The sequence below is a fragment of the Macaca nemestrina genome, chromosome 14, assembly GCF_043159975.1.
Source record: "Macaca nemestrina isolate mMacNem1 chromosome 14, mMacNem.hap1, whole genome shotgun sequence".
In the NCBI taxonomy this organism is placed as follows: Eukaryota; Metazoa; Chordata; class Mammalia; order Primates; family Cercopithecidae; genus Macaca; species Macaca nemestrina.
Window position 1 is genome coordinate 85,601,699 of NC_092138.1, and position 72,089 is coordinate 85,673,787.

Consider the following 72,089-nt stretch of genomic DNA (forward strand, 5'->3'; position numbering starts at 1 on the left):
ACCTTTTGAAGTTGTTTTGCTTTGGCATACTTTGGTTTTATGTTTAACTTTGGCTTTATATGTTGGCATACTTCCAGGGTCTTGCGTCACTTCTCCTTTGATTCTTCCGTTGGGTTGGGCTCTCTGCATGCACATGCCTGAGTACACCTTCCCGACTCCAGGAAGCTGCTGATCACTAGTTTCAGGTGTTTTCTATGTATCAGGAGATGGCCTTTCCCTGGCACCGGCTGTGACCAATTATTATTTCAGAGAGACAATTAATAACAACCTGACCATTATTGACCATTACCCGATTGTCACCTGACATTCCTGATGTGTGTGGCAGGGGATGGGGGGTAGTGTGAAGTTGGGGAGAGCCCTCTTCTACCCTGCTCATGCCCGATGAGCTACCTACTATAACAGTAAGACTTGCAATTTGCTCATTTTCTTCAAACCTATTTTGGCTATCCTAGGTTCTTTTTATTTCCAAATAGACTTTAAAAACGTTTTGTCAATTTCCATACAAAAAAACCTGTAGTGATTTTAACCGTGATAACATTGATTCCATGGATCAATTTGGGGAGGGTTTACATTATTTTTCATTTAACCTCCCAATTCACGTGTGTGCCATCTCTCTCCACTAGGTCTCTACTTTCTCTCAGCAATATTGTATAAATTTTAGTGTAGAGCGTTTTACATTTTTCATTAGATTTATTCCTAGGTATGTGATATTTTTGAATGCTATTGTAAATAGTTTATTTTTCTAAGTTTTATTTTCTAGTTCTTTGTTGATAGCATAAGAAATAGAATTAAGCAAATAATGCAGGAGCAGAAAACCAAATACTACAAGTTTTCACTTATAAGTGGGAGCTAAACACTGAGTCCACATTGACACAATAAAGGAAACAATGGGCATTGGAGCCTACTTGAGGGTGGAGGGTGGAAGGAGGGTAAGGATCTAAAAACTACCTTTGCCTATTACCTGGGTGATAAAACCATCTGTGCATCAAACCCTCATGACATGCAATTTACCTACATAAAAAACCTGCACATGTACCTCTGAAATGAAAATAAAAGTGAAAAAAGAAATAGAATTGATTTTTGTATATTTACTTTGTACCTAGCAACTTTGCTAAATTCATTTGTTTATAAATCTTTTGTATTATAATTTTTTAACTATAATATTTGTATCATCTGTTAATATAAAAGTGTTAATTCTTTTGTCTTTATATAATTTATTTCTTTTTCTTACTTTATTTCTCTGGCTAGGACCTCCAGTTCAATGTTGAATAGGATTGATGCTAACGGACATTTTTGTCTTATTCCTAACCAGAGGGAAAGTGTACTACATTTCACCCCTGAGTGTGATTTTAGTGTAAGTTTTTAATAAATATGGTTCTTTTGTTTCTTAGTATAAAATATTTAAAGAGGGATGACCGTTGATGAGAAACACTTCTTCTGTTTTCTAGCAGTTTCTTTCACATGAAGGAAGCTCAGTTCGTTTAACTCTATGTCTTTCTTTGCTTTTGTTCACTCTGTCACAGGGATGGTGGAATAACTTATCTGTTTCAAGAATCTGGGAGGAAAAAAGGAGGCAAGTTCCTTTCAACTGCTCTCTTTATCTTCCTCTTAGGAATCCCCTGTACTTGCCCAGGATTCAGTGATGCTATTACAGGCAAGCCTATCTAGATCTGAGATTCAGCTAGCAAAGCTGGTCTTGCTGGCTATGAAGCTAAGCTGCATCCTCCAACTTAATCTTTCATAGTCATGAAGTTGATATTTTAATTTCCTATCTGCCTTAATATTTGTTTTACTCTTCAGTTCGTTCAAGAGCCTGAATGCAGAAAGAGTTAACTTTCACCACTTCTGAAATTTTAATAGTGGTATTAAGAGATACTTTTACCCTTTTTAGTTGCATTATATTCAGTATTTTAAAATAAAACAAATATTAAATAAAACAAACTAGTCACAAAGAATTTTTAACATCTGTCAAGGAAATATATTTTTAAAGTATGATCTTCATGGGCCATCTAAGCCTCCTTCCTCTTCTGCTTATCCAGCTCTCTTTCCATTACCCTTTCCTTCTCCATGTTCTTCCTGCTGTACCTTAGCCAAGCTTCATCCTTGACAGAAAGCTATGCAGTACTCTTCCCTCTTTGAAGTCCTAGACTTTTTTCTCAGCACCATCAGGTGGGCATGGCTAATTTCTCCTATAGATCTTTCTTCCCTGGCTGACCACAGGTGAAGCCCTCCAAAGCCAAACCCCACAGGATTGCTCCTTGGACTTACCACAGGAGTTCTACCACTTACACATTCCCATTACATTCCTTGAATTAAATTAGCCCCTCAGGTCCTCTTTACCTTATCTTTGCATTGGGAATAATAATAGGATCAATCTCATAGAATACCTGTGAATGTTGAGAGAGTTATTTGAACGTAAAAGCACTTAGACCAGTGCCATATACCAGTAAACTCCTACTACATGTTAGCTATTCTTATTAGCTCATATTATTGCATTTATTGGGCTTTTAAATATGTTATTTTATACTTTAATCAGGATGTTTTGTGATAAAACATGACTTATTTTCTAACTTAGTTTTTAAGCTTCATTAAAAACACACCTGGGTCTTGCGCTTTTGTTGCATTTCCTTTGTGCTAGTTGAATTTGCTATGGGCAATACCACAGCAAAACAATAATACTGAAATTTCAGTGTTTTCTTTAACCTGTGTTTCTGAAATACTATTAGTCTGATGCTTTTTGAAGTGCTGATATTCTAGATATAATAGATCTATCTTTATCCTACAGAGATTTTACTTGAGTATTTGGAGAAAGATAAAGAAAGCTTCCCTCGAAAAAATAGAATGTAACTAATTTGGTCTCTGAAAATCTGGGTTAGTGTCCTGGTTACTGCAGTTATTTATCAGGTAGGTGATTTTCATCTCTGATTCTGTTTCCCTACATCAATGAAATGGAAACAATAATGTCTCATTTTTAATGCAGCATTTAGTTTTCTCCTGCATTTCAATATTCAGATTCAAATACCAAAACAATTGTATTTACTTAATAAAAATACTATTTAAAAATAGACCACTGTTACACTATACATTGACTTTGTAATCACTGGTGTGTATGTGCTTGTATATGTGTGTGTATATGACATTGTTGAGTTAGTAACTGCACAAAACAGTGTGGACCAAAAGAAGGTTCTCTATAGATAGTAATAGATGCTGCTGGGTAGAATAGGGGTTATCAATAGACAGAAACTTGCAAAACTGGTCAATATGTACAGAGTGATAATCAGTTGCATCACATGGGACACAAGTTGCATTTTTACGGACAAGGATTATTTGCATTACTATCAATTTTCTGCAACTTTCTGGGCTGTAAAACAAATCCCAGAGCCAATGAAAGCATAAAATAACCAAAATTTATGAGCTAGTCAGTACTCTCACTAAATTTCAAAGTCTCAAATTTTTCCCTATACTACATATTTTCTCAGCTAGAACACTATTCTTGTTAATCCTTTATTTAAAAGAGGGCTTGAGTTACTTAAAAATGTATAACTACATAGAGCATTTAAAGAGTATTTGGGTACAATATTTTTGCTTGGAAAAGAGCTTGAACCAAGAGGACAAAATTTCAGACAGAATTTTTTTTAAAGGTAATTGCTGCTTCTATTCAAATCAAGGGAGGTGGAACAAGATGGCAGAATAGAAGGCTCCACTGTTTGTCCTCCCCACAAGGACACCAATTTAACAACTATCTACACACCAAAAAATACCTTCGTTAGAGCCAAAAATCAGGTGAGCGCTCACAGTACCTGGTTCTAACTTCAAATTGCTGAAAGAGGCACTGAGGAGATAGAAAAAACAGCTCTGAATTGCTGATGCCACCCCTCCCCCACCCTCCAGCAGCCATGGTGTGGAGAGTCTCTGGGTGCTGGGGTAGGGAGAGCACAGCAATTGTGAGGCAATTGAACTCAGCACTGTCTTCTTAGAGCAGAAAGGAAAACTGGACAAAACTCAGCTGATGCCCACCCACCGAGGAAGCATTTAAACCAGCCCTAGCCAGAGTGGAATCACGAATCCCAGAATTCCAAACTTGAGTTCCTGCAAACCTCACCATTGAGGGCTACAGTGCTCTGTGTCTCCAAATAAACTTGAAAGGCAGTCTAGGCCATAAGGGCCACAACTCTTAGGTGAGTCCTAGTGCCGAACTGGGGCCAGGGACAGTGGACTGGGTGGCATGTGACATACTGAGACATCAGCTGCATCAGCCAAGAGACTGCTGGCATCACCCTTCCCCTAGGCCCAGGCTGCACAGCTCCTGGCTCCAGAAGAGACCCCTTCGTTCTGCTTGAGGAGAGGAGAGGAAAGAATAAGGAGGACTTTGTCTTGCATATTGGATAGCAGCTCAGTCACAGCAGGAGAGGGCACCAGACAGAGTTGTGAGGTCCTTGTCCCACGCCCTAGCTCTCAGATGACATTTAGAGGCATACCCTGGGCCAGAAGGGAACCCAGTGCCTTGAAGGAAAGGACACAGTCCTGGCAGCATTCGTCATCTGCTAACTGAAGAGCTCTTGGGCCCTGAATAACCACCAGTGATGTCCAGGTACTACTTTGAGGGCCTTGGGTAAGCCTCTGGGACTTGCTGGCTTCAGGTGAGCCTCAGCACATTACCAGCTGAGGTGGATATGGGGCAAAACTCCTTCTGCTTGAGAAAAGCAGAGGGAAAAGTAAAGGGGACTTTGTCTTGCACCTTAGATACCAACAGTTGGGTAGAACACCAAGTGGGCTCCTGGGGTCCCTGATTCCAGGAGGTGATTCTTGGATGGTGTTTATGGACCTGCCCTGGGTCAGAGGAGAGCCCACTGCCCTGATGAGTGAGTCCCAGGCCAGGCAGCATGCACCACAAGCTGACTTAAGAAACACTTCGGCAGTAGTCTGGCAGTACTCCTCGTGGCCTGGGGTGGGGCTCCCCTATCTTTGGAAAGGGATTTCTGTCCATCCACAGATGAATGGATAAAGAAAATGTGGTATACATATTCAGCAATAAAAAGGAATGAGATTTTGTCATTTGTAACAACATGGATGGAACTGAAGATCATTATGTTAAATGAAATAAGCCAGGCACAGAAAGACAAACATCACATGTTATCACTTATTTGTGGGGTCTAAAAATCAAGACAATTGAACTCACAGACATAGAGAGTATAAGGATGGTTACCAGCAGCTGGGAAGGGTAGTGAGGGGTTGAAAGGGAGGTGGGGAATAGTTAATGAGTAAAAAAAAGAAAAAATAGAAAGAATGAATAAGAACTACTATTCGATAGTACAACAGGGTGACTTTAGTCAATAATAACTTACCTGTACATTTAAAAATAAACAGTATAATTGAATTGTTTGTAACTCAAAGGATATATGCTTGAGGGGCTAGATACCCCATTTCCCATAAGATTATTTCACCTGCATGCCTGTGTCAAAACTTCTCATGTACTTTATAAATACATACACCTACTATGTACCCACAACAACTAAAAATTTTAAAAAGAGAAAACAAATATATAAACAAAATCTGTTAAAAAGTAAATATTTCATAAGTATCCACCATGTTAGATGAATAATAATGATACCTTGCCTTATCGGGCATATCCCATACTTGTCCACTCACAGTGTTGTATAAGTTATAGTGTTGTGGTTTGGCCCTATGTCTGAGCAGGGACCAAACTCATAGGATACCTGTGAATATTAAAATTATGTCTGATAGTATATTTTCAGAAGTCTGGGTAATTCAGTCTGGAGAATAGCCATATATGAGGTTCTGTGATTCATTAGAATCCACTTAAGTTCCCTTTTTTCATATCCTTCTTTTTCTTCTTATTATTTTTTATTTTAGATGGAGTTTCGCTCTTGTTTTCTGGGCTGGAGTGCAATGGCACAATCTTGGCTCGCTTCACTGCAACCTCCACCTCCTGGGTTCAAGTGATTCTCCTGCCTCAGCCTCCCAAGTAGCTGGGATTACAGGCGTGTGCCACCATGCTCTGCTAATTTTGTATTTTTTTTTTTTTTAGTAGAGATGGGGTTTCACCATGTTGGTCAGGCTGGTCTCAAACTCCTGACCTCAAGTGATCCACCTGCCTCGGCCTTCTAAAGTGCTGGGATTACAGATGGGAGCCACACTGCCTGGCCTCATATCCTTCTAAGGCACTGTCTGACCTCTTCTAAACTCCGTTGAGTGGTTGATTGAAGAAAAGCATCTAAGAACAAATAATTTTCCTAGAACAGTACATTCTAAATCTATATTTTAGAAAGAGACATTTTGATTAAAATTATTTTCATTATTATGAAGACATTCAAATCCTCAAATGTCTCTGGTTTACTGGTTGTAAAGAAAAAAATCCTCACATCTCTAACCTCCTTATTTTAAAACATGATCTTTTTGGAAGCTATTCCTTTCTCATTGCTTTTGGTGGACTTGCCTCTGAGTCCTTTTCTTTTTTAAGTTTACTACTTCTTCATATTGTTAGGATAGATGTTATTAATTCCATGATCAAAAATCATGCATTAGCCCATGGAATCTCTTAGCACTCAGAGGCAGGTTCTATACATGATTCCAACAAAGTTTGTACTCCCCTCTCACAGCTGACAATATTGAAAAGTTCAGATAGAGACAGTAGTCATATGGTTCTTTTTGTGGGAGAATTTATGATGTATGTGTGTGTGAGTGTGTGTTGTAAGTGTGTATGTCTAAACATACCTGGAGTCACCAGCAATATATAGTAGGTCCATCAGACATTTTATGTAAACAGCTCCTGGATTCTGGGGCAGTTACTCAACTCTGCCATTATAGCATAAAACCAGCCATAGACTGTACATAAATGAACGAATGTGGCTGTGTTCCAATAAAACTCTATTTAAAAAGTATGTAGAGTCCCCTGAGGTTGTAGTTTAGGGATCTCAGAATATAGTGTAGTTCTAGACAAGAAATCAGAATAGCAGGGCTCCCGCTCTCAGTTCTGCTTCTTCCCAGTTGAGTGTACAGCTTAGTTCTCTCTCGTACTATTTGAAAGAATAGTGGTGTAAACTTTAAAGCACTATGCAGACGTCTAAGATGGTATTCATTTAACTTTTCATTTAATCAAGAAATATATACCAAATGCCTGCTGTGTCAAAAACTTTCCTGGAACAACAAAGTGATTGTAGATGAGAATGAGTCACCTAAACTTTGGAAAAGGTACCAATACGGGGCTGTTGCATGATTGTCAGGTTGGGGTCATAGGGTAAGATGACAGCCTGAAAGGTGGGAGTGGGGTTTTCCCCTGAAGGGAATTGATGTTCACACAGTCACACATTTTGGGAAGTGATTAATTCTGGGAAGGAAATGAGTTGGCACTTTGAGTAGCGGGTGGTCAGACTTCTCTCTCTGGGGCCAGGAAGTGTTGGGCCACAATTTCAAATCATGGACAGGTCCAGATGATTCTGTTTGTTTCCTGGCTATGTCGGTTTAGACCCAGAGTGACTGGTACCATCAAGTTCATGACTTTCCACTTAGCAGTGACAGTGACCCAGGGTAGAAGCAGTTCGTGTCTGCAGCAACCAGCATCAAGGTTCAGGGTTGTAGAGTCTCAAGGCAGCAGTGTCCCTTCCCAGAGGCCAGGGTAGAGTGTGAATGGTGGAGGATCATGCCACAATAATCTGGAAGAAAGAATAACTTTACTTTTTAGATACTGGCAGGAGAGATGTAACACATTTTGACATTGTTCTTACTCAGAAGCCCACAGTCTAGCAGGGAGGCAAACATACAATCGTGCCATCATAGTCAGTGTAATAGGTTTTTAGACAGAAGGAGAATATCAAGGTCCAGGGTGGATGTCTAATTCAGTCTGGGAGTGGTTCTTGAGCAATAATGTCCGAGTTGAGATTTTATGAATGAGGTCAAATTAACAAGCTGTGAATGAAGGCCAAGGACCTTTTGAACAAAGGAATCAGCAGGGACCGTGTGAAGTAGCCTCAGGGTAGTGCAGTGTAGTGTGGTTAGAAATATAGCTCTGGAGCCAGACTGTAGTGGTTACATCTTAGCTCTTCAGCTCATGAGCTGCTGAAACTTAGAGATACTTAAGCATTTCTTCCAGCCTCTGTTTCCTCATCTGCAACATGGGAATGTTCATCTCTATCTCATAAGGGTCAGGATGAAGTAGACTACAGTATTTGAAAACTTCCATGTGGCGCCTGAAACCTGGTGAGCCAGCATTCAGTAAGTGTTAGTAATTATATCTATTTACGTAATATAAAGCGGTTTAAGTAAACACATCATGAGGAGAATGAAAAGACCAGATGCAATTGAGGACTGTGTGAGTGTATGAATGTAATGTTGGTGGTAGAAATGAAACCTCCTTCAGTGTTTTCTTGCTGTTTACTCATCCCATTGTATTGATCCTGTGACGGATTGTAGCCTTTCTTCCCTTGAGTACTGTGGCGTATGCTGACTGCATCCGGCCAGCTGGTAAAATGAGACTCATTGTGAGAATGGAAGGCATAGTCAGAATGTCAAGGAGATTAGGTCATCTGCGTTGCTAGCAATGGAAATGAAATGATGAAATACTTCAGCTGGTTTTTGCTTGGAGTCTCCTGGTTGTGAAGGAGGATCAGCCTTGAAATCAGCATGTTCTCGACACACACAGTTCTTCACTGTGTGTGTAGGACACTGATCTGGGTGCTGTGATTTGGAGATGGATTCTTCTTGTCTTCTAAGTGCTCATTTCTAAGTGGGAAAAGTGTTCATTGTCAGAGCAATCAGTGCTGCTTCTAGAGAGGCACAGGGAGAGGACCCCGATACTGCATCTCCCAAACAGTCAGTTGGTTATCTAGTCCAGTTTTCCCTGCAGGATGAAACCATCCTTTGAGAGTTGGCCTCATAGAGACCTTTGTTGATCCAATGACTGGCTTTTCTGAATGCAGTTGGGAATAGGCTTCAATGAATTTGAGGAAGTTTCACTTTTCTCAAACTTGCATTGACTCATTTTTTCCTACTCCTCTCTCCAAGGTCTAACTCCTTCACAGATACTGAATATGATAAAATACCCCAAGAGTTAAACACTTTCCAAGCTTATTCTATGTGTTTGTTCTCCCAACAGTTTTGGGAAGAATTATGCATCCCATTGTACAGCTGAGAAAATTTAAGTTTAGAAAGTCCCTGTGACTTGCCAAGGTCATAGAGTTAGTAATTGCTTGAGCTCAGATTCAAATTGGTTTCCAACTGCCAAGGCCACTGTTCTTTCCCATCTGCCACCCTCAGACTTGCTTTTTCCTCTTTCCTTGGCTATAGGGAAAGTACAGCCCCCATAGAAGTTTCTAAACTGCATCCAAAGCTTTCAACATATTGTCCAGAATCTTCCTAGTGCTTGCCCAATATTCCCAAGGGAGAGAGCTGAACCACAAGCAGTTGTTAAAAATTCACTGGTGATCATTACAAATGAATACCATCATGTTGACTTGACGGTTTTGTGGTGTTTAGACCCTCACGTTTGCATAAGCTGCAGACAAGGAAGACAAGGTCAATTCGTGAAAGTCCACTTGAGGAAACAGAGAAACATACCAGATTATCAGCAATCTTCTCCACTTACCAGAAAAAGTCATCCAACTAGTGTTCTTCAGATTGTAAGGTGCACCTGAATCTCTTGGATCATATTAAAATGCAGATTCTGTTCCAGTTTTTAGGTATGTATGAGATGCCTGCATTTTTAACAAGCTCTCTGGTGATACCAGGCACCAGGACATAACTTAGACAGCAAAGATTTAAACCACTGACTCTTATACTTGGCTTAAGTTTGGGAGCTCAAAATAATCCTGATACCTGGGTTCTAAATCCAGAGATTCTAATTTAATTGCTCTAGGAAGTGGCCTGGGATTTCAGGATTCTCAGGTATACTGAGGTTTGTTTTAAACTTTCTGGTGTATTTCAAAATATCTAGAAGAGAGGATTTTGAATGTTCTCACCTCAAAGAAATAACTGTTTAAAGTAAGGGATATGTTCAATAAAGTAAGGGATATATTCACTATTGCACAATGTATACATGAATTGAAATATCATATTGTGCTACCTAAATATGTACACTATTTTTGTGTCAATCAAAAATAAAATAAAACTTAAAAAACTTTCTAAGGTCAATCTCACTATTTCTAACCACAAAATGACTAGAATAGCATATAGATATCTCAGAGGTAGGAAGGGAAATGGATTCTACAGCAAATATACCACAGTTTGCTCAGAAAATTTTTTTTCCTTCCGTGTTCTCAGATGGCGCAGGTAGATTCTGCTTTCTAAAAATTTCACCTTTCTCTAATAGGCATTCTTATCTCCTGAGTGCTGAAAATTCTTTCTTTCTTTTTCTTCTTTCCTTCCTTCCCTCCCTCCCTCCCTCCCTCCCTCCCTCCCTCCCTTCCTTCCTTCCTTCCTTCCTTCCTTCCTTCCTTCCTTCCTTCCTTCCTTCCTTCCTTCCTTCCTTCCTTCCTTCCTCTCTCTCTCTCTCTCTCTTTCTTTCTTTCTTTCTCTTTCTTTCTTTCTCTCTTTCTTTCTTTTTCTCTCTCTCTTTCTCTCTTTCTTTCTTTTTCTCTCTCTCTTTCTCTCTTTCTTTCTTTTTTTTTGAGATGGAGTTTTTCACTCTTGTTGCCCAGATTGGAGTTGCAGTGATGCAATCTCGGCTCACTGCGGCCTCCTCCTCCTGGGTTCAAGCAAGTCTCCTGTCTCAGTCTCCCAAGTAGCTGGGATTAGAGGCATGTGCCACCATGCCTGGCTAATTTTGTATTTTTAGTAGAGACGGGGTTTCTCCATGTTGGTCAGGCTGGTCTTGAACTCCTGACCTCAAGTGATCCACCTGCCTCGGCCTCCCAAAGTGCTAGGATTACAGGCATGAGCCACCATCCCCAGCCTGAAAATTATTTCTAAGAAAAATAGGAGCTTTCAATGAACATTTCCATATTTTGAAAATATCTGTTTTTTCTTTTTTTTTTGGTATGGCTTATTTGATATCTTTTCCTTAAAATGGACTTACGTTGAAAGTGGTTTTCTTTGATAATTCATTTAAGAAATATTTATTGAATGGCCATCTACTATGTCCTAGGAATTGGGCTGGGCTGTGTGTACCCAGTGCTGAATAAGATTGATAGGGTACCTGCCTTCTGGGAATTTGAATGTTGGAGAGGAATGATAGAAAGAACCAGGGGTGAAGGGCAAAGTGTCATGCAATTAAGGATGGGGAAATATGGAAGGAGACAGCAAGGCATTAGGTGAAGCTGGCAGAGTCAGGAAGACTTCTCTGACGAGGTGACATTGAAATGGAAATCAGAACAATGATAGGAGTTAATCAGACAGTATCCTAGGAAGAAGAAAAATTATCTGCAAGCTTCTGGTGGCCAGGCAGAGCATGGAAGATTGGAGGAACTGGAAGGAGTGCAAAGTGATTTGATAATAGAGCACAAGGAGGTGGGGCTGAGCACAAAACTAGAGAGACATTCAGGAGATAGATAGGGAGAGGCATGGCAGAAAGAGCTTAGAGTTTAGGAAGGCTATGTTCATAGTGACTGGAGCATGGGGTGTGGAGTTAGGCAAATTCGGTCTTAAATCCTAACTCTACTATCCACTGGCTGTGGGACATTGGCCATGCTCCTCAATGTCTCAGACTCTCAATGTCCTTATATGAAGAATGGGGATAATGATGCCTATTTCTTTTTTTCTTTTTCTTTTTCTTTTGAGACGGAGTCTTGTTCTGTTGCCTAGGCTGGAGGGCAGTGACGTGATCTCGGCTCACTGCAACCTCCGCCTCCTGGGTTCATGCGATTCTCCTGCCTCAGCCTCCCGAGTAGCTGGGATTACAGGCACATACCACCACGCTCAGCTAATTTTTTGTATTTTTAGTAGAGATGGGGTTTCACTATTTTGGCCAGACTCGTCTTAAACTCCTGACCTCATGATCCGCCCGCCACTGCCTCCCAAAGTGCTGGAATTACAGGTGTGAGCCACTGCGCCCGGCTCAATGATGCCTATTTCATTGGGTTGCTTTGAAGATTAAATAAGTGAGTGCAGGAAAAGTCATAACATGTAAAAGCTTGATAAATGGTCATTATCACTATCAATTCCAAGAACAATGGGGAGATACTATTGCTGTCTGGAGATGGGATTTTTAAGGAGTAAGACTGGAGGCAATGCTGTGGCTTAGGAGGTATCCAGAGTGGTGGCTGGAACTAGGAAACTGGAGGAATTAGTTGGATGTTAATTAAGTAGGACATGAGAAGAAGGATCTTCACAGACTGAGATAGTCCTTGATATTTGGAATGTAGCAATAGTGTTAAGTTCAGGATGAGTATGGTGGGGTTGGTTTGTACATAATGGTGAGGTCAGTTTGTACATGTTGTTATTGTAGTCATGAGGAATCAGTTGCAGAGAAGAGACTTCACTTTAGCTTGTTTGGCAGGAAGGGGTTTATCACAGGATATTAAATGGCTTGTAGAATTGTCAGGTGGTCTGAGGAAACAGAATCGAGATTGAGCTTTTAGGAGCAACCTATAATGTGACACCTAGGAACTGGGCTGCTATAGTAGCTGCTGTCTATTCAATAATCTTGCAATCAGGAAGTTTGCCCCTCTAGAACCACAAAACTGCTGCTGCCAACAGGAAACCACTACAATCAGGAAGCTGCTACTGTTGCCGGGCTCCAGAACCAGTGCACATCTGCAACAGACTACATTAGCAGAATGGATGCTTCTCCCCCACCACCTAGGCTCACCCCAACTACTAAGCTCGTATTTGAACATTAAAACCTCTGCAAATGAAGCTGCAGAAAAACCAATCACCTTCACAGATGTGCTTGCTGGCTGGATGGACAAACATTCCAAAATTCTGTCCATTTCAGACTAAATAGTACTAGAGCCTGAGCTGCAAAAGAATAAGGAAAGTATATTTTTAGCATTCCAACATGTGGAGCAGGAGAAGGCACACTAGAACAGTGTTTTGGAAACTGAGGGTTGTAACTTAAGAGAGCATCATAAAATCAATTTAGATGGTTACAGTAAGTTTTTTCTTTTCTTTTTTTTCCTTAGTCCTTGTTGGCAACATGACATTTCTTCTGGGTCATGGTAGAAAAAAAACCTGGGAAGTCATTATACTAGACATTGAGTGACAATCTTCCATTGCAGAGTTTCAGGAGAGAACTGTGAGAGGAGCCCATGAGGAATATGGACATTTGATCTTGGGGGAGAAATCTTCTGGAGCTGTGCTTGTCCTTCATGCTTTCTGGTGTTTGTTTACTCTCCAGGAAGAGAGCTAGATCCAGGGAAGCCCCAGAGTGCACTGAAAGGCATATTTCAAACCCATGCTAATGAGGGCTGATTTTGCAGTGGCTTGGCAGAGCTGTAGCACACACCACGTTGGGTTGTAAACTGACCTGGCACTCACTGGCACTTGGGACATGTGTGTTGAATGAATGTACAGAGCAGAGAAGTACTTAGAAAGGATGGAAGGAGCCATTCAGACTCCAGAGACTAAGCTCCAGGTCATGAGCTCTGATCATAGAGGGGTCTAAACCGTCACGAGCCATGGTTAACTCAGTGTCTTTGTGACACCATTTATAATTTTCCAAGAATATTTTTGCTGTATAGAAAAATGGCAGCCAGGGGTGGGAGGTGTGCAAGAAGAAGATGTGCTTATTGTAGCTTTGTGTGTAACAGCAAAAACCTAAAAGCAAATTAAATGTTCTAGCATAGAAGAATGGACAAACTATGGTATATTCAAACAATTAAATATATAGCAGTTACTCTACCATAACTCTACTATCTAATTCCTTCTCAGAATCCCCAGTCACATAAAGGATGGCTCAGAGACTAGCCTAGTGCCCTAAGAGGTTTCGATGTGAACAAGTACTAAAGGAGGAAGTGCTGAGGGAAGGTGGCAGAATCTGCTGAACAAGGGAGCCTCCCACAATCCCAGGAATACCACTTACTCTGGGATGGAAGGGACAAACCCCTTAAATTAAAAGGATGGAGAAGTCAGCCTGTATCATCTCTAGAACACTCCTGAGAGATCTGCCAGACTTGATGGAAGTCCCATTGGATGGAAGCCCAGCAGGGAGCAGACACTTGTGAAGTCCTCGAGTGTGGTTAGTGAGAGAGCTGGTATTTGAGCCCAGTCTCCTATGCCAATCTCCATTATTTCCCACCAGCCTTGATAGGGCCTCCTGTAGCCTTTCTGCAAAACCTCAGGTCACGTCTTCCCAGCCTTACATTGGACAGTCCCCCACATTCAGAGGTTTCCTCTGCTTTTCCCTGGTCTCACCCTGGTGACTCCAGGATGGTGATTTGAGTGTGAGACACAGGTGGTCTCTATCCTCTATAGACTCAGTACATGGTCAACATATGATTCAGAAAAGGGTTAGAGGCCAGGTGTGGTAGCTCACGCCTGTAATCCCAGCACTTTGAAAGGCCAGGGTGGGCAGATTGCTTGAGGTCAGGAGTTCGAGATCAGCCTGACCAACATGGTGAAAACCTGTCTCTACTAAAAATGCAAAAATCAAAGGCCGGGCGCGGTGGCTCAAGCCTGTAATCCCAGCACTTTGGGAGGCCGAGGCGGGCGGATCACAAGGTCAGGAGATCGAGACCACAGTGAAACCCCGTCTCTACTAAAAATACAAAAAAATTAGCCGGGCGCGGTGGTGGGCGCCTGTAGTCCCAGCTACTCAGGAGGCTGAGGCAGGAGAATGGCGGGAACCCGGGAGGCGGAGCTTGCAGTGAGCCGAGATCGCGCCACTGCACTCCAGCCTGGGCAACAGTGTGAGACTCCGTCTCAAAAAAAAAAAAAAAAAAGCAAAAATCAGCTGGGCGTGGTGGTGTGTGCCTGTAGTCCCAGCTACTCAGGAGGCTGCAGTAGGAGGATCACTTGAACCCAAGAAGAGGAGGCTGCAGAGAGCCGAGATCACACCACTGCACTCCAGTTTGGATGAATCTACTTTGACTTGTTATTTTTTTATCAGCTCACTCACCATCTTCCTCTACAAGTTCTGCAAGTACACTGAGTGTCTGTGTGTGGTGAGGAGGTGGGGTTCAGAGGGTAGGAGGAAGGGAAGGAGCTCAAGTTGAGTTTTTACCAAAGAGGCATATGTGTTAGGTAGCCTGGGTTCCCAGTTAAATAAATTATTTATTTTACTTGCATAGATATCATTTTACTCGCAGAGTATCATTTGCTCATAACATTCCCAGGGGCTGGTTAACCCTCAAGAGTAACAGAATCTAGTTTTAAACTTCCTGGGTTGCCCACTTCCTACATATCTATCAGTTGATTTATGAATGATTATTCTCTTTCTTTTTTTTTTTTGTTTGGTTACATTATTCATTTAAATGATGTACCCCTTGTGTCTTTAGGTGTTGGCTTTCTAAGCATTGCTTGACAGAGACTGCGATTAGAAACCGCTCACAGTGCAAAAGTCAGAGACCTCTGCTTAGAGAACAGTTGGTGAAAAATGAAAATGCAATCTTTCTCGAGTTAGAATGTGAGATGGCAGAAAATTTGCTTCGTTAACACACAGTTGGGTTGCATATACCTTTTCAAGAATGCATGAGTTGTTTAAGCAAGATTCACTTGTCCTACGCAGTTAGTGTGTAACTCAAATGCCAGCCGTTTCCCTGTTTTTCTTAGCTTTGAGTCTCAATGTCTGTTTTTTACCACAGACCACTTGGCTTGCTGAATTCAACACCTCTTCCAATGCCTGCTTCTCCCAAAGAATCTACTCACAGAAAGAGTTAAAGAGAAATGTAGACTTTACTGAATATTTCAAAGAGGAGACCTAGGAGGAGGTTGACATAGCACACTGCTCAGCAGATGACTCAAATTTTTCCCTTAGCCATTTTTGTTCTCTCAAGTCCCTCTCATCCATAACACCGCTGCTGATTTGTTCTTTCTTTCTTTCTTGTAAATCTTTTCTAGCTTTTCTTCTGACAAACTTTGCTGGAGTCCTACTCCTTTTCTCTCCTTCTTGAGAAAAATGCGAATTTTGCTCCATGTTTTAGTATAGCAGGGAAGCTTCCATCTTTTTTTTACTGAAGCATAACCTCAGGGCCTACATTCCATCTCAAACGGCTTGTCAAGGTCCTTCCATGAATAAGATGTTCCTCCAAAGATGATGTACAGATGCCAAGTTGGATATAGCTAGAGAAATCTCATGGCTACCCCAATCAGGAGAGAGGTTGCTGTTTCTCAGAAGTCCTCCTCCCCACTTCCAGGGTCATCATTATCTGTCAACAACTTTGTGGGGATTTAAAAACCCTCACGGAACTGGTTTTCTGAGAGGTGTTTGAAGCAGGAATATAATCTGCAGGAGATGCAGCAGCCATTCCCCGGCTGTTGCACACTGATTGTTTGCTAAAGGCACAACGCTATCCTGACCAGAAATGAAAAATGCCTGCTGCTCAATTATTGTCAACCTAACTGGAATAGAGTCAGGCCTCGTCAGATGGTTTCCCAAACACCCAGATGGTCTCTTAGATTCTGGATGGTCAGCATGGTAGTTCTTTCCATTATATCCTTGAGATCCTGCTGTTGACACCATTCAGCAGGGCACCCTGAACTTTGTTCCCATATTCTGGCTTTGCTGAGATGAGATGCAGTCAGGTGCTACTAGTGTCTTCAATTGTATACTGGGGTAGGGTGGCCTTATCTTGGTTGAAGAGCTTCCAAAATTGTGTCAGAATCTCAGTTCCCAGGGGCTGCTCTTCTGAGATGGAAGAGGTTTTGAAGCAATTCAAACCCATTCCTTTCATTTTCTAGACTTGGATCCTGAGTTCCAGGGAGGGGAAGGTATAGTGAATTCTTATAATTTTTGTTGCCTTGGCAACCATTTTGTATACAAGTTTAATTTTCTCATACCAGAAGCTGGGCTTAGTCACCCTTGATATGGGTTTCCAGTTCTATACCAGACCTCTAGCCAAGACAAGAACCTAGAGGCATCTCTCCTCCCTAGCAGACTGGATTCCCCACTTTTCTGTTACTTCCTTCAGACCATTCAGGCATTTGCCAGTGAATTGAGAGTGACCACACTCTATTTATTTACCTACATTGTTAACTCCCTTGCTCTCTCTCTCTGACTTCTCATTCCTGTCTCATGTAACCCAGAGAAGGAGGACTGCCCTTCAGACTCATTATGCCCTTTCTGTCCAGGATCTGTAAGTAAAAGTCTTCAAACTTGTTTTCCATTGTGGTGGTGTATTAAATTTGTGCTTTCCATCTCAGGAATGGGGGGCTGTCCCAGGCCTGGTTTTCCCTGGGGGTTCCTAGGGGCAGGGTCATGTGGAGCACAAGGTCAGCTTCCCAGTCCCAAAGTGATAGACAGATAGGCATAAACTGGGCATGGTTCAGTCACAAGGGTATCTGCCAGTATAGGGAAGTTTCCTGTGTGAAAGAGTCCTTGATCGCAACTTGGACAACTAAGCATTAGGCCATCTGCAGATAAAAGAAGTATCCCATGAAGGGCACAGTGTAAACACTCACACCCAGCTCCCCTTCATTTCCCATTAGGGCAGAGTTGCTAGCTGCTCTGATACTGGAGCCCCATTTTATCTGGAGGCTCTCAAAACAGAAGAAATAGATCAAGACCATACAGTGAATTAGTGGTTGGGCTGGGACATCCATTCATCCCTTCTGATTCCCATGTGGGGCTCTGCCCACCACACTACATTGCTTCCCTGCCTGCTATCTGAAAGATACTTCACTCAGAACTCTCTTTTTAACCCTGGAGCTATATCTTTCCAAGAGACAGAAGGCAAGGTATACTATTTAATACCCTGTGCAGTTTGTCTTGGTCTAAAGTTTTCTTTTTGCCCAAGTGTTTGGAGGGATGAAATACTGTATGGTAGAGAGGCGCTTTCTTCCTGAAGGCCAAGAGAAACTGTTCAGTCTGAATTACTGTATAAGAACACGGACAACACATTCTCAAGAGGAAAAGTGCTTGTATCTATGTACTGGAATGTATCCACATTGACTGATACGGTGGTGTTGACCTGCAGGTAATCCAGCAAGAATTGAGAGAGATTCTGGTACACGTGTTTGGTTTGCATTCCAGACTCACACACTGTCACCAGGGCCTGTTTTTTGATATGCTTGTTGATGAGAAGCTCCAACTTCAGATCGACAGAATTATTTGGGCATTGTACGAGAAACTGCAGTTGGCAAATGATGAAGTACAAACCAGGGAACTGGATCACCAGATTCCCATCCTGATATCTGACTCCATGGAGAATGCCATCTTTGTTCCAAGACAATTTGGTTTTGTTTAGATGCTTTGCCACTAGAAAGAGAAGTACAGAAAACAGAATTATTGAGAAGATTGTAGGTATGCATTGCAAAACTCTAAGTCTTTATTCAAAGTTTCCCATTCAAGACCCATGTTTTCTGTAATGTTCCAATCATCTGAATATCTTCCATGTTACTCCCTCTAGAGTCTACTTATTACTCAAGGCACAGGTATAAAACCACCCCACTTCCTTTTCTTCAACACTCAAAGCTGGAGGGTCAGAACACACATGATACTTTACTTCTACCTCCTATAGAATGGTTTTCCACGGAATCATTATCATATTATACTATTCTATGATGATGATGATGATCTTTCCCTTTTCAGAATATAAGCTCCTGGACTCTGTTCTCCACAAAGTCAGAACTATCCTGTTCATTTATCATGAATGGGCATTGCAGAAGGTATCAGAGATAGGAAATTCAATAATATTGAGTTTGATAGGCATTGTAGAAAGTGCAAGGTAGGACATTCAATAATATTATTCAGGTAATAACTAATTTAGGTATGAAGATTTCCAGGAGAATCGCCATGAATTTTCACATTAAGATGTATCCTCTAATGGTTCATTGTCTGAATTTTTGAATGCCTTCTTTCCTTCAAAGAGCAGCCAAAAATAATCATGTAGGTCCCCCATGTGCCTATTAAGGGGCTCTTGCCATCTGGGATTTATTGAAAAGCAGAGAATTAGCAGACCCTCTAAACTGACAAGTTTGTGTTGGAGGGTGAGTCTCCAAGTCCTAACACATGAAAATTAGCACTGACTGGTAAGGGTGACTTTCAGGGCCGGGAAGCTGGCATGCTAGTTTTAATTGCTTCCATGCTTTCCCTTTAAACCTTGTTGCAATTCAACCGAAGAGTGAGAACTAATCTAACTACAAAATTGAATTTTTAAAATGAGCAGGATGGCTATTCAGAGAATCTTGGCCATCTCTCTCTCATCCTGCAGTCTAAAGTGCCTCTTATTGCTTCATTTGTAAGGGATCTCTTACCTGAAGCACACTGCAATATGCAAATTGTCCCTGTGCTGACATGTTCATTAAGTTGTCAATCTGCGGACAAGGCAATTTTATGGTTCCCTTGTGAATAACTTCATAGAGGCAGAGATTAAGTGCCTGTCTCCCTTGCATTAGGAAAAGGACTGTGTACTCTGCTGAAACTGGTAGGTAGCTGAATAAGAAGGGGTGAGGGGTGAGGGGTGGGGCTGGTGGTGGCAGTGATGGTGGGGACCATGAATGCCCACAGAGGCCAGGTAGGCAACATAAAGGAGTGAATGGGGCGAGGAAAGAGAAGACTTGTAGCTTTGGAGAATAACACTCTCCCCGCTAAGACATTCAAATTCAAATTACAAAAAAATATCCTGCAGACTAAACAGTACACATCTGCAGGTCGCATTTGACCATGGGACTCTAATTGTGACTTCTGTTGTTGAAAAGCCACAGAAGCGGTTTTCATATGTTTAGGTTTCCCGGGTTTGGTTACTGACCTTGGAGGTAGGCCCATGACTTCTTGAATGGAGCCCTTTTCAGGATACATAAGAGGTCTTCTGAGCAATTTCCTAAAAATAAGGAGATGATATATTAAAATGTCTTTTGCTGTTCTGGGATCTGGAGATACCAGATCTTTTTCTATGACCCTTTGATGGAGACAATTATCATTCTGTTTTCCATTTTGAGAATACGGAGAAATGCTCTTTATTTCTCATTTTGCCATCAGGTATTTTAGGATTTTAATTTTTTAAATTCTTTTTTATTGATTGCTACCACTTGGGCTTTTATGGAAGACTGTGGACATCGGGGAAGGAAACAAATATGACATCCATTCCTACAATGTGTCAGGTGCCATTTTTTGCCACTATACGTATTTCATCTTCTTAATCTTTGCAGCAACTCTATGACAGGGGTATTATTAAGTCCCTTTTACAGATGGGAAAAAAATCTGGGGACCAGGCAGGTGAAATACATTGTTTCATGGCGCCTTGCCAGGCAGTGGCAGTGAGAATGATAATACTGATAGTAAATACTGTCAACTTACCCACCACACGCCAGAAACTAGTCTGGGTACTTTTACAGCTGGGTAATGTATCAGCTAATCTAGTTCTCAGACTAATCCTACAGGGTTAACTTTGATGCCTAGAGATGGTCAACACCATCACTTAAGTTCAGGCAAGTTTGTGTAAATGCTGGAATTGCCCATGGCTAATTCCAGAGGCCAGGTTTCCTGTTCTAGGCTATTTTGCTAGACAACAAAGATAAAAACATCTTGGTGTTCAATTTTAAGAGGACACAGGGTTAAATAAATCTTAGCAGAAGTCCTACTATTTGGAGCTTCCTTGGCAGAGGCAAATATAATATTATGTTATTATTTATTATTGTATTTAAGAAATAAAAATATTTTTCATATATTCACTAGTGATGGTGGCTTAGCTTTTTAAAAATCATAGTAACTACTTAATATTTTGTATTCCAAGATTCAAATTATACATTTCCTGCAATGACTCTTGAATTCAACTTATTCAGAGTGAATCTCTTCTTTGATCCTTGGTTTCCCCAAGTGTAAAACTGGGCAATCTTTGACCTGACATGGACATCTTTTCAAAGATGTCATCAGAGATGACCATTCAGTCCATCCATTAGAGACTAGGCAACCAAAGGCCCATTCAACGGAGCAGCCACACCCTGGGATGTTTGCTCACTACATTGCCAAGTAGTACCTGCTGGGCTCACAACCTCTCCCATTGCAATCTCTGCCCAGCCCTGAGAAAAGTCCCTCCTGGCCACCTTCATAGCTTCATGGGGGCTTTGGAGTGGTTCAAAGTTAAATGAAGAGTTCCCTCTGCTGTCTGAACAAGCTCACTGCGAGAGGCATCCCCGGCAGAAGCAGGGGCAGTTTTCCTCCTTATCTGCTGCATCCACATAGAGCTTCTGGTCCAAAGCTCTCTTTGTGGTGAGGGCCAGTGGGTCAGCTGTCATTCTCTTGGTTTCATCCTCATGCATCCTCTGAGCAGTGCTCTGGTCCTGCCTGTTGCAGCCCACAGCCCATGCTCTTGGGGTGTGTAGTCAGAACCCCAACACTGATGGCTGCTTATGCTCCTAATGGATTGTGACTACGGTTAGAGAGTCCTCCTGGCCTAACCTTCTACTCTAAGCTGCAGAACATTAAGTCAGGGAGACAGATCTGGCTGAGTCTGTTTGCATGGAAGCCCTTTCTGACTCCTTTTGCCTGCAGGATCAGGCCCAAATTCCTCAGCATGGCTTTCATGGTCCCTCACTCTGAACCTACTAAACTCTCTGGTCTCACCCCTCACCTTCCCTCCTCCCCTTTCCCTTTATGTTCCAATAGTAATAATAATGAGGAGGAGCAGTGATAATAATATGAATGATCATAACTAATGCATGTTGAGTGACAGCCATTTTCCAGGTACTCTGCTAAGCATGCGTTATTTCATTTAATTCTCACAACCACACCATGAGAGAGATACCATAATTAATTCTATCGTGTACATAAGGAAATGGACTCTTTTAAAGGTTAAGTGACTTGTTCACATTCACACAGGTAGTCAGGGGTGGAGTAGAGATCCAAACTCAGGCTGCCTGACCACTGCCTGAGTGGATTCCTGACCGCTGTCCTGGAGTTTGGGGCTTTGCAGTCCCCCTAAACATACCATTTAGGAATGTTGATTTATCATTACACCTTGGCACCTGCTGGGCTCTCTACCCGGACTGCCTCCTTCACCAGACAAGTTATTCCTCGTTTGAAACACAGCCTAGCAGTCAACTCCTCTAGGATACTTCCCTTTGCCTATTTGCCTCTTCTATTAGACAGTGAACCCTCAGGGCAGAGACTTCTGTTTATAAAACCCCACTGCCCAGCCTAGCAGATGCTCTGTAAATGTTTGTTGAATTGAATCACCTAGTTTATCTTTCTTGTTTCCCTCTGTGGATACCGAGTAAGTACTTAGGGCAACAGGCAGGTGAACCAGGATGCTTGACTTGCCTTTTGCCTGAGGGCTAGAATAACACGGGGCCTCATTCTCCCACTGGCTTTGCAGGTCAGGCTAGATTAGATGGGAAGATAAGACTCATGCCTTGGGCTGAGGCCAGCACATAACATCAAGAACAGGCTCTGTTCATTGGCCGAAGGCCCCCTCACACTGTGCCCCTTACTCCTTATGGCAGGTGAGCTGTAAACAGGTGGCTGGAGAAGTGCAAACCCAGGCTTGCCTCTCACACATTCTGGTTCTTTTGTTGTTTTTTTCCCCTTTGGTCTTCAAATGTTTAGTGGGGTGACCTCAGTTGTAATTCTGAGAAACCCGAGGATGGAAAAAAAAAAAAAAAGAAAAAAAAGCACCTTATTTTGAAACATTTGCATTTCCTGAAGTCAAATGGCATGGTATATTTTAGTTTTTCTTTAAAAATCATTTAGATGGTTTCTAGCTAAAGGGAAAAAACACAGGCAGCCCCTTTTAGGAATGATGTTGCCAGAGCTGGTTCAGAAAGGAGCTAAAAGCAGGAAGCTAGAGGAGCTATTGAGGGAATGGGCTGTTAAATTTGGAGAAGACCCCAGAAGACGGCACAACCTCTGTCCTTTAATGCTTGAAGAAGTTGTCAGCACGCCGTGGGGCCCAAGCACTAAACCTCCAAGTGGAAGAGGAAGGAGATGAAGCCCTCAGCTAACAGCTAACACTGCTAATCCCCATTTCTCAGATGCAGCAATGGAAAGACCTACACCAAAAACACCTACGTCACACTGTGAGTCACAGTGCCAGCAGCTCACAGAGTTGACCAGTCAGTGCTACTCAAAAAAGAGGTAGGCTGCTTTGGAGGTCATGAGGCTCTTGTCAAGAGCTAGATGAACATTTCACGGGTCATCAGCCATGTGGTCTGAGTCTTCTCATCACCCTGTGAGTCTATGATGTAACTTTCTTTTCTGGTTATGAAGACTGAAAAACGTGACTTATAAATGGTGGCATTACATGCAGCTGAAATCCTGCAATGTCCCTGGAATTCTGAAGACTGGGAGCAGAGGGAGCAAAAAGTGATGTCTGGAGAGGTTTAGTTTGAAGAACAGAGCATCAGAGTGGGGGAAATGAGAACTGTCTGCAAGTCACAGCTGAGCTGATGACCTAGGAGTTAGAATTCTGGGATTTCTCCTCTCTGGGCTCTAGTGTCCCTATTAGGTTTGTGCAAAAGTAATAGTGGTTTTGGTATTAAAAGTAATAACAAAAACGGCAATTACTTCTGCACCAATCTAATAGATGAAGGGCAGTGTGGATTTGACGATCTATCTAAAAGGGCCTACCTAGCTTATTTCAGCAGGCTGTACAGACTCAGCCATCCTCTGCCAGATCTGCTGGTGGTGGGGGTGGGAAGGTTTGGGATGGCGAGTCAGTCCCAGCTGCACCTGTCTATCTTTGTGGGCATGTTGCATTACTCAAGGTAGGAAACTATGTCTTCACACATTCAGGTTTTCAGACACCTGCAGTACTAGAACAGAACATTTTAGCTCTGAGGACAATCTAAGTTATGAATAGTCTGGTTCTGTAAGGACTTGCATAGTTTGGAGAAATGAAAGTTCCCTGAGATCGCCTGGTTCAGGCTTGGTAAACACATAACTCATGTGCTCCTCAGTGTTGCCCCTATGGCAGGCTGGCCCTAGGTCATCCAGAGAGTTAGTGAGAGAGAGGACCAGAGACCAGGACTCCTTACTCCTTCTGTAGGGCAGTCTATCTTTCAGACAACCCTAGCACTGCGTGAACTTCCCTGAGGACCAAAGCCTTCAGATGCATCGGCTTTGTAAATCATCTTTCCAAGCTTTAGCCTCTTCTAGGAAGATCATGGGACTTTCTGTGGTTTTGTTTGAGAGGGTGAAGAGAAAGATGTGCCAACAAAACCCTCCTGGCCAGTTTCACACAGAGGAAAGAGAGAGAAAGAGAGGTTGCTCGAGGCGGTTGAAAGGACCATATTCTAGAAGGTCAAGATTATGGCAACCTTAAGACTAGCTTTCACCTTGAGATTTCACAGCGTTGGATAGAAAGGGTCATTAAATGCCATGCTAACAGAGATCTTAGTTTTAGGAGTGGTGAGACTGAACCCAGAGAGACTAGAGTCTGGCCCAAGACCCCACAGTAAGTAAATGGTGGAGCTGGCTTCAGAACACAGGGCTTCTGACTCCTAATCCAGAACTCTTCTCTGACTTTCAGTCTTCCTGTGGAATAGGAAGGGCTAAATGCAGGAAGAAGTGGGTTTGCAGCCACTACAGACACTGGAACTGAAAACTGACAAGACAGCTGGAGGTGCTGAGAAAACAAGTACTAATGAGCTCCTGGGTTCCATCTTGTGGGAGAATGCCAGCAGATAACTTCAGGTCCATGTACTGAACACTGCCAAGTTACAACATGGGCATGTAAAGAAGCAAGTATGCTCAAGGCGGCTCTACCATAGCAAAACAAACCAAGCCAACCATCCTGGCCAGATGGTATGTGGTTTGAGTGCCAGGTACCTTCCAGATGTACAGCACCTTAGATATAAGAACAAGGAAGACACGATGCATCGCAAAAAGAGTACCTGAGCTCTGGTCAGAGCTTTTAGCTCTGGGTCTGTCATTTCCCCTTACTGAGCCTCAGTTGCCATATCCATTAAGTGAGAATTAAAACAATCAACCTAAATGTATGGATGTCATGAAGATGCAATGAGACTGTGGATATCAAGTGATCAGTGTGGCCTGTGGCTAGAAGAGACACTCAGTAAAGTAGATTCTTTCTGCCTTACTCCTCTTTTCTTTGTTGTTATAGTGGCACAGTTTAGCAATGCCACTTAGCAGAGTGAATTGGCAGATGAAATGTTCATTAAAATGAAGCTCATGACATTATCTGATGGATGCGAGCTTCTCAATTAAGTACCTAAGTGTTTAAGTCTATCTGATGCTTCCAGGAATGTGTGCTGAATCCTCTTTACATTTGTTGAAAAATGTTTTAATCCTTCCAAGAAGGAAAGGGATTATCCTAATGACTCTGCATCTGCCATGCCCTGGCTTCTTTGTTTGTGGCTTCAGGGAGAATATCTAGGAGAGTCCCAACAGTGACATCTAGAGGACAGTCTCTCCTCTCTGGATAAAATTTGGATTCAAAGTGAGTCCTTAACCTGAGCAAGGGTAATTTCAACTATTAGGTTGGTACAAAAGTAATTGAGGCTTTTGACCATTTCCTTGATATCACTAAGCCAACTGGTAATGGAGAGATAAACTGCAGGACGGACCTTTTGTTAAACAAAGGATGACTAGGTGATCCTGATTTCCAAAAGGATTTGAGGAATGCCTATATGAGCATGCTTAGTGCTGACTGAGCACATAGGAAGTGATCAGTAAATAAAATTAAGATCAAGTTGGAATTAATTTAAATAATTTAAATCCTGCCTTCCCCCTTCCACCTCCACCCCACCTAGTTTCCTTGGGATGTTAAGGTCTTTTCAGTCCTGACTTGTTTCAGTGTATCTGCAACAGTCAGTAAACCTATCTGACTCTATGGGCATTTCCTTGGAATTCATTTATACTAAACACAGGTTGAATTGACATTACGGTGGGTAAGTAAGAAGCACCTTTAAAGTCTATAATTTAAAGGGAAAGCTGAATCTGGAGACATAGGATAAAATCCACTAACATTTTAATAATCTTAAAAAAAAAACACTCCCTAGTTGTTCAAAATGCAAAAGTATGGCAGCAATTTTAGAAAGTTAGTTTTGGGTTCAAATCAAGTTTACAAAGTTAGACAGACTTGGCCGGGCGCAGTGGCTCACACCTGTAATCCCAGCACTTTGGGAGGCCAAGGCAGGTGGATCACGAGGTCAGGAGATTGAGACCATCCTGGCTAACACGGTGAAACCCCATCTCTACTAAAAATACAAAAAAAAAAAAAAAAAATTAGCTAGGCATGGTGGTGGATGCCTGTAGTCCCAGCTACTTGGTAGGCTGAGGCAGGAGAATGGCATGAACCTGGAAGCCAGAGCTTGCAGTGAGCCGAGATCGCACCACTGCACTCCAGCCTGGGCGACAGAGCAAGACTCCATCTCAAAAAAAAAAAAAAAAAAAAAAAAGTTAGACAGACTTGGGTTCAAACTCCACCTCTGCCATTACTAGCTGTGTGGCTTTGCAAAATCCATGCAGCCTCTTTGAATTGTCCTTTTTTCTTCCTAAAAGTGAGAATAATAAAATAACTATCATGGAGAGTTGTTGGGAGGATTAAATGAGATAATGCATAAAAATGAGCCTGGTGTCTACCACCCAAAGTATACCAAACAATGGTTGAGTCCTATGCCCTAGTCCATGGTTTGTGCTGCTTGAAATGTAGAAACTTAAGCCAACACATGTTGTGTCTAGATAGTTTGAATGAAATGCATAACAAAAAAATTTCAAGGAATGGGCCTGCTTTCTTTCCCTTCCCTTTCTCCCTCTCTCTCTCCCTCCCTTCCTCCCTCCCTCTCTCCTTCCTTCCATTCCTTTCCTTTCTTTCCTCCCTCCCTCCCTTCCTTTACTCCCTCCCTCCTTCTTTTCTTCCTTTTCTCCCTCCTTCTCCAAAGTGTTATCTGAATTGTGAGGAACTCTGAAATTTCCTCTGGATTCAAAGACTTGTGATTTATATGTGCTAAATTCAAGTATAAATTTTCACATGTAACTCAGTGATTTCTGTTTTTCCTTTTCTTTATTCTTGCTCTCTCCCCTCCCCTGCACCTCCTCTCTTCTTCTCTCTCTTCTTTTCTCTTGGTCGCAGGGATGTGGGGATTAGGGGCAGATGGCTTTAGAACTCTGAAGGCTTCTCCAGGATCCCATTCCACTTTATTTTGAGTGGCTCATTGTCTAGTTCGTTCCTTCCTTCCTTCCTTCCTTCCTTCCTTCCTTCCTTCCTTCCTTCCTTCCTTCCTTCCTCCCTCCCTCCCTCCCTCCCTCCCTCCCTCCCTCCCTCCTTCCTTCCTTCCTTCCTTCCTTCCTTCCTTCCTTCCTTCCTTCCTTCCTTCCTTCCTTCCCTCCTTCCTTCCTTCCTTCCTTCTTTCCTCCCTCCCTTCCTTCACTCCTTCCTTCTCTTTTCTTTTCGTGAGAGATTTCTGATTCCTGTTAGCTCTGCTTTAAGAAAAAGTGAGTTTAAGAGTAGATTTTGAGTGAGTGTAAAGTAAATGGAGAAGCAAATAGGCTTTTGAAACCTGTGACTTATCTGAAAAGTAGTTTTCCCTCTGAGCAGGAGCACTCTCTCTTGCTGTGAAGAAAGAGAGAGAGAGAGAGAGAGAGAGAGAGAGAGAGAGAGAGATATGAACTGGGCATTCTAGATCCAGAAATGTTTCTGCTTGCTAGTTTTTGTCTTTCTAGGGGAAGGAGCTGTCAGGAAGAGACAGAGTCTCACTCTGTTGTCAGGCTGGAGTGCAGCGGCGTGATCTCGGCTCACGTCAACCTCCGATTCCAGGGTTCAAGCGATTCTCCTGCCTCAGCCTCCTGAGTAGCTGGGACTACAGGCGTGTGCCACCATGCCCAGCTAATTTTTGTATTTTTGTGAAAGATGGGGTTTCATCATATTGGCCAGAATGGTCTCGATCTCTTGACTTCGTGATCCACCTGCCTTGGCCTCCCAAAGTGCATGTTGCCTCTTGACTGCTTCCAGCGTGGTGTTCCGCTAGGGCTGCTGTTGTCTGCATTGTGACCATGGGACATGAGGGATAGTTGGGTCTTGGTGAGGACCTAGTCTTGGTTTAGTGTCACCGCCTTCAAGGCACAGCTTTTATTGTTTCTTTGGGGTGGGTTCATTTGGTAAAATTAGAGAACCAACCTTACTTCATCTTCTTTAATGCCATTTTCTTTTTAGCAAGGGGAGGGGGAAGGAGGGTAGCCTGCTACACCTTATAAAATTGCAAATGTTAGAATGTTAAGGTAGTCAAAGTATCCTAAGATATTTGTTTGATTCATGGAACGCTATAATCAAAGCAAAATCCATCTCAGGGTTAGGACATCTGGCTTGTTTCCCTCACTTCTGATATTTTACAAAACAGGAAACCCAAGGCCCTGAGAGGGAAAGTGAATTGCTTCAAGTCCCAAGACTTGAATGTCAGCATTCCAAATTCCTGGCCGGTCCTCTGCATTTGGTACCCCAACTTTGGCTGGAGACTGAATTCAGGGGAGGGTGGAGTTGTTAGGACCCACACAAGGTCTATCCACTGTTCCAACTTCCTCTGGGAACCTCTGGGTATTGGAGGCTACATTACATTTGTAGGAAAGGCAGATCTGTTTTAACTGGTAGGCAGTGGGGAAGGAACTGTCCCAAGGCACATGACCCTTCAGCTGCAAAGCCAGAGCTGAAATTCAGCCTCTAGAACCCTCGCCATGGGCCATGTTTCCCCTCAGCACTTCACCTCATTCAAACCCATGCGTGTGGCCCCCCCACAAGTGGCCCTCTGTGACCCTGAGCTTGGTAACAGAGAGTACACTTCCGAGACATGAAAGCCAAGAGCTGGGGGCAGCAGGTGCTGAGGAAGTGATAGAGCTGAAAGAGCCCTGGAAGGGTCCCTAGACTGGACCACCAGGTAGGGGCACTGCAAGGATGCTCATTAGTGAGTTTTCTCAGATGGTCTACAATACAATTCCAGCTAAGCGTAAGGGCTGCAAGGTGGATACGCTGGATTTGAGGTCTTGCCCCTCCTTACCAGCTCTGAAATTTTAGGCAAGGAAACAAGCCTCTCTGTGCTCCAGTTTCCTTACCTATAAAATAGGGCTAATTATGATTCCTGGGGGCTTATTGTGAGAACTGCATGAGTGAATTATTAAGTACTCAGCCAATTCTTGGCACATAGTGATACCTGTCAATGTTCGTTATTCTCACTCTGCCATGGCCTTATATGGATGCAACAAGGGAGTATAAGAAAGAACACTGCCCACATAATTCTTCTAGTGCAGGTAAGAGCTATCATTTGGTGGGATGATTTATTATAAAAAGGACCAGGGTATGTTGAGAAGGCCCAGAGGTGAGACCAAAGGACCAGAATCATTCTGCAAATTAAAGTCAGTACAATTTGAATTTCTGCAGAGTTTGTGAGGGAAGTGGAAAGCGGAGGGGAAATGGGAGAAGGACATTAAAACAGATAGGAAGGAGAGTGAGTCAGCTCAGGTGTTGGAGGGCTGAATCCCAGGGAGGAGAGCTGGGCCTTGAGAAATTCCCAGTGACAGTAATAGCTGAGGCCTTGCAAGAACAGAGGGACCTAATATTCAATTCTGCGTCATCTGCTGGGCTGCACTGGGATGTGCTACACTGCCCTACCAGCTTCTCTGCATACCCCAAATCCTTCTGTAGATGTCGCTATTCATAAATGTGGGTTACTATTCAAACTTGTGAAATCAAGGCAAAAGTGGCTGTCTTCTCTGATTTGGGCAAATAAGCCACAAACCATGTGCAGACATGAGATTCAAAATTTGGTGGAAGCAGAAAAGTGAAACAAGGAGTGATGAGGAGAAAGATGAGCTTCACTCTCTTTACACCATTCTCCTTGGTTCCATGCCATTTGTGAAATGAGATGGGAACATTTTATCTACATATGAAAGAATAGAGTAGATCCTATGCCCAAAGGACATAGGTTCAACTAGGTATCAGATGAGGGTCACATTTGCTGTTCCATTTCATCCTCATGGTGGCTTCATGCAAGAGTCATTATTAACTCTGTCTTCTGGGTGAGAAAACTAAAACCCAGAAAGGAGAGGGTGTGGGGAAAGGTTCTCCTCCCAGGCGCTTTTCCTGGTTTACTGCCTGTGAGGTGGTAGTTGGCTGGGGGCTATCCTGGCCAGGAATGGGAAGCTTGTGATAGGACTTAGAAATCCTTTCATTACCAAAAAGGACTTGGTTTTCAGTGGTTCCTCTGTAGAGAAGTGTATCTTGTGTTTCTCTTTAGCGTGTGCACATAGCTCTACATCCCAGGCTCTGAGCCACTGCTGATTTTCTGCTGATGGTGGAAGATTTTTGGCTCCCTAGAAGGTGTCTGGCTTCTGCCCTTTTCCTGTCTAGTGACAAACCACATGCTGTCCCTGAAGCTTCCTCCCAAGAGTACCTGGAAGATGCTTCCCCTCTGCCTGGAATGTCTTGCAATGGCTTTTTTCAAAAGGGACAATTTACTGCTTCTGTGCCTGTTTAAGCTGGGTTCGTTGGGGAAGGAAGCTGTGGCTTCAGATTTCCTTGAGATTTTTGTTAGGCTTTTTTTCTTCTATTTTTACATATTGGACAAGGAACATCACACACCGGGGCCTATCATGGGGAGGGGAGAGGGGGGAGGGATTGCACTGGGAGTTATACCTGATGTAAATGACGAGTTGATGGGTGCTGACGAGTTGATGGGTGCAGCACACCAACATGGCACAAGTACACATATGTAACAAACCTGCACATTATGCACATGTACCCTAGAACTTAAAGTATAATAATAATAAAAAAATAAATAAATAAATAAATAAGTAAAAGAGAATTATAGTCTCATAAAGCGTCAAAGCTGGAGAGACTCCTCCAGGGCATTTAGTACGTTGCTGTTATATTACAGATGAGACTCAGAGAGGAGAAAAGACTTGTTGGTGTGGAGTTCTGGAGCCCAGGAATATTTTTTTCTACCTCACCCTACTGCAGTGTCTGCAGATTGCTGAGTTAAAGGGATGTCTACTTGCATTAAAAGCAAGAGAAAGTCAGGTACCACCTCCAGCAGGTCACTGGCATCTCATGGTGGAAGCCCGTCATGCAGGGAGAAGAGGGAGGAGCCCTGGATTCTCACTTGGCCATTCCCTCCTTGTATAACCTAGGGCAAATCACCTGGCTTCTTTGGGCCTCAGCTCCTTATCTGCAAAATGGGAAGACTCTTCCCCACATTGCTGTGGCTTGCTCACAGGGTTGAGGTGAGAATGAATCCAAAGGAGGTGTGGGAAGGTCTTTAACAAAAGTTTCACGGTCCCAGTGGGGATTATTGAGTTGGTGCAACAGTTATCATAGTTTTTGCCATTGAACATAATGGCAAAAGCTGCAATGTCTTTTGCACCAACCTAATATTATTAGCATTTAAAAATATCTGGTTGTGGAAACATTGAATTGTAAACTGAGGTTGGTTTTGATTACTTTGTGTTCTGATATTCCCATTCACGGTCCAGATAAGAAGAAATCTGATAAGTAATTTAGTCCATGGTTCTCAAAAGTTTGGACTTTATAGATCCAGGAAATTTGTCCCCAAAGTGAAAATTCAGAGGCCAATATGGAGTGGACAGCTTTTTATTTTGCCTATTGTGATCATTCAAACAAAATAAAATAACTCTGGCAAAAAGCAAGCCAACTTAACTCCTGTCTATATCAACTTCATGTTGTAAAAGAAAGGACATTTTGACACACAAAACTGAAGGACCATCTCAGAGGAAGAGTGCCTCTTACATTAGATATAGTTGGCCCTGTGAAAAGGAGGCTACTGTGTCCTTATTTTTTGTACTCCATTTTGGACTGATGAAAACTTTATCAACTTTATTATGGGACCAGAATATTAGTTAGAGCCCCTGCGCTTGGCAACTTTGCATTGAAGTGCTCTTTAGGCGAGGAAACTGAGATCCAGAATGGCTAAGGTCCTATTACCTAATCAAAACTATCCAAGTCACTGAGACCGTGTTTGTGTTAAAAATCCCTTCTCCCTGTCAAAAAACAAAAAGTTTCCATCTTTCTTGGAAAGTCTGGGTGGAGGTGGTGGTGGAACAGTGGGAGTGGGGAGGGGCAAGTTTATGTTCACTCAGAGTCTTTTGGTTTTTCCAAAGCTCCGTGTGAACATGCATTACGTGTTTAACTGAAACATCTGACTCCAAAGCCTGCAGTGACTCCTCCAATTCATAAGCCAAATCCAGCCCACCACCTCATTTGATAAATACAGTTTTATGGAAATGCAGCTGTGGCTACTTATTTGCATGTACTCAGGCGGGCTCAGCACTACAACAGCAGAGCTGACAAATTGCAACAGAGACATAGTGGCCCCCAAAGCCTAAACGTTTACTATCTGGCCCTTTGTAGAAAAAGTCTGCCTACCCCTGCATTCTACCATGCTCCTTTTAATCTTAATGTGACTGTCTGCATAGACATGATTGGAATTGAGGTCACATGCTAAGTCATTCCAGCCAAAATGAGAGATTGTTGACAAGGCTGTGATTATTAGTCTGCCTTGAAAGATCCAGAATTCTTGTATTTTGGGGACTTTTGCCCCTACGTTTGAAGTCTCTGGGTGATAAACCACAGGAAAGGCATGGCCAAGGGAAACTTGAAGGATGCTCCAAGTGTGATGCTGTGAGTGTGAGGAGCTGTGTCCACTCATCTGTTTCCTCTGGACTCAAAGACACTCTTGTGCCCTTACCCTGGTGTCTACATCAACTCACTTCCTTACTTTTTGCTCTGAGCTTTCTGGTTATCCAGCTGTGTTTGCCATCTAGGTTCTAAAGGTTATAGGACTGAGATGGGAGTTGGTGTTCTTGGGTGGAAAAGACACTGTATTAGAGATGAGGACATCTGGGTTCTAGGCTTGGTTTTGTATGACCTTGGACAAGATGCTTCACTTTCCCTCTCTGGGTCTTCCTTTTCCTTCTCTGAGCAATAAAAACATTAATCAGGTCATCTGAAAATTTCTCATCATTGATGTTAACTGAACTCAGCATATCATCCCTCTGAGGCTAGTAGAGACGACGTGTTAATTAGTGACTTCAATGACTGGAAATATAGGAGTGAGGAGGAAGTCTGTTTTCACAAGTCCTTGACTTCATTATACATTTTAGTTATTATTAGTTATTTAATGATTACTATGTGCTGGTTGCCATGGCAAGCAATTTACAGATGAGATCTGAATGGCTTCTCCAATACCTTGATGAGGTGAGTATTATTATTCCCATTAAATAGATGAGGAGTTGAGGCTCCCAGGTGGGAAGTCAAGCCAAGATTCATTACCCCAGTTATCTGATTTCAGGTTTCAAGCTTTTAACAAAACACTGCCTTGCAGTCCTGCCTATGTCAGAGGTAGAATTTTCATTAGTGGGAGTGTCAAGGGCTGGTAGGAGACTTGTGGGGATGAGTTCAGGAGCTACTAAGATGAATTCAGGTGCATCACCTCAGTCCTGAGCTGCCCTTGCCTCCATCCCTACACACTTTACTGTTGGGCCATGTCATAGAGTTGTTTCTGGTTGATAATCAGGTTTCACACTTTATGGCATTCATTTAGATGACTTACTACTCATTTACACCGAATTCCAAGATCTTACCTCCTCTGAGGGGGATGTTGTCAGGTGAGTTGGGAATGGAGTCCTGGAAGAGAAGAAAGAAAAAAGCAACATGAGGTGTGCCATTCAGTTGAAACAATTTTTTTTTTCTTTTTCATTTTGTTGTCCTTAGAGTACTGTGCAATTTACCATTTACCCTCTGCCTGCCTCTTAAATTTTAAAAATTAATTCACTGATGTGGTTTCCAATGGGCTTTCTGTTCACTTGTTTGACAGTCTGACTACTAGAAATGCAAGATGCAATACTGTCCTTGTTTCACAGGCAAGAGACATGGGGTTGAGTGAGATTAAATGACTTGCCCAGGGCCACAAAGTTAATTTATAGAAGATCAGGGACCAGAGCTGGGACTCTATTTTTTTTTTTTTTTGAGACAGAGTTTTACTCTGTCACCCATGCTGGAGTGCAGTGGCATGAACATGGGTCACTGCAGCTTCATCCTCCTGAGCTCAAGCGATCCTCTGGCCTCAGCTTCCTGAGTAGCTGGGAGTATAGGTGCACACCACTACATTCAGCTAATTTATAAAAGGAGTCTTGCTCTGTTGCCAAACTGGAGTGCAGTGGCACTATCTTGGCTCACTGCAACTGCCACCTCCCAGTTTCAGGTGATTTTCCTGCCTCAGTCTCCAGAGTAGCTGGGACTACAGGCATCCGCCATCACGCCCAGCTAAGTTTTGTATTTTTAGCAGACATAGGGTTTCGCCATATTGGTGAGGCTGGTCTCAAACTCCTGACCTTGTGATCCACCTGCCTTGGCCTCCCAAAGTGCTGGGATTTCAGGTGTGAGCTATCACTTGGCTAGAGCTGGGACTCAACTCCCAATCTGGTGCTTTTCCCCTCTCCACACGTTTGGGTTTTTTTTTTTTCTTTTTCTTTTTCCTTTTGGTCAACATGAGAATAATCAAGTATATTATAAAAGTATATGTGGTTTTTTTTTTCCATGTTCGATTCATCTGTGAACGTATGTTGTAAACATACTTGGGAAGGTACATCTCTATCTGTCCTGTGGTTGGAAATTCTGAATTAGTTGTGTGTTTATACGCTAAGCATTGCGAGGACACCATAATTAAATTGGGTCCCCACCCTTATGGATTTATTACAAGTTTATATTTAAATATACAAATATGTATATACATGTAATATACATACATACAAATGCATATTATACATTTAAACATTTACATTAGATTATGTATTATTTATTCTGCAACAAACAAATATATATGTAAATATTTACACAAATAAGAGGTTGAGAGAAACAGATTGTCTTTAGAAGGAGGGAATCTTGGGCTGGGGATTGAAGGTGATTTAAGGGAGGTTCTAGTTCAAGGGCTCTCAACAAGGAGTTAACAGAAGCAGAGAGGCACAGTTCTTTCCCCCTAATAAATTCTTCAGAGACTGACTTTTGCACCCTGATTCTCCCTCCCCTTTCTCCCCAGCCATGAAGACATCCATACAACATTCTGCCGAGAAGGAATAAAGTATCTTATTCATCTTTTGACCTGCCCAGGTTGGAATCTCCTGTATTGCATTGAATTAAAATATTAATAAAGACCTAGAGAGGTGTGAGCATGTGTATGCGAAAAAACCAACTTCCTAACCTCTACCAAAGCAAGAAATTAGCAGCTGCCCACAGCTTATTTTCTTAGTGTTCTGTATGAACACTAGGACCATCTGGAGTTCCCCTACTATTGTAACATTTCCCTGGGAGCTCTGTCCTTTGCCTTCCGCTGAAAGCTTGTTTTCTTATGCATGGATCTCTTCTCTAGTGCAAGAGGATGGTAGTGAGTCAAGGACGTCTCCTGAAGGCAAAGCCCTGGCACAGCACCAATCTGGAGATGGGGGAAGTCAGTTTAAACATTTGGGCCCCAGCTTCTCAAGGGAAGGGAGGCAAACTTGTCCTGGAAGGCCCTTCCTACTGTAATAGTCTATGACTTTGTTGCCTTAGTTGAAAGCTTTTAACCTAACAAAGCTGTAAGTTTTTGTAGTCTTTCAGTTATGCATGCAGTTTGCAGGAAAACTTGATATCACAAAATTCCCCTTTATGTTGCTCTTGTGAGACAACACACAACATTTTAAAATTTAATAAACAACTTACTGCCAAGCGTGACCATTGATTAGTGTGATGTGCAAATGCACTAAGAAAAATATATGCACTGAAATGTCTTACCACAACCATCAAATTCATCAGCTGCCCAGGGACATATACAGGGACAGTGAGAAAGATTAGAATAGCAAACCTGGTAGAGCCATCATTGCAGAGGCTGCTAGCAGTTCGGGAAGTCCTAGAGAATCATTCATGCAGCACACCTTGGATGAGCACCTGGTCTGTGGTAGGAACTACGTTAGTCATTAAAAGACATCCTATGGATTTTATGCTTTAGTCATTAAGGCAGCCTTTTAAAAAATATAAATAAATGTGTAATTAGAATTGCAGGTTGTGGCAAGAGCTATGGAGGAAAAGAATCATGGTGCTTTAAGGTAATGCTGTTGGAACTTCAACGTGCATACGAATCACCTGGGAGTCTCGTTAAAATGCAAATTCTGATTCTGCAGATTTGGGGAGAGTTTGACATTCTGTATTTCTTTCTTTCTTTTTGAGATGTCACCCAGGCTGGAGTGCAGTGGCGCAATCTCTGCTCACTGTAGCCTCCATCTCCTGGGTTCAAGCAATTCCCCTGGCTCAGCCTCCCCAGTAGCTGGGACTAAAGGGGCCTACCACCACCCCCGGCTAATTTTTGTATTTTTAGTAGAGACAGGGTTTCGCTATGTTGACCAGACTGGTCTTGAACTCAGGTGATCTCCCCCACTGGGTCTCCCAAACTACTGGGATTATAAGCGTGAGCCACTGCACCCGGCCAACATTCTGTATTTCTGGCAGCTTTCGAGTAATACTGATACTCATGGCCCACAGAACACACTTTGAATAGCACAGCTAGAGAAGTAATATCAGAGAGGAGGACCTAATTTATATGGGGGTCAAGGAAGGCCTCTTTTCTCTCTAACACTTGAATGCTTTCTGGTTTCCTAATTTCAGACAGCGGATGTCAAAAGCAGAGCACTTCAAACAGGAAAGAAGCCTGTCGCTTAAACCTTCACCGAGGGCCTAGGAAATCCACGACAAAAGCGTGACTATTCCTATTTTGAAGAGCTCTTGGGACAGGGTCTTTACAGCTTTTCCTAGCTACCATGGTAGTCGAGATTAGACAATCAAAGCCAGAGGGAGACTGAGACATCTTTCAGTCCATCAGGCTAATTTTATGGAGGAGGAAACCAAGGCACTCATGAGTCAGAGGCAGATCTTGGACTGAAATTCTCTGGTGTCCTTTCCACTGACCCAGGAAAGATGCTGTTTCCAGAAACCAAGGATAGAAGAGCTCATTCCTACCTCCTCCTCTCTCCTATAAGCAGTCCTTGTATTTGGAGGTGGAGAAGCAGGGTCTAAGGAGATGATGACTGTTGAAATTCAATGAAGACTGTTCATAAACAGGTATTATACTAAGTGTTGTTCACCAACTCCTCTTTGGCAAGATGTCCCCCAGTTCTAGAATTCTCTCCCTAATCTTGTCTGGGGATCTGGGTCCTAGCTCTGGAAATGTGAACTCTCTTGCTCGATGACTTGGCTTTGAGTAAGGTAGTGCCTAGGCTGAATGCAGGCACAAACAAATGGACTCTCCCAGGTTTTCATTCTCAGCTCCACTGAGTAGCTCAGGAAACTGTCTCTGTGATTATCAACCAGTTACACTTCTTAAGTGTACTTCCTCTTTTTTTGGCCCCTGTAGATGTCTGACGAGTATTCCCAACAATAATAAAGTTCTTTTCATGTATGGAGGAGGGGAATGGTCATGTCTAACCTATTTGTCTCCAGGTAAAATGAACCCCATCCCAATCATCTTCCCTGCCTAGGAGTGTTTTCCTCTCCTTTAATCAGTGATTAGATTGGTAATAATCCATCTTTCCACTGGGTTATTGTGGACATCATAAGATATTATAAAGTATTAGCAAGTACTTGAAAAGCATAGCTATTTTGAGCACTGCCTTGATGTTAACGATGTGCTTAATTTGCCTCAATACCTTGAAAGACTTGTTTCTTTTCACAGAGGAATGATCAGCAGATGCAATCAGCTCCCGAATTTGCTTTGGACACAAAATGCCCTCTTGGACCAAAAATGATTAAAGGCAACTCTGTTTGGAAAATGACAGGGGGAAGTCCACATTCCTTTCCTTGCTGCCCTCACGTAGTCTTGTAAGGTGGGATCTGGCTCATGGCCCACAGAGACTTTTGCCAAGAATACCTCTTATTTTCAAGCTAACTCATTGAGCACTTAATGAGGGTTACTCTATATGCATTATTTCATTTGGCCTTTAACTTGACCCCAAGAGTTAGGGATTCATCAAGACTTAGAGAAGTGATTTCATAATGTGATAATGTTTACAGAAGGTCCCACAGGTGGTGAATAGCACAGAAGGGATTCAAACTTAGGTGAGTCTGACTTTGAAGGCACTGCTCTTCAATGTCCTGCTACATTGCCTCTCTAGATGAGGGCAGGATAAAGCTGAGCAGCAAAATCTCCTGAAGTTTCATGGAAAAGTGAATAGAAGTCATGGAAAATCCTCAGGGGAAGACTATTTTTACTGGGAGCACATGGTCTGCCAAAGTGAGAATTGGACCACAGTTGCTTAAAGCAGTGCTTCTCCCACTTTAAAAGACTGACCAGCATCTGGTGATTTTGGTAAAAGCAGATTCTGACTCAATAGGGAGGGCCCGTTAGGTTTTTCATTTTTGATGAGCTTCCAGGTGATGCCAATGTTGCCAGGCCATGGACCACACCTTGAGTAACAAGGTCTTAAATACACTACTCAGTAGGCAATCAGAACACGTGAGGTCTTGAGAGATGGCTGTAGGAGGCTGAGTGTAGATTTGGGCTCAGATATGGGCTTAGGAAATCTTCCTAGTTTGAACATGGCAGTGGCATCCTGTCCTCTCAGTCTTTTCTATCAAATCTCTTTGTCACCTAGTTCCATTTCTTCTCCTCTGTACAATCTGGACTGACTTCTGGCCCTACCACTCCTCTCCTCACACCTGGGCTTTCCTTCCTATGGGCTGTGCCACTGCTTTCTTTTTTCGCCTCACCTGGAATATCCTGCTCCTCCTCCTCCTCCTGCTACCATCTTTCCAATGGTGAGCTCTTCTCTACAGAAGAATAACAATAACAGCTAATAAATTTGGAAGAAGTGACAGACTTAGGCATTCCCTTTCTTTAACCCTCAGTGCATTAGCTGATTCAGACAAGGATCATTAAGAAATGGCAAAACCACCAAATGAAGGGTATTTATGTCTTCAGAGTATTATCCCATACATAGATTTCCTTCCTTCCTTCCTTCCTTCCTTCCTTCCTTCCTTCCTTCCTTCCTTCCTTCCTTCCTTCCTTCCTTCCTTTCTTCCTTCCTTTCTTTCCTCCTTCCTTCCTTCCTTCCTTCCTTCCTTCCTTCCTTCCTTCCTTCCTTCCTTCCTTCCTTCCTTCCTTCCTTCCTTTCTTTCTGTTTTTGTTTTTGTTTTTTTAGATGAAATGTCACTCTGTCACTCAGGCTGGGATGCAGTGGTGCCATCTCTGTTCACTGCAACCTTGGTCTCCCGGGTTCAAGCGATTATCCTGCCTCAGCCTCCCCAGTAGCTGGGACTACAGGTGTGTGCCACCACATCCTGCTAATTTTAGTCTTTTTTGTAGAGACAGGATTTTGCCATGTTGGCCAGGCTGGTCTTAAACTCCTGGCCTCAAGTGATCCACTCACCTTTGCCTTCCAAAGTGTTGGGGTTACAGGCATGAGCCACTGCTCCTGGCCAGGTTACTTATTAATGAGAAAGAAAAATGTTTTACAAAGGCGATAGTTGGTGGTCACCACCTTAATCAAGTGATCAAACCTATAGTCATCAAAAATGGGACAACCTGACATATGCCTCTAGCTGTGCTACAATAAGAAGTGTATAGAATTACCTATATACTATTCTTACCAAAAATGTTTCATCTAAGTATAACCATAAGTCAATACCAATACAAATCCAGGCTATGAATGGATTTCTACAACAGAACTGGTCTGGACCCTTAAAAAAAGGTCAATGTTATTTAAAACAAACACCAAAGGGCAAAGGAGATTTTAGCTCAGTGCTTCTCAAACTTTAATGTGCATACAGATCACCTGGGGAGCTTGTTAAAATGCAGATTCTGATTCAGAAGATCTGGGGTGAGCCCTGAGATTTTGAATTTCTTTCTTTTTTTTTTTTTTTTTTTTTTTTTTGAGACAGAGTCTCACTCTGTCGCCCAGGCTGGAGTGCAGTGGCCGGATCTCAGCTCACTGCAAGCTCTGCCTCCCGGGTTCACGCCATTCTCCTGCCTCAGCCTCCCAAGTAGCTGGGACTACAGGCGCCCACCACCTCGACCCGCTAGTTTTTTTTTTTTTTTTTTTTTTTTTGTATTTTTTAGTAGAGATGGGGTTTCACCGTGTCAGCCAGGATGGTCTCGATCTCCTGACCTCGTGATCTGCCCGTCTCGGCCTCCCAAAGTGCTGGATTACAGGCTTGTGCCACCGCGCCCGGCCGAGATTTTGAATTTCTAACAAGACCCAGGACCACACTTGAAAGAGCAAAGTTCTAGATTAAAACAGATATTATCATAACACAGTATGTGACCTTAGATTTGTTCAAACAAACGAAAACACAACAGCCATACATATAAGACATTTTTGAACAAGTAAAGAAATTAAAATATGGACCATATATTGTTATTATTTGATGATATTAATGAATTAGTATCAACTCTCTTGGCTATGATAGTGGCATTGCAGTTAGTTAAGAGATGAGTACTGAAGTTCATGTGAGTGAAAGGTCATGCTGCCTACAGCTTACTTTCATATCCTTATCTAGAGAGAGCAAAAATACAGCAAGATACTGACACACCAATCTAGGTGCAAGGTTATATGAGCATTTGCCATTCTACTTTTCTGTAGGTTTGAACATTTTCAGAATAAGACTTTGGGAATAAGCCATGACTGTTGTAATTCTTGGAAGCCTGACTTTTGTTCTAGCTCTTCCGCAAACCCCTCCTTCATCCCAAGCAGAAATGACTTCTCCTTTGCTCTGTGGCATTCTGTGCCATTCTGCCCAGAATCCAAGAACTTGGTGTTTGGGCTTCATCTGCTCAATTTAACAGAGTTCCCAGAAGACAGGGTCTTGCCCAGTCCACTTGAGACTCTCCACATAACCTCACACAGGGCTCGCTCCTGGGAAGATTTACAGTGGATTTTTCTGGATTGCTAAATGGGATGAATATCAGGTGGAGGGAGTACCTTGGGTAGAGAGAAGTGTCATGGGGCATTCCAAATAACTTCTTCTTGTTCCGAACTCCTATTAGCCTCAACAGGGAAGGCACCATGTTCAAGAGGCTAAAGAAGAGGTGTAGAGTCAGCAAACAAGACATGGGGGTTTTATTGGGGGCTTACATAGAGGGGAGGAGTCCAGTGGCAGCGAGCTGAACAGGAAGACTGCTTTATGGACAGAAATGATCTCATGGCAGCGGGGTGGACGACATATTCACCTTATATACAGTCCAGTGGTAGTGGGCTGGGCAGGAAAACCACAACCACTTTTCATATAGCATGCAGTTTCTACAGCATGCTCACTTAACAGCCTCCCCTTAATGGCCTCAATCTCAATCTCTTGTACGGCCCAAGTTCCACGGCCAATCTCTCGTACTCAGGCCTCAATCTCTTGTACAACCCAAGTTCCACGGGATGGGCTGGGGACTCAGATGTTCCTCATAGACAAGGAATGAGTCTCCAGGTTGACCACTCCTGGATTCTCTCGTTTGGAACACCCATTCAGACGTGTCTGCCATACATGGTTATTCTAAGGGTATGCTTCAGTTATTGCTATATCAGGTGTGTTTACCCTACACTTCTATTTTGTATCTGAGCTTAAAAATAAAAGCAAAATACCACACAACCACCAATAATCACTACCCTTAAACAGGTGCTCAGCTCCACTGTTGGTGTGTGGAAATAATTTAAAAAGAGTATTATTAGTATTATTATTATTTTTTTTAAAGAATTTTCTTTGCTTATAAAGGGAAAAGAGGCAGCTGCTTTCTTGAAAGCCTACCAATCATGAACCCTTTACGCTAACCTTTCGGAATGTAACCCTTTACATTCTCCCCTGGGGCTAGTGAAGCCCAGTCTCCTGGTTTACAAAACAAAGCTGTCTCTAACGTTAAGGGCCTCAGAGCCTTTTTGAAATTCGAACACCTACCTCTGGTGTTAACGTAGGAGTCTATCTCCTTATGTATTCTCCTGTCCTTTGAGAGATAAGAGAAGTTTTATTTTTTGTTCTTTTGCTTTGCTAGATGAATTGTGTGAAATTTCATCCTGACTTTGTAGTCTGTTGCAGGCTGCCTATTTGCATGTACTCTTGTGCTTACTCAACAGTAAATCATTTTTTTCTTTCCATATTGATGTAAAGAGGAGTCTGTTGGTAGGACTTTTACTTCCTCAGGGGTATACTAGTACAATCTCTTTGGAGACAGACTGACATTTATTGAAATGAAAATGCACATTGCTCCTGGCTAACACGGTGAAACCCCATCTCTACTAAAAATACAAAAAAATTAGCTGGGCGTGGTGGTGGGCACCTGTAGTCACAGCTACTAGGGAGGCTGGGGCAGGAGAATGGCGTGAACCTGGGAGGCGGAGCTTGCAGTGAGCAGAGATCATGCCACTGCACTCCAGCCTGGGTGACAGAGTGAGACTCCGTCTCAAAAAAAAAAAGAAAGAAAGAAAACGCGCATTCCATTTCTATCACTAAAAATTTATTCCCCAGATATACTTGCAGACATGCACAGAGGGCAGAAATTCTAGAGAAAACATTGATGTCTCTCACCAGACACTGGTAAATTATGAAGCATTTACACTTCATACTATGCGACTCTTCAAAAGAATGAAATGAACTTCTATGTACTGAGATGGAAGGATCTCTAAGATATACAGTGTGTTGTCAAGTGAATAAAGCAAGATGCAAAATTATGGGTTTATTATAATGATGTGTGTACTGTGTATTTGTAGATGCACAGATTTTTGGAAGGACACACAAGAATCTGTCAATGGTGGTTATCTAGGTGAAGAGGGATTAGTGGTGGGTGGGGAAAGTGTGAAGATTTTTACTTCCTTTTCTCTTATTTGCTAGTTACTTTTCTTAAACCATGTGAGTATAGTATTTTATAATGTATTATAAAATATATGAATATATTATATTATAAAATATTAAATAGCATATAATAAATATTATTTTATAATATATTTATAATATAAAATGTTTATTTTATAATATATTTATAATATAAAATGTTTATTTTATAATATCATATTTATCATATAAAATGTTTATAATATCATATTTATCATATATTATATGATATATATAATATTATATATGATATGATTATATAAATCATATAATAGTATATATGATAATATTTATCATATAAAATGTTTATTTTATATTTTATATAATATATATTATATCATATTATATATTTTATATTTTATATCATATGATATTTATCATATAAAATGTTTACTTTATAATATAATATTTATAATATAAAGTGTTTATTTTATAATATAAAATAGTATTTATTTTATAATATAAAGTAATATTATTATATAATATAAAATAATATTTATTTTACAAATATGCTGGCTTAAATGTAAATAAAACAAAATACAACCACCACTGAGACTTTAAAAATATCACTGGAAAGTAAGTTCCATAGTAACTCAAAGACAGGGATTTCGTTGGTTTTTTTTCAAGGCTTTGGAACAATGTCCTGCACACAGTAGATATTTAATAAATACGTGAGACAGAAATCTAATTTCCTCCTTTGTCTCTCCCAAGGAGTTTAAGCTTGGAGTTATCTGATCTTCAAGTCAAACCTCAAGGCAAGCTTTGTCGATTTCCCTACACTCTCTATATCTTCTCTCCTCTGTCTCTTTGCTCATGCTGTTCCATTGGCTAGGAGTGCCTCTCCTCTGCTTTCCCTTCCCTGCCTGTTTGAAATAGTTCACATTTCTCAAGCCAACCTGAAACTCTAGTCCCCAGGAAAGTTTTTCTTAAACCTGTCTGGAAAAATACACTCTGTCCTTAACTTGTGCTCTCATGGTATCCCTTTCATCACTTATTATATATGATGACTTAGTTGTTTTAAATTTTGTCCATACATGTGTCTTGGGATAAGAATTGTGTGACTTCTTATGCCAGTAAAACCATTCTATGGTTCTCCACCCCTGTTCCCGTCACATACAGAGTGCTAACTGACCATTAACTCATTACATTTTTAATAATGGGGATGTGAATCTAAGCTCCCTGGCTTTCTTCTATTGATTTATTTCCTAGAGTTTCTTTTACAGTCTCTTCACTTGTCTAAGTTATTCCTGTTTTCAAGTCAGTCTACATTCCATCTTCCTATAGGAAACCCTTCCTGATAACTCAAGTTAATGGGAATGATGCTTTTTTTTTCTTGTTAGATCTTACAACAGTTAACGTCTGAGGAATTTATTGAAAATGATATGTGCAATGCATTTGACACTTAATATATCACAGCTGCTATTAACATGGCAGGCCTCAGTTTTAAGGAAGCAACTGATATTTCCTGGGCTAAGAAATCACAGCACACCAAACTGTACAATCAGATTTTGCAGTGAATCTTTTCATATCCAAACATGAGGGGTAAGTCAAGGAAATGGATGCACGAGAAGATAAAGCTCCCAAGAGAAGAGTGGGTGCAATGTTTCTTAGTGCTTCTGTGGCTGTCTGTGTTGGCAAAGGGGATGCTGCTGGCATCAAACAATCAAGCAGTATTGGCTCTACCACTTTCTCACGGTGACGTAGTTCAAGCCCTGTTCCCTCTCTGCACCTCATTTTCCACATTTACAAAAACGAGGCAGAAAGATCTGCTCTGGTTCTTTTATAGAAGAAATCAATTCAACTAAAAGTTGGATAGGAATGAGCTCTGAAGCTCTCTCTAGCTTTATATATCACCATCACCAACCATTTTTCCACCATCTCTCTCTCAGCAGTTTTAGTTGGATCCTTTAACTAAGGAACTTCTTAAAGGACACTTCAATTTCTTTTCTTTGGCAATTGCTATAAAATGACGCACCCTTGGTTTACTCCAAATTCAAATTACCGAAATTGCAGAGCCCCTACAGAAGAAAAGATGCCCTAAAGTGTTTTCAAGGTTATTATACTTAGTAGATGTAGATAAACCCATTAAATTATGAGTTTTAAGAATTCCACTATCTAAATCAAATATTTGTGACTCCTTCTTTTCACTTCTGTAGAGACATGAGCTTCAAAGCTTCCATTTAATTTCAAAGCTTGATGACCCTTGAGAAATAGATATCAAAGCCTTTTAAAGCCTAGTTCTTTCCAGCAATTGATAAGCTGTAGAGTATTTGGCCTAAGAAAACTGAAGAAAAACCAGAATAAATTCTGCAGGATTATAGTACCATGAAAAGTAGGAGCTATGAAGTAAGAAACAGAAATATTCTCACTTTGGCAGGTCATGTGGGTGGGTGCAGTTCTTAAATTACCCAAATTAACAACTTTACTTCATCAAAAAAAATTCACGAGCAATATATGCTATTACTACAGCATTTTCTACATAATACATACTGGTGGATTCTCTGTAAACACCAATTTCCTAAAATATGAAGAAGCTTCCTCTTTCTCCTCCTCTTCTGTTTTCAGAAACAAATCTTACCATTTACTTCAAAGTAAAACTCCCAAGACAGTCTGACCCTGTACAGCGTGCACCCAACAATTGCTTAGTATTGTGAGGAACCTCAGAGAGAACAGGTGCTAAAAACCTTTCAACTTTCTGCTTTTATGTGCTGTTTTTTTGTGACGCCCTAACTTCTTCAAAGTTGTGGCTTAAGAAGAAGCTTTCGATTTGTCTTGCTGGCTGTAACACCAAAATGTCCAAAGCTCTAAGAAGCCGTGGTCTTCTCTTTTGCCTCCTTTCCTTCTAGACCCTGGCCTCTGAAACTTAGCTATCTATATAAAACAAAAGCAAAACCAAAAACTCTTGGCAATGGGTGAGGCCTCAGAAACCTCCAGGACACTCGGACTTAGGATACGGAACTTCAGAATCCAGTCTGAAGTCCTTGAAGACACGATAGCAACTTGTGCAAATGTGTTATCAGGTTTCTTTATTGCTTCCTTCCTTGATATGGGTCCCTGGCTCATTAAGATTTAAATCTTAACTTTGAAAGGCCAATAGCTTCCCTCCACAGTTTTGCTCAGACAGGTCTGCAAAGTTTTAAGATGATGATGGTCTAACAACATTTCTCTCAACAAGCCAAATTATTTTAGAGAGTTAAGTTCCTCTTTCGTTTCTCCCTTTCTCATACACACACACACTGTAACATATATATAATGTAACATAAATATATTGTGCTATACAGTATATACTATAGTATACATATATATATATAGGAGAATTTATTTATTTAATTTTTTTTTTTTTTTGCTCTTAACCAACAAACGAATATCGTTTGTTCCCAGGGCTCTTTCTCTAGGGAAAACAACAAGAAAAGGAAAGGGAGGAAGAGGAGTCCACTTACCGTCCTCTGAACTACCAACACCATAATGGTGGCCACCGTGAAGACGAGGCACAGAGCCAGCGTGGCTGTGGTGAAATAGAAATAGCTGCGGCTGGTGGTCTCCAGGTGGCTGGCCACGGAGCCCGCCGGCACATGGGTGGTTGTGTCTCCAGGAGGGGCCATTCCGTTGAGTGCTTGCTGCAGCCCTGGGTCCATTCTTTATATAGTCTTCCCCACATCACACCTTATCTCTCTTCATCTGATTCGGTCCTGGGCCCATCTCTGTTCCAAGAAGGATTCTCCCCCTGAATCCTGAATCATGTGACTTGGAAAAAAACCTTCACCTGCTGCCTGGCGGAGAAACTCTTCTCTGGGGGCGTGAGTCGAGAGGCGGTAGCAAGGGTGGGGGAGAGGTTCATTTTTCATTGCGAGGGATTAAGTTGTGTGCAGAGAAACTAGCTACAGAGAAGGTGGCTGATGTCAGAGGGCGCGTAGGAAAATGACGGTTCCCCTACTCTGTGTGTGTGTGTGTGTGTGTGTGTGTGTGTGTGCGCGCGCACACACACAAAGCAACTTCTGTTTAGTTTAGACTCGGCCACAAAACGCCTTCCTGTTCAAGAATCTGCACCTTCTTTCAGCGAGGTGCACCTTCTTTCAGCGAGGCCTGCGCCTCAGAAGCTCTCCCCAGATAATGAGTCCTTGCTGGGTCTCAGGGAGGCCGGATCCCTCGGACTGCAGTGGAATAACTCCAAAGGGTTCGGTTTGATCATATTGGCTCCTGCTGAAAAAGGGACCTGCTGCAGGCTACCTGGGGGAAAAGGGGCGCACAAATGGAGACATTTCTCCAAAGGGGGACTGGCTCATGGCAGTATGAAATTTGGGGTTCAAAGATACTGTCAGAGAGCAGGAATCTGGAAACATCGATCTTTTGAACAAACACTCCTGCAGAATGTTTTGGGATCTGTTAAACCGGCAGATGAACCTGGGCCTGCGATAAAACTCATGAAGAGGGGAAGGAATTGGCAGTGAGGTGGTGTGGTGTGGAAATGTGGGGGCTGTGTGTGTTCTGCGTGGTGTACTATGTGGTGTGTGTGTATTTGTGGTATGGGGTATGTGTATGTGTTGTGTGTTCTGTATGGTATATGTATGCAGTGTGTGTGTGGTGTACGTTTGTGATCTGCGATGCATGCCATGTGTGGTGTGTATGTATGTGTTGTGTGTGGTGGGTTGTGTATGTATGTGTTGTGTGTGGTGGGTTGTGTGTTGTGTGTGTATGTGTTGTGTGTGTATATGACTACTATAATTGAACCTCTACCGTCTCAGGCACAGCGTTAGGAGTTACATGTGGCTTCACTCCACTTCTACCTCCACCCTCCGAGGCAGGCAATATTTATTTTTTACAGATGGGAAAACTGAGGCTCAGGGAGGATGAAAACTATCTCAACCCAAGTCTCAAGTGTTGACCACTGAAAGAACTTGGGTGCATTTTGCAGCCTGCCTGGCTGAAAGCTCGTGCTAAGTCATTCTATCTTCACTGCAACTGAAAGCTAAAAACCTGAAGTGTGGTCTCAGCCCTTTCCCTTCTTAGCCTTGGGCCGTCATCCAAGTCTTTATAGTTCTCTCTGTTCCCTATCTGCATTACAGTCGTCAGGAAGACCAAGCGAGATGATGTCAGAGTACTCCATGAATAAAAATAGATTTGGGGATGGTGTTGGACAATTCCTGTTAAACATACCAAGTGGTCTACTGGGCCAGGTCTGGAATTTAGATACAACAGACAGATTATCTGGGGGACGGAGTTAGGTCACATCTGTGGTTACTAATGATCTCCATTTCAAAACACCATTTAAAATGTTAATCACCACATAGCTGCTGCCTCCAGATGGGGGTCTTTGATAGCTCCATTTGGTATCACCCTGGAAGAAGCTCATTCTGCGTAGCACCTCCTTTCCTTTCTGCTCACTTTTTGGCTGCAGTGCATCACTTTGAGCCAGCAGAGATCCCAGATGCCCTAAGGAAATATCCTGTGTCTAAAGCCGAACTTAGATTATTACCACTGCTGTTCTTGCATAGAACCAAAACTTCTGAGCATCTCCCAAATTAGGTCAGGCTTTAGGAGTTGGTCTGGACATTTCTTCCCAGTGAGTCTGTAAAAGCATGGATCCTGGAGATGAAAGATACATCAAGAGATAAATTGTTTTCCTGGGCTAAATAGAGTAGGGGAGATATACCCATTTTACAGTCAAGGAAACCGAGACCCCCGTGATCCCAAGTTGAGTTTAGTTTTGAAAACAGCATGTTCACATTCATTTGGTCTTGTAATTAAGGTGGGAAAGAGGCAAGCCAGTGTTTTCTGGGGCATGTACCTGGCTGATTTCAGGAGAAGGCTGTGTCCTCTGGTGGGCATGGACAGTGAGTGGGTAGCAAGGGCTGTGTGGTCTGCCCAGAGCTGCTGAGAACCAGTTGCTCCCTTGGCCCTCTTGTTCAGCCCCTTTGATCAAAGCGGAAAACTTCTGATTGTTGAATGGAAGCTGTGGGTGTTGAAAAATAAAAAGGCTTTGCTTGAAGTTCAGGTCTTCCTGAAGGCCTGTGGGGCTGAGAAGGGCAGTGGAAAAAAATGTTTGTCTTACAGTTACCCGTTTTGCATACAGTACAATGTCCTGGGAGGGAAGGCTGACAAGGGGGAAAAATCACCCTTTGTTTTTACTCAACTTTCTGAGCAGTTGAGATTTTCAGATCAGTTCCTAGTACAGTAGTTTGTGGGCTCAATTCATTTCTTTTGCTGTGGCACTCCTTTACTCACAAACCTTCAATGGCTCCCTATTTCCCACCCCCATTGCTCTAAGCCCCTCTCTGCTTTCCAGCTGTTCTATATCCTAGCCTGGCCAACATAGAAATCCATGACCTGTGCTAACTGGCTTCTTTCTGTCTTCTAGTCAAGCCATACGATGTGCAGATGGAAGGAGCCTTTGCAGAATTTCTTGTTGAGTAAGTTTTAAACCCTTTCGGAAGCAAAGCTGTACAAGGAGTATAAAAACATAAGAAAACAGGGTTGCTTTGGCTGAAGCACAGGTGGGACAGAGAGAAGGGCTAAGCTTCACCTGCTCATTCGCCCTTTTCTGGCATGGGGTCTCTCCAAGGTGAACAAAATTTAGAAACTTCAGAAAATTTGGCTTGAATCCCTCAGTCCACAAAAGGAGGGAACTGGGACACAGAAATGGGAACAACTAAAGGAAGTACACTCCAGCAGGGAGAGAGACAGGTGTAAGAGTCCCCTCTGCTCATTCTCTCTCTCCTTTTTCTTTTCTTTTTTCTTTTGACTGAGTCTCGCCCTGTTGCCCAGGCTGCAGTGCAGTGGCGCAATCTTGACTCACTGTAACATCTGCCTCCTAGGTTCAAGTGATTTTCCTGGCTCAGCCTCCTGAGTAGCTGGGATTACAGGCACACACATCCACACCTGGCTAATTCTTTCTTTTTTTTTTTTTTTTGTATCTTTAGTAGAGATGGGGTTTCACTATGTTGGCCAGGCTGGTCTTGAACTCCTGACCTCGCGATCCCCCTGTCTCAGCCTCCCAAAGTGCTGGGATTACAGACATGAGCCACCATGCCCGGCCCCCTCTGCTCATTCTCATGCCAGCTCTGCTAATATTCCAGGTGCATCCAGGCTTCCTCTCACGTTTTGCTTGGCTTTCCACTGCTCCCGTTCTTCCTCTCCCTTCTAGCCTTTGCCAACCTGCCTCACTGTCTCCAGGAATGCTTGCCCAGATCTCTCAAGTCCACCAACACGGTCTCTCTGGAACATCTCTGTTTTCATGCCACATAACCTAATTGTCTAATTTTCTACTTCTTTCCATGTGGAACCCAAGTGTGTAAACACATGTAAATGTTGCCTGGCTCATGAGATGAGAGTCCCCGAGGGCCGTCTGCACTTTCCTAGTCTTCTAAGTCTTTGCATGTCAACTTGCATTTCTTGCTGCTGGGCATATATGTAGGGTTGACCTTCAATCTATGCTTCGTGTTTATGGAAAGAGAAAGTTCTGGAAGGATGGCTTATGTAAAGAAATTGTGTGGTGGCGTTCTTGCCTCTCTCTTCTCAACTGTACTCCTTGTCTCTATCCTTCTCCAGAGAATGGCACCATGAGCGTGATCACCCCAGCCTCATTTCAGCCTGGAATTTGCTTCTGAGGTGTGGCTGCAGTGCCTAAGACTCAGTGGGAAAATAGAACTAACCTCTCATCCCTTCAAGAAGGAACCCCATTTTGAAAAATAAAGAGAAGCCAGCAGTAGCCATTCCTCCAACATTGCTTTCCTGTATAAGGGACTGGGAGATCTCTGTCGTAGAGACTAGAGGCCCTCAGGTGTAAGCCCACACCAGCAGTGGCAGCAATAGCACCTGGGAACTTGGTGGCACTTTAAGACCCTCTAGACCTACTCTAATGCAGAAACTCAGGCTGGGGTCTGGTAGTCTGTTTTAACAAAGCACTCCAGGGCATGCAGATGCCTGAGACCATTTGAAAAACACTGATTTAGGGAAACAATCTCCAAGAGATCATTGGTCCAAAATTTAGCCTTTGGGCAGGTAAACTACCACCTCCATTGTGTAGGTAGGGAAACTGAGGCATAATAAAGTTATTGTCTGGCATCATATAGCTGGGTCATGTTGGTTTACAGACTGGTTTTTCTGCTCCCTTGATTGAACTCTCTTTCTAACCTTGACTATGTCTACAGGCTCTAGAAATACTTTCAGAACCTTTCTGGAATGCAGATATATTTGGAATAGAATGGAGATATTTTATTGCATTTAAAATCATTAGGTTGGTGCAAAAGTGACTGCAGTTTTTGCCATTAAAAGTAACTTAATAATTTTATTCATTTAAGGTTCTCTTTTGGTGATCACTGTACATGGTAGAAATATATATATATTTTTAACTATGGGTATATGTGAGACAAGGACAGACTCTCCCAGGGTATATTCAAGCAATAACACACGTAACTAAATGGCCTTTTGAGGTGGGAGTGTCCTGTCCCTTTAACTTCAGAGCTCTTTGTCTTACTGGGGCTAACTTGAAGAGATTGGACGCTGGAGTTGAGCCACAGTGACACTTCACTGAGAGGGCCCGGTGAGGACAGGGACAGTGGGAGGAAGATTTGGAACAGGGCTAGCAAACTGAACCACAGGCCAAATCTGGCAGGCACCTATTTTTGTAATTGAAGTTCTATTGAGATGTAATCATGTCCGTCTGTGTGTACATCTATGGCTTCAATTCCACTACAACAGCAAATCTGAGTGGTTTCAACAGACCTCATAGCTGGTGAAGTCTGAAATATTTGCTATTTAGACCTTTACAGAGAAAGCTTGTTGACCCTTGGTTTAGAGTATTAAAATAGACCCAAGGCAGGATAACCGAAAGAGATTTGGGAAAAAGAACAGAAATTTATTTCCTAATACACTTTCATGCGGAGAAAAGGGAACTCATTCCCTATTGGTGGGAATGTAAACCAGTACAGCCACCATGAAAAACAGTATGAAGAGTCTTCATAAAGCTGAAAATAGAACTACCATTTGATCCAGCAATCCCACTACTGGGTCTCTACCCAAAGGAAAACAATCAGTATATCAAAGAGATACCTGCACTCATATGTTTACTGCAGCACTATTCACAATAGCAAAGATGTGGAATCAACTTAAGTTGCTCATAAGCAGATGAATGGATACAGAAAATGTGGTATATATGCACAGTGAAATACTATTTGGCCATAACACAGAATAAAATCATGTCATTTGCAGCAACATGGATGAAACTGGAGATCATTATCTTAAGTGAAATAAGCAGGCACAAAAAGACAAATATCACGTGTTCTCATTTACAAGTGGCAGCTAAAAAATTGTGTCACATGGAGGTAGAGAGTAGAAAGGTGGAGAACATAAACTGCGAAGGATGAGTGCTGGGGGAATGGGAAGACAAAGAGAAGTGGGTTAAAGGGTATGAATATACAGAGGATAGAAAAAATAAATTCACAGTAGTATGACTATATTTAAACAAAAATGTACTTTACTCAGGAGATGGACACCCTAAATACCCTGATTTTATCACTATGTGATATATACATGTAACAAAATTTCACATGTGGCCCATAAATTTGTTCAAATAAAAAAAAAGACACCTCTATAAAATCTTCCCTAATGTCTAAATTGTTAACTCATGCTTCATGTGAGAAGATTCTTTTTGGAATTCACTAATTGTAGAGAAGCTATGTGTTCTGGTTGGTGGATGACAAAAATAGATTACTGAAGAAGACAGAGCTGATAGAAAGGTGGGACAGAAGCCATCTGGGAGTTAGATAGGTATACTTCCAGTATTGGTGATATATATACGTGTGTGTTTAAATCATATCATATCTATCTATCTATTGATCTATCATCTATCTCTTTATCTATCTATCTATCTATCTATCTATCTATCTATCTATCTATCTATCTATCTATCTTCCTGTCAACCTTAAAAAAGTTTTGAGACAATGTAAAATAAATGCACAGGTATATACTGTAACCATTAACATAAGGTAAAAGGTAGGAGTCAAGATATAAAAGTAGAGAGTAAAGTGAATGTATTAAGAAATCCTGTCTGATAATAGTTTTGTTAGTTAAGCATAACCTGTATACTTATGAGTTTCCGGGTAACCAGGGAAAAGAAGCAGATACATTGGATTGCATAACTCTCTTTGGTCATAAAAAGCAGATGAGGTTAAAAGGAGAAATGGATACATTGCTGATTATATAAGTGCTTTGAGATATACAACATATTCCAAAATGCCAGATGAATGTAATCTATGAATTTAAAGCATGCCATTGCAATGAATTAGGATAATGGCAGATTTTACCAAGTGGAAATACTGAAATTTTTTTAATGTAATTTTACGATTTTCAGTGATGCAGAACTAATGATAAACTAATACTAGGGAAGTAGGAGATTCAAGGAAAGAAAAAATAAAAAAGAACATCACTTTTCTGGCTTCTGAGGGCTTCCAGTATAGCTGAATGGCTAGAAAACTCTTTTAGTTACATGGTCCTTAATAACTCCATTGTCTTTCAAAGAAGAGAGATGAGTCTGCATTCTTTGCAAAGCTGGGGAAAGTCCTTCCATATCGATTAATAATGGATGTGGGAAGAGACATCCACTGGGTATTTGAGAGCTTAATATGTGCTAGGCGCTGCCCATATAACAATGAGCAAGTCAAACATCTCTGCTTTCATGTAATTTACAGTAAGGTGGGTAAGACAAGAAATTAAATAAGTAATTATTACATAACGTAATTTATAGTAATAGCCAATTCATGGTGTTATGTGTACACAGTAGAGAAATCTTAAGCTGATCTGTCATTCTCTAGGGGACTTCATTGAGGTTAACTCTTCTACCTCTACACTAGCTTGATGAGTAAGACTCCACCCCAAACTCTTTCTAGGTCATTTCACCCTTCCTCTTCCAGTTTAAAATCTTTTAACATTTCCCCGTGCCCGCAAAATCCTGGTCATGTTTCCTTGGAAGGCCTCCCTGGCCTTCCCCTAAGCTTTGTTTTCAGCCTCTGATTCCATTCCCTCGACTCCAGGCACACTTCTTTATTCCAACCCCAATGCCGGACTCCATTTCTGTGCAGGCGGCATCCTCACTGCGACATCAAATGCCATTTCTTACATCTTTCATTAAAAAAGGAAAAACAAATTACTGCTCATATACTGCCTCTTTTCTGTGCTTCCTCCCTCTACTTCTAGTAAGAAATAAATCCCTCTTTCCTCTGTAGGGTTTCATATCATGCTTCTACCTGCAATCAATAATGATGAGAGTATTAATTATTATTTTACGGTTACAACAACTGCCTACCTTTAGGGAGCTCGTATTATGATCTCATGTGCTAAGCACATGATGCTCATTTCACTTAGTTTTACAATATTCCCATTAATGCTATTATTCTTATTTGGCAGATAAAGAAACTGAGACTTGGGGTTGCAAAATGGGTTTTCCAAGTTTTTACTGCTACTAATCGATGGAGTTGGCATTGTTGCACAGGTCTGCCTGATTCCAGAGAAAGTTGCTGTGACAACTATGGAATTATATGACCTGTATTCTAAGGCAGCAATGTAGGGCTCTCCCCAGATGCACTGTAGCACCTTGAGAATACAGCATGTGGTTTGTACATGTTCATGCCTAGCAGGCTCCCAATAAATGTTTAAACTATACATTTACCTAGTAATTTTAAATACAAAATATCAGGAAAAACACGATTTGTTTTAAGGTTTTTTCTTTTTTTCATTTTACAGAAATCCAAATCCATCCCAGAAAAGAGATCTCAGCTCAGGCCTGGCTTTTTCTCTGGTTCCCTCTTGCTGACTTCCATCCTCCAAATATCTGTCTCTCCCCACCCTGCCTTTTGCCTCTAAGTGCATGTACTCACACATGTTTTTGAAACAGAAGTAGACAGAAAATGTTGCACATAGATGTCTCAGGGGACTGGGGACTGGTGCCTTCTTGGAATGATTCCTGGAACATAATCGGTGTGCAAAAACTTTGGATGAACAAATGCTATTTCAAGAAAGAAAGAAAGAGAGAAAGAGAGAGATCTGAATCTGAGTACATTTTAGAAGTTCAATATCCGAAGTTTTTTGAAAAGAAGAATGGCTCATTTCTGAGTTACTGAAAATTTTCACATGTACAATCAATCAGGCATCTGTCCTCTGGTTATGCTAGATTTATGGGCTTTGCTGGGGGTGGAGGCAGGTACTGAAAGATCTAAAGCTTTGTTTTCTGATGTTAGCAAAATCAGGAAGTGACCTTTTCTCTTTAAAGTGGGCTAACATTTTCTTTTTTTTCAATTTCTATGAAATAGAAAGCTTGGTGGTGTTGGTTTTGAAGTAAAAATCAATGTATCTTTGCATGGATAGGGCAATTGAGTAAGCTATATCAGATTGAACAGGTACATTAGCTCTGCAGTGGTGCATGTATTCAGTTGTGAAAAGACAAGCAAAGGAGAAACAGGTGAACCACAGCATAGAGCACCAATTCATTTTTCAGTGATTTTTTTTCTTTTTATACTTTTAATTACTTTGCCTTCTTAACATTGAACTTTCAGCTGTGCAAAGAAAGGGAGGATTGGAAGACAGTAATTGCCCACGTGTGGGTGTTTGCTTGATGCCCATGGGCAGAGGGGCCAGAGAGGGGATAGTCAATGTGGGGGATGCAAAAGGTGTTGAAAATGACTTTGAGTGGAGCAAATTTCTCTGGGAAATTTGTATTCAGTGAAGCTATAGAAGACTGAATATTTGAAGAATAGTTCAAAGAAGTGTCTAGGAAATGCAGATCTGACTTCAACTCCCCTTCCGCCTTCTACTCCAAACCAAACATTTATGAAGCCCTGCAATAAGGTAGGTGCTTGCAGCCTTTAGGGGGGCCACTTAGTCACCCCAAGTCTCAGTTGTTTTCACTGGTAGCATGATAATAATCATTTTCACGTTTAGAGTGGTTAAAGGATGGATATTGTGTGTTTAAAACACCTGAAAACATCTCCTTGTATAATACATAGCGGGCACTTAATTTACATTTGTTGAAAGGATCTGAGCCTTTTCTGTTTGTTTTTCCTTTTCTTTTTTTTCTGAGGCAGGGCCTTGTTCTGTTGCCCAAACTGGGGAGTACAGTGGCATGATCACTGCAGCCTTGACCTCCCGGGCTCAAGCCATCCTCCCATCTCAGTCCCCTAAGTAGCTAGGATTGCAGGCATGTGCCACTATGTCTGGCTAATTAAAAATACATTTTTTGTAGAGAGGAGGTCTTGCTATGTTGCCCAGTCTGGTCTTGAACTCCTGGGCTTAAGCAATCCTCCTGCCTTGGCCTCCTAAAGTGCTAGTATTACAGATGTAAGCCACCACACCTGGCCAGGTGTGAGCCTTTCTTATGTTGACTTGAAGTGTGAGACTCCAAGCTAGCCAAATAAATCACTGGGCTACATCTCCAGACAAGAACAACTCTTCCTTCTTTCTTCTCAAATCACCCAAGATAATCTTTTCACTTTTCTCCCATCTTCCACACTCTGAGTTATCCATTTGTAAGCTGTTGATTTCTTTGGGGACATTGTCCGCATGAACTTTTTGTGAAGCGTCATTGATTTCACCATTCTTCCACTCAAGCTTTACCAAAAATTTGATGTTTGTTCTTGCTTCAATTCTAGCAGAATTTACTTCATTCTGATATGGGAGCTTTTCAAACTGTATTTCCTTTTTAGTGCCTCAAACTAAATCTGTTTCAGACATGTTATAACAAGTTAGTAGGCCGGGCGCGGTGGCTGAAGCCTGTAATCCCAGCACTTTGGGAGGCCGAGACTGGCGGATCACGAGGCCAGGAGATGGAGAGACGATCCCGGCTAACACGGTGAAACCCCGTCTCTACTAAAAAATACAAAAAAAAAACTAGCCGGGCGAGGTGGCGGGCGCCTGTAGTCCCAGCTACTCGGGAGGCTGAGGCAGGAGAACGGCGTAAACCCGGGAGGCGGAGCTTGTAGTGAGCTGAGATCCGGCCACTGCACTCCAGCCTGGGTGACAGAGCAAGACTCCGTCTCAAAAAAAAAAAAAAAGTTAGTATGAGTTTATTTTGGTGCAAAACATTTTTGAACTCCATGGAGTTTGTTCACAATATGCATTTTTCATAAAATTTTTGAAGACCTCTTGTATTTATCTCTTTTGTTTTCACATTTTATATATTTTCATTTCAAATGAAAAATGTATGATTGTATTATTTTTATAACACAATGCATTATATTGTATTATGTGTTTTTTTATAAAGAAGGTACTGGAAACAACTCTAATCCTTACCCATAGAGAAGACATAAGTAACATCTTGGGACCATACGGAATATATGTTGTACTGTTGTTTTCATTTTTAATACCTGTGGTTTCCTATTTCTCGTAGGAAAATCTAGTATTTCCTTATCTAAATACCATGTATGACTTCTCACTACCTCTTTCCAGGGAATGTGGAATATATAAAAATAAAATTAAATTTCTCCCTCTGAAGCCAGCTCACGGATTAGTTGACCCAGCCCTGTGTGCCCTTTTCTGTGTTCTCCAAAAAGTTGCTTTCCGGCGTAGCCCATTCGGTTCTTCACTTCAAAAGATGTTAGTGTAGCTGATGAACAGCTGGATAGAATGGGAACTGGGAGAGAATAAAGTATCAGTCTGAAGGGCTCACTGTGCCAATTTGGCGGCACTATAGAAGAGAGTTCCTCTGCTCTCAGAGTGCTGGAACCCATGCATGGCTGGAAAAGCAGGAAGGACTCTCTTGGCCTTGAGCTTCTCCATTAAGTCCTGCCTTTAAATTTCCCTGTGGATGTTTATTGGAGGATCCAGGCTGAGCAAAACTGGCCCAGCTCTTCTGGACTTCATGGGACCAGGGGAGCCCTGTGTTCTAGTCTACATGGATTTTCTCTTATTGTCTTTTTCTCTTTCTTTCATGTGATGGAGCTTGGTAAACATTTTTGAGGGATGGTAATAAAGCCTAAATGTTAATACACTTAAAACATTGAGGGAAATTGTTGTCTAGGCTGTGTTGGGACTGGAGGCTAATTGATTAGCCACAGTCCTGGTTCATTCATACTGCTGCCTCTCAAACTTTAACTGTACATAAGAGTCACGTGGAGACCTTGTTAAACTGTAGATTATAATTTAGAAGGTCTGTAGGGAGGAGGTTGACTGTGTTTCTCACAAGTCCTGGGAGAATGCTGATGCTGCTTCTCCAAGATGTGTACTTTGAATAGCAAGGAAAGGTAATCAAAGTCACATGACCACAGTGGTCAATTTCACTTAGAAGAGTGTTCCAGAGGAAACACAGCAGGCCAAGACGGCAGCATCAAGCATATCATCTTTTTGGTGTGAGTCTTCATGGCAGTCCAAGGGCCAGGCTCCTTCTCCCACCAACAACACAGGTGTTGTTGTTGTAAAGACTACAGGATTAAATATGGGAACCATCCTAGCTTAAAAACTCAAAGCTCCAAAGGAACCAATATCTGTTATAACAGCATCCAGTTCTTGCACTGTGGGAAGCCTCAATCTATGTCTTCCCTCCAGGTATTCATATTCATTCACAGTTTGCCCGGTGTAGAATCAGTTTATCAATCAGATGTCATTTTCCTCATTAACAATGACATTCCACCTTTATCAGGGACTAGCTTCCAGGGAATAGTGCTGTAAGGTTACCCCATAGTCATTTTCCTACAGAGAAAGCAAAGGCATTTTATTAAAACTTGACTTATACCTATGTCTTTATAGCAAGAAAATAAAATATAATAATAATAATAACAAAACAAAACAAAAACTTTACATATACCAATTTGTTTTAAGTTCGTGAGCATACAAAGCCACCAGGAAGTCTACAGTAACCCGTCTCCCTTGCAGTTAGAGTGAGGCCATGTGGCCAGTTTGAGGCCATGGAATGTGGTTGTGAGTTAGGTATTTCTCTGAGCAATTTCTCAGCTAGCTAGATGGCTGCAGGCAGATGATCCAGTAAACTTTACTTAGTAAAGGACTCCAGGGAAGACTTTTGGGGATGATGAAGCCTCAAGGTGAAGGGAGAACAATAGAATGAGCAGAGAGGTATCTGGTAAGAATTGTGTATGATATAACTAGCTTAACCCTATAATTTATTGTTTAAGCCAGGATATATAAGAGGTAAAGAGTGGCCTCTTTTATTAATAACCACAATGAATTACACTGAGACAACAGGCATAAATGGAGATTTTCCTAGCCAAACCATGACATATAAGGTCATTCTAGCTATAATCCCTGTTGTTATCATTCAAGAAATTCTTCAGTGAAAAGCAATGTGATTTATCACTGTGTTTAGAACTGTGTATATGTGTGGGAGGAAGGGGTATAATGAAGCATCGAATCTGGCTGCTAGGTAGATATGGGCAAAATCAGAGACCGTTCATGGTGATCTATTCACATTTGATTAGTATGAATAAGAAAATTCAGGGCTACAGAGGAGATGATGTTCCAATGTCACATCACAAGCCGATGGTTGAACCAGGCCTCAAACCCTTGATCTCTTTCTTTTTCCATTGTTCCACTCTACCCCTTTGCATTAGTCGGGAAAATACTAGGATATGCAGCAGTGACAAATAATCCATGAAATATCAGGGACTTAATAAAATAAAAATGTATTTCTCACTTGTTTGAAGTATAATAGGTGACAAGTAGCCCTGGTAACCTACAGGGTGGTAATGGAGGGGAAGACTGGAATATTGCACATGGAGTATTTTCTGGATCAGGCATGGGAATGACATATATATAAAATCTTTCTCTCTCTAGCACTGCTGTCTGCATTCTATTAATCAGGATTCAGTCATGTGACCTGCATCCAAGTACAGGTAAGGGAAATGTGGTCCTTCTTGTGTGTCCAGGAAGAGGAAATGATGTGGTGGACATAAAGCATTTTCTTTGCACACCTTTTCAGAACTATGCTTTAACAATTGTGTAAGAAACTATATAAGTAAGATTGAAGTATCCATGAGTGCAGCAAAGTGTCCCCCACCCCCACTGCCATCCACTGTAGGAGACTGCATTAGTCTTCTTGGGCTGCTATAATAAAATACCCTAGACTGGGTGCTTAAACAACAGACATTTATTTCTCACAGTTTTGGAGACTGGGAAGTCAGAGATCAGAGTGCCAGCAGGGTCAAGTTCTAATGAGGGCCCTCTTCATGGCTTGCAGATGGCTGCCTTCTTGCTGCATCCTACATGGTGGAATGAGAGGGAGCAAGCTCTCCGGTCTCTTCTTGTAAGGGAACTAATGCCAACACAAGAACCTTCCCCTTACAACCTCATGTAAATCTAATTACCCCCAAAGGTCCTACCTCCAGATATCATCACAGTGGAGGTTAGGGCTTCAACATATACATTTTGGGGGGACACAAGCATACAGTCCACAACAGATAGCTTCTTTCATTTCTTTCCTATGCCCAGGATACTCTGCAACTGGAACTATGCACATTTGGGTTGTGGCCCACCTGTGAATCTGGGAGCTGGGACTTCTGGTTATGTGTCTTCCTGATGCACCAGCCTCTTGAAATGCCTACCTTTAGAGCTCTTGAAATAAGGAGGATGAAGGAAATTTATGAAAATGGTTGTGAAATTTATGAAAAGTGATTACTGTGGCACAAAGGGAGAGTGGTTGTCTGTTCATTCATTTAACACATTTTTTGAGCACTAAATGCAAGACATTATTCTAGAACTAGAGACACAAGGGTGGACAATAACAAACATGCTTGCTGCACACACCCTCAAGGAATTTTTTCTCTTAGTTGACAACATATACATTATTTTTGTGTTTATTTGAATAATACTTAATTATGGGTTATAATTAGTGCTATGAAGAAAAGGTACTAGTCATATGAATGGGCATGATCGGGGCATCCAATCCAATTTGGGGTATGTAAAAACTTCCTGGAGCAAGTAACATTAGCTTAGAGATCTGAAAGATAATTTGGAAGAAAAGTAATAATTGATGATGTGGTTGATGATGATAATGATGATGGCATTTATTGAGACCTTACTATGTGTCAGGCTCTGTTTTATGAGCCTTGCATGTATTATCTTGATTATTTCATACAGCAGGGGTGTCCAATCTTTTGACTTCCCTGGGCCACACTGGAAGAATTGTCTTGGGACACACATAAAATATGCTAACACTAGCGATTGCTGATGAGCTGAAAAATTGCAAAATACCTCGTAGTTTTAAGAAAGTTTACAAATTTGTGTTGGGCTGCATTCAAAACCATCCTGGGCTGCATGTGGTCTGCAGGCTATGGGTTGCACAAGTTTGCATTACAGTCATTCTACAATCTAGTTATTAATATTACTCCCTTTCTGCTTTTTTTTGTTTGTTTGTTTAAAGACAAAACTAGCTGGAGAAAAGAGAGTTGCATCTCCTACCAAAAAGGAACAAGTACAAAGACCCGACCCTGTGGTTGGAGAAGACATGGCATATAACACATTTGAGGAACTGAAGGAAAGTATTTGGAATTATGCTGTGTACAATGCTAAAGGAAAAAGACTTCCTCCTTTCCCATCAAAGTGAGAATGTGTTGGGGAGGGAGGAGAGAAGGAAATGTGGAAGTTTGTGTTTGAATGTTAAATGTAACAGTCTATAAAATATACTTACCATGTAATATGAACTTATGGAAAATTTGATTTAAAGAGGTTGTGTCTGGATTCCTTGTAATGTTACTGCAAGATCTCAGAGAAATGTAGGCTTTTGGAAGATGTGTAAAACCCCAGTTTCAAGAGAATGGGACTCAGGTTTTGCTAGTACTTTCCATCTTTTGAAGCTAAAAAGTTGGGTATGGGAGCTACTGAGGATTTTTAAAGAACAGAGTTTAAGGAGAATACTCCCACTTAACCTCATTTAAATTTGCAATGTGTATTGGGGAAGATAGCAATTTTGTATAATACAGTGATAGCTTATCTAGTCTGGCTCAGCGTGTTTCAAAGGAGGTTAATGGGAAAGGTTTTCTCATCTCAGAAAGTGATCAGCTCTCTTTGAAGTTAGAATTTGAGTCTCTATGCTAGGCAGCATTTTGTTTTCATTTAACTGATTTAGTTGTGAAATGTTCTGGCATTTCTTAATTCTGCAGAGGAGGTTTGTTCCTTTGAAACTGAGATGTATGTGTGCATTATTATATGTGTCGCACACATATTGACACATGTCTACATATCTGATGGATCCGTGTGTTCACTCATTTACTAGCAAGTATTTATTCAACATCTGTTATATGCTACATTCTGTGAATGCTTCAGTGAACTCACCAAATAAGGTTTCTGTCTTCATAGCCATGGAATTGACAATCTGAGGGTGCTTATATAGACATAAACAAAAAGATAAATGTAGAAGTAAAAATGTTATTGACTACTAAGAAGAAAAAAAAATAGGTTGGTATGTATGAGGAAGAATAATCAGATTGTCTACCTAAGAATGAGTGATGTGTTTGATAGCTTCTGTTTATCCCTGCAGCCCCTCCTCCCACCCTTCCTTGCCCTTCCTGGGAGCCTTTCTGCATGGACTGCTTTAAAGGGCTCCTCTGCTTCCAGTGGGGATTGGCCATTGAGATGGTTGGTGAAGAATGAGGCTGGGTTATTTACTTTCCTGGCTCTCTCCAAGCCATATCTCTATTTGATTGAAACTCTCCACTGAAGGCCATCAATTCTCAATTCTTTAAGGTGGCCCTTACACTCACCCTCTCTAGGTTCTGGTACATTCCCTTCCCTCCTGCATCCAGTCTCCCCAGCTGATGGTAGCCATGGGGTACTACACTATCTCTTGTTGGTGTCCCTAAACCCTGTCCATAACTTTATATATGGCTTCTTTGTGAACATTTTACCCCATTTGGAATACGACACCTGTTTCCTGCCGAGGTCCTGACTGACGTATATCCAAGAGGGTCTTTTTGAGGATGTGGCTTTTAAGTCGAAGTCTGAAATGTCAGAAGTTGTGGACCAGACGATTAATGGGAGGAAGTGGGTTTTAGAAGAAAGAAAGAATATGCATGAAGGCCCCCAGGATGGAAAGAACTTTGTATGTTCAAGGGACATGCAGAGGAGGAACCTATATTTAGGGACAAAGGACAGGTGGTGCTGGATGAGGCTGGAGAAGTGAATAAGAACAGCCACATCCAGCTTTGGAGATGCTGTTAGGGAGTATAAGCAGGATAATCAATGACACTGTGTTTAGCTGAGCTGAAAATAATAGGGAAGACTTTCTGGAGTTGGTGGACTTTGAGTTGGACTTTAATGAACAGATAGAGAGAACTGTATTAGGCAGTGGTATTCAAAATAGCTGGTCTGTGTCTCAGTGAGATAAAAAACTTGTGCTTGAATGTAAATCAATACATTGCTTTCTTCACCAAGGCAGCCTTGCAGTGGGCCACCTGGCATTCGTAGGTAGGAGGTAGAGGAGAAGAGAAAGAGAAATTTGGTAAAGCAGATGCAGTCAAACCAGCTCACAGAATGGTACAAATACCAGGATAAGGAGTTGGGACTTTACGCTGTGGGCAATGGTGGTACATTGAATTTCTTTTTAAAAGAATGGCAAGATTAGAGCTATAGTTAGAAAGATAATCTAGCGTGATGTCAAGACTGGGTAGATTCAAGGGAGGAAAGTGTGGGGCAGTGATCAGAAACACTGTGGAAGTTCAGTTCTCTCTTTTGTGGTTTCATTAATTTAACAAGGTCTGTTTTATCTTTGAAATGACAGCTGTGGCCTAAAATGTGCTATTATTTACTGTCACCTTCCCATGCGAACTTTTGATGATGATGTTGATTTTTGATGAACAAAGCCAGGAGTCTTCAATAAAATAAAACAATAAAACAGAAGTCTTGAGAACAAAAGTGAATTGTGGTCTGCTAATTTTCAGTGTATTTATTTATTTTTTTTGGAAGTGAGGAGAATGTCTATTCTGTAAACATTGACTTGGGCAAAATATGAAATTTTACAAAGACCTAGCACTTTCAGAATAATGTCAAAGGATCACGCGGAGAAATCTGGTGAATTATCAGCAGGTTATTTGTAGATAAAAGACAGCAGGCTGGGTGCAGTGGCTCATGCCTGTAATCCCAGCACTTTGGGAGGCTGAGGCAGGCGGATCACAAGATCAGGAGATCAAGATCATCCTGGCCAACATGGTGAAACCCTGTCTCTCTAAAAATCCAAAAAAATCAGCCAGGCATGGTGCCACATGCCTGTAGTCCCAGCTACTTGGGAGGCTGAGGCAAGAGAATTGCTTGAACCTGGGAGGCGGAGGCTGTAGTGAGGTGAGATTGCACCACTGCACTCCAGCCTCCTGGGTGACAGAGCAAGACTCCATCTCAAAAACAACAAACAAACAAACAAACAAATAAAAAAACCACAGCAATTACTTTTACTATAAAGGCTGCAAATAAGATTTATAGAAGAGAAAGGGGTGAGGTGGAGGAGGAAAAACAACTGCCGGCGGTCTAGGGAGTGAATCTCGTGTGCACATTTTCTGGGTAAACTGATTGGCTGGTATCAAGTAAATATTTCAGGGTGGACAGTATTTCTTTGAGAAGACAGGCTAGAGATGTCAAGGGCAACCATTCCCATTGTTTATGGATTCTCTGCAAAGCCTGGAGAGTCTGGCTGAGGCACACATGTGACGGACTTCTTCTCTGTTTTCTTGGATCATCGCCGTAGCACCTTCACCACTTTCTTCATCAGAACTTCTCAGTTATCAAACTGATGTTATCGAAGTGATGGGTAGTCCTGAGCATGGTGTAGGTGCTCAATAATGCTCTTTAAAACACATGCACTTATGGGCACACACAAGTTGGAATGGTGACAAGTGCCTAGTCACATGTCAAAGAAGCCTGTAGAGCAAGCATGTCCAACCCACACCTCCCAGGCTGCATATGGCCCAGGACGGCTTTGAATGTGGCCCAACACAAATTTGTAAACTTTCTTAAAATACTATGATATTTTATTGTGATTTCCTTTTTAAGCTCATCATCTATCATAAGTTAGTGTATTTTATGTGTGGCCCAAGACAATTTTTCTTCCTCCAGGGAAGCCAAAAGATTGGACACCTCCGCTGTAGAGGATTCTGTTTGGTGACTGGCTTTAGTTAAGGGAATAGAGTTGTCTTCAGACCTCATGCGCCAGGCTCTTTCCCTCCCTGCTTTGTGTGTGATTCCTCTAGAACATACATCCATGCTTCACTCACATCTGCCATTAATAACCTGTCGATGGGATCTGTACTTGTTCTGTGATGTGTACATTTTGGACCTTTTTCATAGAATACTCTCCTATCTTAAGCCTGCATACATAATTACTATAATCTATCTATCTTTCTTTCTTTCTTTCTTTCTTTTTCTTTCTTTCTTTCTTTCTTTCTTTCTTTCTTTCTTTCTTTCTTTCTTTCTTTCTTTCTTTCTTTCCTTCCTTCCTTCCTTCCTTCCTTCCTTCCTTCCTTCCTTCCTTCCTTCCTTCCTTCCTTCCTTCCTTCCTTCCTTCTTTCTTTCTTTCTTTCTTTCTTTCTTTCTTTCTTTCTTTCTTTCTTTCTTTCTTTCTTTCTTTCTCTTTCTTTGCTTCCTTTCTTCTTTCTTTCTTTTTTTTTTTTTTGAGGCAGAGTTTTGCTCTCTTGCCCAGGCTGGAGTGCAGTGGCATGATCTCAGCTTACTGCAACCTCCGCCTCCCGGGTTCAAGTGATTCTCCTGCCTCAGCCTCCTGAGTTGCTGGGATTGCAGGTGCCCACCACCATGCCTGGCTAATTTTTGTATTTTTAGTAGAGATGGGGTTTCACCATGTTGGCCAGACTGGTCTCGAACTCCTGATTTCAGGTGATCTGCCCGCCTTGGCCTCCCAAAGTGCTGGGATTACAGGTGTGAGCCACCACGCCTGGCCTTACTATATTTTCTATAAGGCCAGACTCCAAAATCACTCTGCAGTCACTTCTTGAAGCCATTTCTTATTCCCTCACTTCACAACAGTCTCCCTTCTCTAAATGCTTCTTAATAAATTTATCAGCACATCTATATATTTATTACTTTTGTCAATTCATTCAGCAAACATTTCTTGAAAGCCTACTCTATTATTTAATGAATGTTTACTAAGTGCCTTTATTATTATTATTATTATTATTATTATTATTATTATTATTATTTTTGAGACAGAGTCTCGCTTTCTCGCCCAGGCTGGAGTGCAGTGGTACAGTCTCGGCTCACTGCTGACTCTGCACCCCCGGGTTCAAGCAAGTCTCCTGCAACAGCCTTCTGAGTAGCTGGGATTACAAGTGTCCACCACCAAGCCTGGCTAATTTTTGTATTTTTAGTAGAGACGGGGTTTTGCCATGTTGACCAGACTGGTCTTGAACTCCTGACCTCAGGTGATCTCTGCCTGCCTCAGCCCCCTGAAGTGCTGGGATTACAGGCGTGAGTCACCATGCCTGGCCCTTTATTATTAGATATATTATTCCATTCATGACTTGAAGCCATTCTACAGGTAGGGCTGTTATTGCCATTTTATAGATGAAGAAGCCTGAACTTAGGAAGATTATGTGGCTTCCTAGAGGCAGGCAGCTAAGTGGGTTAGTAAGGTGACCAACCATTCTGATTTGCCCAGAACTGAGGAGTTTCGGCAATTGTGAACTTTCAGACTCTTTGGCAAGCCAGAATGGTCAGTCAACTGACCTAGATTTGAATTTTGCTCTTTGCTGACTTTGACCTTAGGCAAATTCCTTCACCTCTCTGAATCTGTTATTTCATCTGCAAATTTTGGTCCTGAGAAAATTAAACAGGTCATGTGTATACAATGATTAGCACAGAGGAACATCTCAAAAAGTAGCAGCTATTATTATCCTTAAAAGGTTTTAGGCTTTTAGTTATTTGGGAATTTTGTGCCTGGGATCTGTGCTTTCAGCAAATCCAAAAGGAGAAATGTTAATATATGTGGCATCAAGTAGAGATGACAGCTTCAGAGGCTGTTATCATGTTCTTTTCCTTTGCAACTAGACGGATGTTAGAGAGAAAGGAGAAGGCATTTAACAAGTAATTATACAATTGCTTCATTAACTGACAATATTGTGAAGAAACACCGGGTTTTCTGTAAGCCTATTGAGGGAGACAGGGGTGTGACTGATCTGGGTAGTCTAGGAAGGCATCTCAGAGGAGGTGATTTTTACGAGCTCTGAAGGGCAAACAGCTGGGTGACTATGAGTATGGAGGGTTTCAGGTGCTTTCAGTCAGAGGGAATAGCATTTAGAAAAACCCTGAGGCTGGAAGGAGTCTGGCATGATTGAGGGTCTGAAAGGTGGCTCTTGTGGTTGGAATACAGAGAAGGAAAGGAGAGGCTGTAGTTTCTGGCTGTGATTCTGGGCCCTCTGTGAGTCCTTGAATCAACCTGACTGTGCTAACATCAGGGGTGTTGTTTCATCATCATTACTACAATCTGCATTATCACAGCACCTGTCCATAGAGCTCTCACTATGTATCAGGCACAGTGGTAGGCACCTTCCACGCATTATTTTATAGGAACTTCCCAACAGCTCTGGGAGAATGGCATTGTTATCTTTGTTTTACTGATAAGGATACTGAGGTTCATGGAGTCCCTTGACTTGCCCAAGTCATATAGTTAGTAAGTAGAAGAAATGAACTGGAAGCTAATTCCATTTTATTATACAACCCCAGTCTATACCACACTTGTTGCTTCTTCCACAGTCCCCCTCTTCCTCCTCAACTCCAACACTCAGCAAAGTGCAAATTGGTATTTGCTCAGTGGATTATTGCTATGATTATTATTTTGCTCAGCAGATGGCACATTTAGGACATCACCTCCCCTGAAAGTGGTACAAATAAGGAATAGGAAACACCAAAATAAGACACCCTGCATCGTGGAATAGACATTTACACTACAGGAAGATGAAATAGAATTGAGATAAGTTGTTGGATGATGGATCCAAAGGAATTACCTACAAATGAATACTTAAGGACAGAGTGAAATACTAAGGTAAGTCTGTCATCTTTGAGTGACATCACCTTGGCCACTGGCTGTCACATGAAAAGTTCCACACCCAAATCCTGGCTTATGCATTCAAATGTTTAAGAGCTGCTTCGCTAACTTATTAGTGCACACTTTCTCATATGTAATGGGATATAACGTCTCCTCCTTGGTTTGTTGGGAGGATTAAATGAAAACACTCATATGGAAATATAATGTTTGGATACATAAATGAGTTTTGCTTTATTATTTTAACTTAGCCAGTGGTTCTCAAAATGTGGTCCAGAGACCCCTAAGTATCCTTGAAACACTTTTATCGAGCTCACAAGGTCAAAACTGTTTTCACAGTAATACCAGCATGTTACGGTTTGTTTTCAGACTCATTCTCTCATGTGTGTAAGTGGAGCTTTTCTGAGGTTGCATGATGTATGATATCTGCAACAGACTCAAGGAAGAAGCAGGTGTGAGAATCCAGCTGTCTCATATTAAGCCAGAGATAGAAGAGATTTACAAAACTCTAAAAAATGCTAAGAGCATTTTTTAAATGTTATTTTTTCATAAAGATATGTTAAACTATTTCTGTAAGTCTTTACCTATTAATTTATTTTAAAATAACAATAATCCATTAATCCCACTGTAATAGGATTATTGCTGTTGTTTTAAAATAAATTAATAGGTACAGATTTTTAAAGTTTCTCAGTTTTTATTTCTAATAATATTCATAGATAAAGCCACATGCACACAAGTTTTTTGGAGTCCTCAATTTTTGAAAGGCTAAGGAGTTTTAAACCAAAATGACTGAAAACTACTGACTACATTAACATTTAGGACACATTGATTCCGTGTTGCCTACTCCCAGTGCAATAAAAATAATTTGTAATTAATCCTTAGTAATTCTGATAAGAAAATGCCAACAGCAATGATGTGAAGGCATCCTGCTGCTTTTAAAGGAAGCAAGAGTTAATATGCAGAGAGTTAAGAGCTATTTCACAAGAATAATTACATCCGGGTACACTTTAACCCAAGGGCATGGATTGCAAAATGTAATTAGAACACATTTCTCAAATATTGTTTGCTATTTCTTTAATAGAGGAAAATCATATATTAATAGAACAAAATAAAAAAGGAACTCCATTTCTTGGAATTTCACTATGCCAGGCTTCTGACCAAGGGTATGTGATAGCTTCTTTCCTGCAGTCTTGAAGTGGGTCTCCTCACAAGCAAAGCAATGCAACCTGCATTGTGATCCTGATTTTGCTATCAGCCTGGTGCTCTCCCTGGGGTCCATTTTTTTCATGTAGGTAGGGAGAGAGTATCTCTTGGGTCCTTCCTCGAGAGACTCATCTGTATTGAGACATCTGAAACAGAATTAGGAGCAGATAAAGAGGGCATTTAGGAAGCCAGTGCAGTGACGGCCAAGATCAAGACTTTGGATTTACTCAAAGAGAGGCCCATAGGAGCCCAAAGAGAGATTGTAGAAAACCTTGCATCCAAAATTCCAGGAGGGATTAAGGGAAAGTAATGGGTATGTATAAGGAGCAAAGTAGGAGTTTACTTGAGAAGAAGAAGCTGTCACATAGTTGATGAAAGCAGGCAATCCCTGAGTAGCACATGGCCACTTCTAAATCCAGCAAGGACATTGGGGAGGTCCCCTTGCTGGCTTATGTCTAAGCTTGACTTGTCATCCTAAAGGAAACACATACAGTCTGGCTCCACTTTCTGACAGTACGGTAACTTCTTTTGTTAGGTTATGGATTGGAATCTGTTTATACGCAAAAATCTTAAAAGGAAGAAACTTACTCCAAATGTTGGTCTCAGTCTTGCGACGCATTCTTGTGTTTATGGCATCATCCAGTGACTCAGCATTGCTTTTTGGATAGGGTACAAATGCTTCCTGGTCTCTTTCCTGCTGTCTTTGCAAGTTTGCTCCTGAGGGCTTCTGCAGGCACACTCTCCCCTTCAGCTGACTGAAACCACTTCAGATCCTTTAAGTCCCTGTGGAGCTTGCTCTCACACTCAAGCCTTTGCACATGCTGTTCCTTCTACCTGTAGGCCCATTCCTCTAAACTGACTGACTGGCTAGCTTTCAAGTTCTCAGTTTAAATGTCATCTTCTTAGAACCATCTTCCCTGCAGACTAAAGTAAGCTTGTAGTTTATCTACCTCCATTATTCTCTCTCATGGTACCTTGTTTTGGGACTTCTTAATACCTGTCATATTTTATAATTTTTGAGATCATTTTTGGAAATGAATTGCCACTTTATCAAGTTGAAAAAACATGCTGAAGGTTTATAATGAAAACAGCAGTGCTCTGCCTGCGAATCTCTACCCCACTTGGTCCTGCTCTCCAGAGAAATCACTTGGAACTGTCTTAGCTATCTCTTCTAATACATGCCTCAGTATTTCTAGCAAATATGCTTGTATTGTTATATATTGATTTATTAATATTAGACTTCTATTGGTTTTCTGCTCTAAAAGGAAAATTTAGGTCTTCTATACATCTCTTCATTTCTCCTCTTGCTTTAATATTCATTTCACAATTTTTAGATTAATCCGAATCAGTGTTTATGTTTTTATGATCATACAAAAATTCTTTGCAGAGTCCAAGTAGTATACTAGGAACATATTTTTTCTTGTCTAACTTTATACTTCCTGAGTTAATGATTGCCTGTTTACCTCCAGTTGGCGTTGTTTGTTCTATATTTTTTCTTATCTTTTTTTCACCCATTCCATCAGATCACTAGTTTTTTCTTTTAAATCAGGCGCTGGCAAACTCTTTCTATAAAAGATCATATAGTAAATATTTTTAGACTTTTTGGTCCAGACAGCCTCTGTTGTAACTACTCAACTCAGCTGTTAAAGTCATGGGCAATATGCAACTGAACTGCAGACGGTATGTAAATGAATGGGGGCGGCTGGCCATGTTCCAAAAAGCCTTTATTTACAAAAACAGGTGATAGGCAGGATTTGGTCCATGGACTGCAGTTTGCCAACCCCTAATCAAAGTGATAAAATAGACCAGATATTATTTTTTGTAATACTTTACTTTTCCGAAGCCCTGTCCTGGAGACCTTGCCTGCGTTGCTCTGTCTGTACTGGTGGTTCTCTTTGTGTCCTGCCCTGCTGGCATCCTGGAACTTCCTCCCACTGTTTTCCTGTTTTAGACCCCTTGTTTCTTGGGCCTCCGCACTTCCTCTTTCTTGTTTCATTCCTTGGTTTAGCTGGAGGATATTCTCAAGTAACTTCCTAAAAAAGAGAGTGTAAATGGGAGGTAAATTTTCCGAATCTTTCTATGTCTGGAAATGTCTATATGTTCCTCTTATGTCTTTTGATAGCTCAGCTAAGTAATGTATTCCAGATAAAATATTTTGTCAGAATTTTGAAGGCTTTCTTCAGTTATTTTCTGACTTCTAGCATTTCTGGTAGATGACTGATTACCATTCTGATTCCTGTTTGTATATGATCTTGATCTTCTTCTCTGCTTGCCCCCAACCTTTTGTCTGAGAGGTTTTAGGAACATGTCTTTATCCCTGGAGTTCTGAAATGCATGATGATGTACCCTGGCGTGATCATTTTCAGTCTCATGTCTCACTTGTGTCCCAGTCTGGGTCTGATGTACGTGAGTCTGGAATTTCTTCAAACAATTTCTCCAGATGCTAGCTCTCCTATCTTCTGTCGGGTGGCCATCAGGCTCTGTGGGGCCAAGGGAAGGAATCTACGGGTTTAACTCTTCCTGCATTCAGATGTGCAGCCTTATATCTTGCTCCTTGCTTCTGTGGGCATCAGGTCTCCAAGAGCCACACCTTGCAGGTGTGTGTAGGGTGCATGAGAATGATTATGTTCAACTTTCTCCTCTCCAGGTTTGTTAAGTTGAAGTTTTCTCAACTTTTCAATAAAGTTGATTATTACTCATGTATCTCTTCCCCATCTTTCAAAATTTGATTAAAATTTGTTGTTCATTTATACCTTAAAATATTTTTTTGGTTCATTTTATTGGGAGAAGAGAAAATATATAAATGCTTATGACCTATCTGTTGTGTTTAACCTCACAATTTGTTTATATGTATGTGTTTTTTCTTTTTTTTTGAAATAAAGTCTCACTCTGTCACCCTGGCTGGAGTGCAGTAGTGCAATCTTGGCTCACTGCAACCTCCACTTCCCAGGTTCAAGGAGTTCTCATGCCTCAGCCTCCCAAGTAGCTGAGATTACAGGTGCCCACCACCACACCTGAATAATTTTTGTATTTTTAGTAGAAATGGGACTTTGCCATGTTGGCCAGGCTGGTCTCAAACT

At 41.6% G+C, this 72,089-nt stretch overlaps 1 protein-coding gene across 2 annotated transcripts; it reads right to left on the minus strand.

The window, feature by feature from the left end:
• Positions 1-7,139: 7,139 nt before the first annotated feature.
• LOC105487094 (TNF superfamily member 8) lies at positions 7,140-46,761 on the minus strand. Of its 2 annotated transcripts, XM_011750393.2 has the most exons (5): positions 46,274-46,761; positions 33,587-33,629; positions 19,797-19,868; positions 18,206-18,304; positions 7,140-7,673 (listed from the first exon to the last, which is right to left on the minus strand). In XM_011750393.2, the coding sequence occupies exons 1-5, from the start codon at positions 46,466-46,468 to the stop codon at positions 7,588-7,590; spliced, it is 495 nt and encodes a 164-aa protein (XP_011748695.1). In that variant the 5' UTR covers positions 46,469-46,761; the 3' UTR covers positions 7,140-7,587. The 2 variants fall into 2 exon arrangements, with proteins under 2 accessions (XP_011748695.1, XP_011748694.1); XM_011750392.2 differs by lacking the exon at positions 7,140-7,673 and having other exon boundaries at positions 14,840-18,304.
• Positions 46,762-72,089: the final 25,328 nt, after the last annotated feature.

Coding starts and splice junctions, on each gene's coding strand:
- LOC105487094 (XM_011750392.2), bottom strand. CDS start 46,468: ATGGACCCAGGGCTGCAGCAAGCACTCAACGGAATGGCCCCTCCTGGA. Junction 19,869..33,586: donor CAACATCCCCCTCAGAGGAG/GTAAGATCTTGG, acceptor CCTTATTTTTAG/GAAATTGCTCAGAAGACCTC. Junction 18,305..19,796: donor GTCATGGGCCTACCTCCAAG/GTCAGTAACCAA, acceptor TTCTCTTTCTAG/TGGCAAAGCATCTAAACAAA.